At 40.2% G+C, this 72089-nt stretch overlaps 1 long non-coding RNA gene across 1 annotated transcript; it reads left to right on the forward strand.

Annotated features, from left to right (window-relative positions):
• The first annotated feature begins 4554 nt into the window (after nt 1-4554).
• LOC112992528 (uncharacterized) lies at nt 4555-31942 on the forward strand. The gene is made up of 3 exons (XR_003261549.2): nt 4555-4999; nt 28474-28695; nt 30483-31942. It is a non-coding gene; the product is annotated as an uncharacterized LOC112992528 (long non-coding RNA).
• Nucleotides 31943-72089: the final 40147 nt, after the last annotated feature.

Below are 72089 nucleotides of genomic sequence, written 5' to 3' on the forward strand. Positions count from 1 at the left end.
GAGCTTCAGTTTTTATATCTCCATGCCTTTCTGATTCCCTGTCTCCTTCTTTCTCCCCTGTTTCTTTGTCTTTGTCCCATCTTCCTTTCTCCTTGATCACATGCATCACCACTGGGTGATCACAGTCTTGTTAAATCTTTTTCTCTTCTGCCCCTTACATCTGTGAAGTGCTGAAGGACAAAGCTTTTTCCACTTTTTGCACTTTAAACTCAGCTGCAATGCCCCATTTTGGCAAGGCACTACAGAGTGGGCCTAACCCTTAGGGAAGCAAACTTATTAGGGTCCAGGGGATATCCCATTAAGCAGATCAGCATTTGCTTCAGCACAGGCCTTGCTGAAGTAGGTCCAATGCAACCTGGCTGGCAGATGCTGCTGGAGGTTGCTAGCTAAGCTAGGACAGACCCTCCCCACCTTTTTCCTTGAAATCTGGTCTGTGTCCCAGGCCAGCTGTAGCACTGAAACCATGCTGCTAAATCTGGAAACAGAGGGGTGCACTGTAACTGTACAGTGGGAGAAGCGAGTATGGAGATTGTTCTGACTTTCTGAAATGCCTCTGTCATTGATACCAGGGTGTCAGGGCTTTACATCAAAGGCATAATGGTAAACAGTGGAGAGAAGTGTATAATGAAAAAGCTGGATATGCTGAGAGCTGAGTTTCAGTTCTCGGTTGGGCAGGAAATGAACTTGCAGGTTCTTTGTGAATTCTGATGTTAAGCAAAAATGGGGAACTGTATGCCAAATGGGTACAGCTGAGAGCAAAAAGCAGCAAAACTCACTACATTCTTGAACATCTGCTTCATGCAAGTACAGAGGATGCCCCGACAGAACCAAGTCCCTTGGCTCAATAGCACAAGGTTATAATAAACCAAGACTCATAAATTAGGCCATATTAATTGTCTTTCAAGCTAGAAGATGTGTGTGAATGGAGCTTCTGTAGGTCAGGATTTCCTCTTGTGCTTTAGTTTCCACATCTGTAAGGGCCAGAGACAAGAAAGTGTGTTTAAATTTGAGAGAAGTTTTAAGCATCCTTCCTGAATGAGAGAGGCTTTCCTGAATAGGCAGGCATAAGCAGGAAAATCAGTGTTTCTGCATATCCACATGTTGTGAATCTGATTTGATGAGTGACAAGGAGTGCAGTTGTACTTTCTCTGCATCAGTGCAAAGCCAAATTATTTGCAATACATTTTTAAAGTTCAATCCTTTCTCAGGAAAATTAGTTAATTTAGCAGATGTTTTACTGGAGAAGAGAGTACAGTATATGAGTCCATCTCCAAAGGTTACAGCTTCTGTTATACCATGCTTTGTACACACTTCAGCAAGAATATATCTCATCTGCGCTGTCTTTCTGTCCCCTGTGAAGCTATTTACATGGGGAAAATTAGATGTGAGCTTACATGGATACAGGTATTTTTGTCTGGCTGCTTTAATTCCCATGTCACTTCAGAGCTGAAAAACACGAGTCAGTAAATAGAACATGACATAAAACACAGGAAAACAATAGCAAAAAGAAACCGCCTAAGAATAATTAAAGCACTGGTACAGAAAGGAAAAAGAGGCCATGGCAAATGCAGGCCTGATCTAAGGGGGTGGGAAAACATTATGAGGAGACGCAGGCACATGTCTCACCTGTCACAGTGCAGGGGGATGAAAGGAAGGAGACAGTCTTCACAGCAGCCCCCGGTAAACCCACATTTAGAGGGAGCGAACACTCATCATTATCTGCACCTTACGCCTCTAGGAAGTGAGAAAAGAAACAAAGAAGGGAGGGGAAGCTGCAGCCAAACAGCTTTTAAATAAATTGTGTTCTGTTAACAAGGGCTTGAAAGCACAGCCATATCACTTGAAATTTTGGAGGCAGTCATTTCAGTAGTATTAGCAGGACATGATTCTGTGTTAAGTGCTTGAACTGGACTTGGTGTGTCAGTATCAGCTACATATTCTGATTACAGCCCCCCCTGTAGCTCCTAACTATGTGTTTTGATTTAGACAAATATTAAGCAGAAATTTGTGGATTTGCAATTTTCCTGTGGAAGCTGCTGTTAAAGGAAGTGTAACTGTACATAAGTTCAACACCATGGCGTGCCTGAATATTTAATCTTTCTCTGTGCATACTGTCACAGGCCCTGGCTGGCCGGCCCTTCACCCTTCTGCGGGAAGAGAGAAACCCGGCTCCATAGGATGGAGGTCAAAATTTTCACAAAGAAGGGTAAGAATGAGTCTCTCTCATCCACATTTAGGCAGCTGACTATGCCTGAAATCATAAGGTCAGGTTATTAAAAAAAATAAAGGGAGACAGAGCTAGTAGGGGCTTAGCACAATTTCCCAAAGTGCTATGTATTTATTTGTGTCTGAGTATGAATACACAAAGCTAACTTTAGTTCCTGTTTTTGAAAATGTTGGCCTTAATCTAAATAGACCATAGTTTATTCCCTGCCCTGCCCCCTCCACTCCCTCCCCTTTTTTAACAGATGGAAATATCATTTTCCACAGCTAATTTTTTCCACGTGGAATGTCTCCAAACTGTAAAAGTGAATTTCTCACAATCATCTACGAATAGAATTAAAAACAGAACTTTAAATGAGTTGGAATTTATTGTCAGAAAATTCCATTCACGTGAGTAGCAGGCTGTAGCAGGGCTAAAAAGGGGTGGGTTTGGTTTCTTGTTTTTGTTTCTTTTTTTCCATTTGTGTTTTTGTTATTCAGAAAGCTCGATGAAAAAATGAAGAAACAGTGGCCCTGTTCCAGCTTTGCCCCTTTCCAGTATGAGGACAGGCAGTGATTATAGCACAGGGAAGGGGTTCAGCACAGCCCCAGAAGTTCAGCTACCTATTCGAACCATTTTCCAGTTTAAATCGCGTTTAGAAGCAAAGTTGCTTAAGCACAGCCCAGCAATACCATCTGCAGGCTACAGACACCTGCAGAGTCACCAGAAGATTACACTTAATGCAAATAATCCATCCCGTGGCATGGAGTACATCACAGAGATTTAGTTACCACAGTCGGTGGGGAAACCAGAGATCTGTGGCCAGAAATATCACACAGATGGGCCTGTTTGAAAATCCGCTGCATCCTGGGCTTTCAGACCTTAAAAACAGATGAAGTGATTCCAGCGTGACCCCTGCTGTGATATAATGGATCCTGTCTGTGTGTGCAGTGTTTGTCATGATTTACCTCTTGCAGTTCCTGGCTTGTATAACAGACAGCAATTCTGGAAATGAATTACTATTGATTAGACATCCTGCACTATTGAATTCTGGACAATTTTATGAATTTATTTATTTGAATAAAAGCTTTTAATGACCTCACTAATTTTAAATGCCTCTAGCGAAATAGGAATTCTTCTTTTTTCCTGTTTGTGAATGTCAGATACATACTTACAGGCCCTATTTATGCCAGTTATGACTTGTCATCACCCTGAAATGTACAGCTTTACCAATTTAAAATAAAAAAGAAATGGATTTCAGGAGTGGTGGAGAGGTGAATGGAAGAGACGCTCTTTGGGGCGGAAAGTCTGCAGCTTCAAGCATAGGGGGAGCTCTTGCTATTCCCAGTTTTTCGGGAGGCCCTGGCAGCAGTGCGGCCCCAGCCAGTCAGGTGGATCGGGTCCCAGCACCCCTCAGCTCCTCCAAGGGCAGGCAGAGCCAGCTTCCCTTCCCTGATGTCAGCAAAAGTGCACTGCAAAGAAAAGACACGAAAAACAGGGGCCAGAGCCACAGCCAGGCCCCTTGATTACCCCTAGCGCTGCCATGCCAAAAATAATATTCTGCGGAGAAAGGAAAGGATTAGGTGTTGTTCCCTTAAAGATGGTACCGTATGAAAATGAGTTGGGTCCTAAACAGGCAGTCTAAGGTTTGGAACAGCCTGTGTTTTAAGGTTTAAAACTTGCCAATGTCTTATTAAACATTATATCTGCTTACTGTAGAAATAAACACCGAGGCAAGACGTAATCTGGTACTGAATTGTGCTCTGATTGAAACTAATGGCAAAACGCTCATTGGACTCAGGCTCTCTTTAAAAGCCTAGGAGAGTTCTGCAAAGGTGTTTGCAGTCCATGTATATTAATGATATTTTAATAAGAATTTTTACTGAATAACCTAATGCGTGAGAATAATGTGCACATTCGAAAAATCAACAGCCCTCTTCCCCCCATAAGAGGAAATGGATTAAGCAGTATTTTCTGTAGTACAATGGTCTTGAGTGAAGGAATAGCATGGCTTTTGATATATGATAGTTTTAGGAGTCTGACACAAAAATAGGCCAAAGAAAGTCCTCAAAGGCACCTATATGGCATATTTTCAAGGCCTGGAAATAACTTGTATACAGAACATCCTCTTTTCATTCAGCCAAAAAGAATGTGCTTACACTGCATAAAGGACAAAGGGTGGGAGTTATAAGTTGCTTCCTGTGATTATTTTCAACCATAATCAATGTGGAACTAATGTAGTGAGGTATCAGTTCTATAAACAGCCTTGAGTCTGCTGGCTCTGGAATAACAGAGTATAAAAAGAGGGAGAGAGAGTGGGAGAGAAAGAGAGAATGAGAGAGCGAGTGAGAAGGGGCTCAGGAGGGACTGTGCTATTGCAAGCAGAAAAACAGGTTCCTAAAAGAGAGATCTGGGCTCAGGCAGGCACTTAAAGCCTTTAAACAAGCCCTGCAGAGAATTAAATTCTCTACCTTACTGTAAAAACATACAGCAATAAAATGGGCTGTTTATGACACAGGCTATCTATGGTTTTAATTGAAATCTGTCAGAAACCTACCTCCGTGAATGGATGCCAAAGTTAAGTGCTTCCTGTGGAAAAATCAAGAGGGTACAACAGACTCAGTCTTCCAAAAGTCTGTGGAAATGGAGGCTTTTTAATTTACTTTTCAGGTGACTGCTACATACCCTGAAGGCAGATCACTTCCACAAATGTCAGAATAAGTTTGGACTGTAAGGATGGCCTTGGACGCGGGCTCCTACCATGGTTCCCTTAATCCCTGAATGAGCGTAAACAAGGTGAGTGAGAAACCAGTGGCTGTTGTGGTACCTTCACAAGCTGTTTTTCTCTGTAGGATGGTGGGTGCTGTCACCACCACAAGGTGACGTCCAGTCCCTCCTACTCCCTTCCCTCCTTCCCCCTCTTTCCATTCTCCCCCCTCTTCCCCAGCATTCAGAGTTTGGCATTCAAATCAAAGGTTTGCTTTGAAGTTATAACCTAAAATGGGAAGTTGATAACTATTTTCCTCCCAGTGCTTTAGTGATGATGAATTGCTGATCATGAAAGGGAAATGACTTCTTTTCTTTTTTTTTTTTTCCTTTTCTTTTTTTTTTATTTACATGCAAGCAGTAAAAGTCAAGGCTCCACACTGCAAATATATGCAAATTCATCCACTGGCTGTGTGTGCTACAGTAAATCCTATGGAGATAAGGAGCTAAAGCAGCAGGGGTGCAGCAACATAAGCTCCAAAGCTAGACATGCAATTTAATAGGCAACAAATTTAACAAAGGGCAAGGGGATATTTAACAGGGAGGTGAAATATTCCAACCATTAAAAAAAGTAAATTGCTGTGATGGCCAGAGGTTTAGCGCTGCCCCTCAGTATGGAACATATACGTGGAAAGAAATACAGAAGTTTGCCCAGGAATTAGTTTATCTAATAATTAATTTTTTCAAGCAAAGGGCTGTTCTGAGGGATGGAGATTGTTGCTGTTGTTTTAAATGAAATTAAATAAAAGAATATTGTGAGGGGGGTGAAGGGAGGGCTTGGTAATTGGTGCTGAATGCTCAAGGTAATCATCCCATTCATCATAAATGATGGTGTTTAACTGTAAGCAAATTAGACCATGTCAATCTTTCAGGAGGCAATTAAAGCAATAGAATTTCCATGGCCTGTTTTCACATGCATAGGGCCTGATTCAGCTTTCATTTACTCCTCTTGGGTATAAGTGTTCCTGTAGCACAGTTACATATGACTTATACTCTCAGTGACAAGTGGGTCAAGCCCATCACACAGGGCATGAATGCTCTTCCAAAAGAAAAAATATGTATCTTCTAAACAATTATCAGTCCTCACTAAAACAGCAGTTCCTGTAAAGAATTGATTCTGTAAGATCCCTAACACTTCACAATGGAAAGACTGGAAGGTATTTAGGCTTGTCAAGTGTTTGGAGTAAAAACACTGGATTGACTTTTTTTTCCCCAGCCACCTGGCTCTTGAGCTAGACATATTAAAAGAACACACCTAGGCTGAAACCTGGCTTTTTTCTTTCCTTTTCTGCAGTTCATTTGTATCCAATGAGGTTGCATCAGGATTCATTGCATTTAATGGGAAATGCACTCTTCTGGATCAAATACTTGTTTTCAATTTGGAGAGTATCTGATTCCAATGGCAGAGGTGACAGGAATAAAAAGGAGAAGCTCATGTCTATAGTATAGATTTCTGCCATGCTAACAGAGCTGCCAGTTTCTGAATCACTGGGAGCTTCCAGAACACTCTGGTTTAGAATTTACTTATATCTTCCAAATTAAGATGGTGAAGGAAGACATGAAAAATTAGCTATGTCTTTATTTGATCTTTGTCTAAGAACAAAACCTTTTCCACATAAGAGTGCCCTAACCACATTGTCTCTCCAGGGTCACAGCCTTCCAGGGAACCCATTACACCACAGTGACGATGTGGTGAGGTACTCCTGACATATAGCCTAGGTCAGCACCAGACTTGCTACTGGTTAGACTGGGATCAAGTTCAGGCTCATTGTCACTTACTGTTCCCTTCATGTGTCAGCTTGAGGGTTCAGCTGGGGAAGGAATGATGGACAAATTGTTGTGTGGACTTTTTAACTAAAAAAGTATGGAGTCTGAAAACTTTTTTTTTCAAAATCACGTAATGGAGGCAGCATATTTTCTGTACAAAGCTTTGATGGAAGCCATATTATGAAAAACATCTGCATGGATTTTTCTGTGTCAGAAATGTCAGTGTACCATTTTCCTAACAAGCAGAAAGACAAATTTTATTGTATCACAGCATTAATACTGTAGACTTCCAGTTCAGTTGAGACAAAACCAGTCTGCCTGTATGTATTTATCTGATCTGTTTGATCCATCTGAATTATGGAGGGAGCTAGGCCTATGCAGATTACCATTTTCAACTTGTTTATAGGGATTTTAAAAATGTCAGTTCTTATTTAGAGGTAAAACAATAAAGAAAATTTGGAATCAGCTTTGCCTCCCTTGTATCTCAGCTTTGCAATCCTCTGCCATGTTTACCTTTGAAGGACTGACAGAAGTTTCATTTAGAGTAAAGAGCCAGGAGGGCAGGAAGGAAAGTATTATCTTGAATGTCAGTGACTAGGCCAAGAGAGCCTTCTTGTCCACCTCTAAAGAAACTATCAAATCCTGCCCCAGCTTGCTATGGACCATGATAAAATACTTCACCAAACTTGAATGACTGTGATTTGTAACCAAGCTGAATGCTAAACACAGCAAAGGACCCATTCTCCTACTTTGCCAGAAAGATCATGCATATTCAAATGCTTTTCAAATGGCATAGACCTGCTCCTTCCCACCCACCAACAAACAGCCCACCTATATTCCCTGAATTCAGTACATTCATTCATCAGGAAGTAATAGATGCCCCCACAGAGCTGCAACCTGAGACATGTGAATTGGCCTATGCCCTTCCTCAGCTTGTGAAAGAAAATGCTCAACAGCTGGTGCCACTCCTGACTGAAACTGCCAATGCAATATTTGAAAAGAGGAAACGCCTTTCTTGGAGCATCTGTTAGTCCAATGCCAAAAAAAATCTACTTTGTAGACCTCTTTTCTAGCCAACTGGCACCCAGTGCTATACCCCTGAGTTTACTGAGAAGCTAGCAAAAATTAATTGTAGGACTGACTGAGGTAACATTATAAAACTAAGCTAGTCAGTACAAAGATCAATGCACTTTTTTAAAGTAGAGCTATATTTTATTATATAATATATAATCATATATTATATATTCAATATATATTTAATTGAACCTGAGTTGTTTTGTGAAAACAGTTTGGCCAAACTTTGAGTGAATGGTTAGTGGGGTTTATAAGAAAGCCCACTTGTTGGGTTGCAATGGGCAGCTAAAGAGTGATATTTCCAGCCCTACCATATTAAGTTTTCTAGACTCTTTGCCACCTAAAAGCCAGAAGAGTTAACCAGAGCCCAGTGGCTCCAGGATCTATATTCCCTGGTTTCCATCAGTGAACCTGGAAGCCCTAAAAAGTTGTGGCTACTGCTGAGGTTCATGGACCTGCAAACTTTTTGCCATCAGAGAGACCTTAGGAGACCTGGGACTGTTTGGAGGGAGCCCTGCGACATACCTGTCCTTCAGACCTGCCTGGAGCCAGGCACCCCAGGGCTTCCCAAGTCCTGTCCGGACAATGGCATTGCCCCTGCTCCCAACACGCTGGAAGTGGCTGACATTTTTGTCAGTTTTTCCACTGCTGTGCAGATGCCAGATCCTGTGAGTAATGTTTTCTTTCATCTCTGATTGACTGGGAGAGTCTGCCATCTGGCTGGTGATGACCTACCCTGAGTTATTTATGTCTTCATTGCTTTTTGGCTGGACTGCAGCAATGCAATATACCTTGGAAACACCAACGAGCAGCAAATGCTATAGCATGTCTCTGCAGCAACGCAGGCTACCACAAGCACATCAGGCCTTTACCTCTTTTTTCTGCCCTGCCTGCTTGGGGGATTTTAAATCAAATTCGAGGCCTCAGCCAGATGATCCGTAGCACAGGCCCTAGGTAGTTTCCCTGGATCTCAGCGATAAAAGCAGTGGTTGATGACTTCACTTGTCTTCTGCAAGCATGGGTGAAGCTTGTCCTTGGGAGATTCAGACTTCGAGACCGGGTTTGGAGAAAGGCAGTTTGCCTTGGAGAAAGGCAAACCTGGCACTTGCCCAGGGTGGCAGGTTTCTGCTGGCAGCAAAACGACTGAGGCCGTGCTGTGCCAGACCTGCGGGAAGTCAGCTGCTGCTGTTGCTAGGGCGCTTTGGCACGGGGGAAGGAACTGCTGCCAGAGGGGTGAGGTCAAAACCAGCAATGGTACTTTCCTATTCGCCTGGCAGTGGCAGGATGAGCCGTGCCAATTCTCCGTGGCCTTCCTTGGCTCTGCCTCCCAGCTTTGCTTTTCTCACCTTTCCTTCCCGTACCAGGAGCAGCCCAGCTCTAACACCACTTCCTTGGGAGAGCAAAATTAGATTTTGCATATGCTGCTGCGAAGTCTTGAGTCAGCCCTGCTGGGAACAAACTCCCAAAGAGACTACAGCCTGTCACTAACTTCACCACCGTGGCTGGCAGCACAGGGTGCACTTTCACCTTTGCCTGCCTTTTCTAACCTGGCAGCACATGTGTTTGCAAAAATCTTACCAAAACAATACTCCTTCCCTGAGGTGAAAATGAAGATACAAACAGCTTGTGACAGATGTTAGCTATGCTGCTGAAGGCTTTATCGGATGGCACTTGCAAACCAGGGGGATTGTCATGATTAAAAAAACCTATGTAAAAGAGAAGAAATAATAATTTCACCAGAAAATGCACAAAGAAAATAGTAGACACAATTACGGTCTCAAAACATCCATTTCAGGAGTGTTTGTGAGCTGACATAGCTGAGAGCAGAGAGGAAGAATGGCCTTTTTGTTAAGACACTGGAATCAGAGACTAAAGAGATCTAGATCTCAATCACAGCTCAAATAGGCCTTCCTGACTCTGCCTCAGGTTTCTTACATTTCCTTAGGCAAAGCATTTAATCTCTCTGTACTTGAATTCCTCATTTGTAAAATGAGGGTGATACTTCCTTCCTCTGTCTTGTCTAATTAGTCAATCAGGGCCAAAGCCATAAAAGAACTTAGCTACCTAAAGTGGAATTTAAGTGATTGAATTAAAATCTGGATCCTCAGTATGTTCTCTCAGCTTCTGCCTAAAAATGGAGACATCTAGAATCTGTCTACATATACATTAAGAAATCCCATGTACCTGCATGTTTGCATCTGGGCCCTAGAAGATTGAACATTTGGAGTAGGTTAATTCCCTTGTAGATTTAGTCTTCATCTCTTTGGGAAGATCTCATTTGGGCTTTTATTGTAGAGACCACCATAATAGTTCCTGTTGGGAAGGCAGAAATAGATGGCTTCCAGGAAACATACAGGGGAGCTGCAAACTTTCTGAGGGAGCAAGTAATTTTTCTGAAAAAAGGAGAGCTGTCAAAGAGAGAGGGTTTAGTGTAATCTAGTACTGAATGAAAGGTGCTATATAAGAGGGACTGTGTGACCACAAAGGCTTTGAAAGAGTAGGAGCATGCTTATCCCATTTGACAGCATCACCTACAATGTGTCATTATAACTATTGATGATTATATATCCATAATTAAAGTGTTGTGCTTAAACAGCTAAATGCAGAAAGAAGTGTCAGATCATTAATGCAACCTTAAGTTAAATCATCTATTTTATGTCTGGTTATGTAGCCCCCACACAAGAGCCAAGAAAATTATCTGAGGTACCATGTTTAAAAGAAGAGTTACTATGTCTAATCATCAAAGCAGAGCTGCTTGCCAAGAGCATAAAAACCTAATGGATTCCTCAAGAAAACTGTGTCACCCTCATATCAGTGTTGATAATACAGGTGGCATTTATAAAAGGTAAAGTCATTCATATTAACATTGTCTACCTCCAGTGACTGTCAAAAGAGAGCATGAACCCACTGTCCAGAAAGACATTTTTCCAAAGCAAAATTTTGTTAGAATAAGACAGGCTGACAAATCAGAGTGATTTTATTATTTTTTTCGTGACGATTTCTTGAAGGAGGAAAGAAAAGTCTAGGAAAACATCATTCTAAACAAGTCAGCAAGCCCAGATAACAGTATGTGGTAGCATATTAAGATAATTAGCTAATACTGCTCCGTAAATGACAGCTGCTTTTGAAAACAGCGTGGGATGGGAGAAAGCATAAAAATCTTGAGGGGAAAGGTAGATATAACTTTTTTAAAGAATCAAGAGAAGGATCCTTGTAAATACTTCAAATTTGGGAGGGAAAAAAAACCCCAACAGTTTGGCCAGGGAAGATTGATTGCTTTATTCAGATAACATAACTTGGGTCTGCATGTTCCATCATGCATTTCCTGACGTCTTTTTCTAATATGTAATTGAGCTATTCTTACACAAAAAAAGTATAATGTTTATGGAAAGTTATAAAAGACAGTAGATAAATAACAAAGTAGTGAATTGTTAATACAATACAGTGCAGTACACCACTGGACATAGAGAAAAGCCCTACCCATGACCCACTACCTGTATAGTAAACAAATATTCTTACATATGAAGGAATTCAGATGGGAAAATTAAGGACAGAAAAATAGCAGAAATGATGATTATTTAGAAACATAGACATATATAAGAAAATGAGACTGAATTATGAAATATGTGATCCAATGGACACTAGGAAATATACTTCCAAACACATAAGGAAAAGGACTGGGGGACTGGTGCTAATGACAGAGACTCAGTGGTGAGGATGAACAATGAAATTAGGCATGCATTTCAAGTATGAGCTGAAGAAACAAAAATGCCCCCAAACAGTCAATGTGTTGCAGAGGTAGGGGGATAATTTCATGTATCAGGGTTGTATAAGAACCATCATCTGGAATATTGCCTCACTGTAGCAGATATATACTATGCATGGAATAGGTGCCCAGAGTGGATCAACACAATTCAGGAAGGCCTGAACTGAAAACAAGTCACAATAAAACTCACTTTGGCTAAATAATGACAAAGACAGGATATTGTGAAACTCTAACTTTTGGGAAACAGAGATGAATTTTTTAGTATAATTAATAATCATCACTTAGCACAGCATAATACATGTAACTCTGGGTAAATGGAATGAAATTAGAAGTGAAATTTTAAGATGAATTTTGAGAAAAACTTCTTGACAGTGAAATATATTAGATTGTGGAGTAGTCTCCCCAGGGAAATAATGAAAGCACTGTCACTTGGGACTTTTAAAATTATCCTGGAAAAAAAACAATAGAGAATCTAGTAGAGAGAGAACAGTCTTTGAATTGGCCTCTGGGAGTCAGACTGAATGACTTAATTGGTCTTCTCAGTCTCTAATTTCTGCAGGATAGCCCGTTCCCTACGTGCTTTTCCACACACAGGAAAAAACAGCCCCGGCAGCTTCCGTTCAGGGTGTTTAGTTTTGTGATGACTGTGCCGAGGTGGGATGAGAGCTGAGCTCCCCAATCTGGCCCCGGCTGCTCCGTCCTCCCTTGTGCCTGCTCACCCTCCCACTTGCTCTACCTGCCACCTCCTCGTAGGTTGGCAAGGAGCAGCAGCGGGGCCCTCATCAGTTCATTTCAGCCTGTTGCAACCTCTCATTTGGTGGGGGTTGATAGCAGGAAAAGGAAAAAAAAAAAGTTTCCAAAAGGCACTTGTCCTCCAAGCTGTTAAAATTTAAAGGATTTATTGTATATGAACATTTGCTGTGGAGAAGTAAAAAATGAAAGTGGCCATGACTCTTGGGTTTCCTGCCTCTCACTCAGAAAAAGAGAGGGAGCTTCTGATCAATCAGAGACCAGCAGCTGATTTTCTCTACACTGTCTTTTGGTGTGACTTTTCTCATTCTCTGATTGTCTGGAGAAAGGCTGGGCTTGTGTTTTAAATTTCTACATTCTGTTTTCTCAACAGAAACAGCAAGAAGAAATAAGGAAATAATTAAAAAACTGTTACTTAGGCCAATAAAGCTTTAACTGTGGAAAAGTTTTTGTAGTGTAAAACCAGTAAGCTCCACTCTCCAGCATAACATGAGTGTTTTCTATGATATATCAGCATAGTAAGGGAGGTTCTGCTTGTGATTTGAGATTTAATGAAGCAGAAAAGGAATGGTGACAAATATAAGATACTCTTGATACTATGTGCGTATATAATGCTTTGTTAAATTTGATCAATCATAGGCATAATCAAGCAGTCTTAAGTTGCTCTGGATTTGTACCAGGCCCACAGAGAGGGAAGCGGAAAGGCAGCTGGATGCAACTTTTTGTCTCAATTCATTTTGCATGCAGTTGTGATTCAACAAACTAATATCAGGTCACAAATTTTAAGCATGTGAACATCTCTATTGAAATCATTATGCCTCAGCAAGTGCTTAATTAGTCTTCATTTATAGATGAGCATAATCTGGCTGTTATGAAAAGTATTAGCAGTTCCTGTAAAACGAGAACGGTTGTCCGCTACTCAGAGGAATGTTTTTTCTCACCAAGGGCCATAGGATGAAATCAGCAAGCAAATGCAGAATGACCATGTCTCTGCTGTCTGTCTGAATTCCCCCATTTTACATGACAGGATCTGATGCTTCCAACTAGTCCCCCCAGCTGGAAGCCACGTGCTTGTCCTTCTTGGTGTTTGTCATGTTGTCTTTGCAATCTCTGTAGCTGCAAGCTCATTTTAGGTTTCTTCCTGCTCAGCCTACTGGCTGTTGCAGGTCTTATTCTGAGTCATCCCACTTTCTCCTCTTATTGATGGTAATGCTGACGTGTATAGCATCTCGGTCTAGATCCCACAGGAGGAAGAAGGTGCTGGGGTGCTGCAGGACTAACCATTAAGCTTTCAAGTCTCAACTTTGGGGATCTAATTCAATTAATAACAAGGGCATAGACTTATGTGCCCCAGCTTGCCCCAAAGTTGGAAATGGCCTCTGACTTTGTGCATCTCATAGCTGCCTTTTACCTGCTACGTATGAACAATCAGGTTTCTTGGTGGAACGGGCTCTACAGGTCCTGTCTAATAGCCTTTGAGGTCAATGGGACTCCTCTCCTCAGTTTCAATGGTCTTTCGATGAGGTGCTATGCTAGCAAATGCAATAAAAATGATGGGAGTATTGCTTGCAGTCAGGACACCTACTTCAAAATTCTTTATTCTCTTCAAATAAATTTTACGTGGTTCAGTTGTATTCAGTTTATATTTTTCCTTATTCTCTTCAAATAAATTTTACGTGGTTCAGTTGTATTCAGTTTACATTTTTCCTTCTCCTACCCATCTCTCATGCTGAAAGGAACTGACCCAGTAAAGTGCTTGAACTTATTGCTGACTTTACCCACAGGGATAGTAAATTTATCAAGTTTTTTTAGGCACATAACATTGTCCGAAGGAGGCAAGTGCTGCTTGCCCCATTTTACAGGTGGGCAAATTGCAGTACTGGCAATGTAGAATGACTGAGCTGGGAAGAGAACGCAGGCCCCCAGCAGGTATATCGTATTTCCAGTGGTTTCAGTGAGCATAATCATATGCTTATAGCTAAGTAAAAACCTCTTCCCTTGATCTAAGGCGATCTCCCTTCCTCCTTCCCTCGCTCCTAAAGCCTAAGTAAGAAATGCCCCCCCCCCATCATTTGCTGAAACTTGACTGAAAAAAAAAAAGGCGAGAATGAGCATGTGAAAGGTGCTGCGGAGCATTAGCAAAGCCTGTCTTTGTGGGCCTGAAAAGCCCATGATAATGAGCTCCTCCAGTTGTGGGGGGGAGAGGGAAGCACACATGCAAAGGAGAGTCTTGGGCTTTGCGTTTCATTAAAGAAATGTCTCAGCTTTTTTCCTTGCAAAAAAATAGCTTTGAAAATGGAAAGCGATGCAAACTGATCATTATGGTTGAAAGTGCCACCATTAAAAAATCTCTCCTCATTCACAGGCTGCTGACAGCTGGCCGTTGGGGCTTGAATAAACACAGCCCAAGCTGCAGGCCGATTTGGGGGAAGACGCTCCAAGTTTCCCTAGCTGCAGGGGGCAGCGCCTCCTGGGCCACCTCGGGCCCCCTAAGCCACCTACCAGCTGGCCACCTTCGAGGGAAGCAGCGCCGGCCCCCGGCAGCCAGCGGGACCCCTGCGTGGGGACAATACCCTATTGAGCGGTTTAGGACGCAGTGAATACCTACCAGTCATCTTTGTCCTTTTCCCCTTCTCCGCTTCATTCGCCCCTCTCTGCCCTCTCCCAACCTCTCCCTTTTCTCTAACAAAATATTTTCCAATCCAAAAGTCTTTTGCCGCAGTTGGTCCTCTTGTGCAGCCATCACGCCTCACTGAGCCTGCTGCCCCGGCAGCAGCGTCGCCTCGTAAAGACGGAGCGAAGATGCTGAGCTTTATTCAGCGCGGCACAAAACAGGACCAGCAGCTTCCCAGCAACATGGGTAATACTAACAACCGAATGCTTAATAGACTTTTAAAACGAGAACGGAGGCCCGTCTCCTGCAACCCAGCTGTTTTTGGGGTAGGTTTCTGGACAGGGACGCCTACATTTCCTTTCTCTGTGTCATTGGCTTGTATCCAAAGCAATTTTAATTCTCCTATCAGCTGTGTAACCCTATATATTTCCTGCTGAGCCAGACTATGTGTCACTGTTATTCCAAGGTTTCTGCAGACACTTAAATTGCCAGCAAAGTAAATATCAGAAACACTTAGCAAAGGAAAAGTAGAGGGGAAGGAGAAAGAGGAGAGGGAGTAAAACTGGAATGGAAATTAGCATTGTACCAATTTTGATTGCACATTGCTTGCTAATAAGCAGAGAGGCTGGAAATCAGGAAGGGGAGGAAGGAGAAGGGGGGAAAGAGGGAAAAGAAGAGGGGGAGGAAGCCAGTCCTACAGGCAACACCAAATGGAGCTCATAAACAAACATCTGCTTTGAGATGTCTAAGGAGAGAGCAAGGTTTTGTGTAGTGGTTTCTTTTTTTCTTCTTTTTTTTCTTAAGGGCTGCCCTATATGTATTTTGAAACTTTTAATGTTTTAGACACACTGGGTCTGAGAAAGGTTACTGCATATTTAATACTTTATGGAAACACAGAGCTAAAGACAGGAATTGTGACTGTTGAGATTTTACATCCTTTCAAAAAAAAGGTGTCAAAGGCTTCAGTTTTTCCAAATAAGCATTTTCAATCATTAAGGAGTAAAATCATATTTCCCAGGGTATAAAGGAGATTTTCTGGAAATTTCTACACAGCAAGAGTCACTATCCAGTGGGTTTACTGCTATTGTGAAATGACTTTGTCAAAAATGACATATCAGTGACACTAATGTGACACTGTTAGCATGCAGAATAGAAACAGAGAGGCAGGTTTATACCACAAGGTTACAATAATTCATACCTTGCATTAAAAGATTGCGGAATATTGCAAGTTCCAAATGAAGGACTCCTACACTGGATGCCGGACGCAAGCTGTTGTGCAGTTTCTGTTCTCAGGCTGCTTTTGTAGCTTATAAAATTACAACCTCTTTTAAATGGTTGCTCTTTTCTTTTTCTTTTCTTTTTTTTTTTTTTAATAATTGTACAGAGGTTGGTGATTCATAGTTGATCTGGTTAATATTTATATTAAAAAATCAAATCAGACTTCCTCACAACACATTTTTCATTTTAGAAGTGCCTTCCCATTGAGAATATTTCTTCTGATCTGAGAGACATGACCTATGATTAAAATGAAATATTTCATTATTTATTCAGCATTTTATAATGGTAGTAGCTCGGTAGCTACTCTTAGTGTCACCCTGAATTTCTTTCATAGTAGTAGGCTGTGAGAAAACCTGTAGTGCTTTGCAATTTTCAGCGTGAGTGGAAGGATAGTAGAAGGAGATGATAGAGCAGAAAGAAGTGGAGGAATGTGCACAGAAAATGTTATAGGTGACTATCGGTGCTGAGATGAGAATCTGGAGGTCAAGTCCTGGATTCCTGAAATAGTGAGAGTTTTGCTGAGTGGCTTCAGTGAAGCTCGTTTGAAACTGCTGCCTCCTACATGGAAGTCAGCTTATGTCCATGCGAATGCACTTCTCCTTGGACCAAGGTACTTTTCAGAAGAGTCATCATTCTAAAATGGGAATGAAGTTGTCTATGCTTTTGACCATTAAAAAAACTAATTTATTTTCACACATTTATACCACCTGTTTATCTTCCACATTTCTCATAGCTTGGGAAGTGAACTATGTTTCAGTCTTATTACTGATTTTCTACATTTGTTTTTTTTTCCCCAGGTCTCTCTTGACTATGGCTTGGGATGGGAATGCTGTATCAAACAGTTTGTATTTAAAAATAAATACACATTTCCCTTGGAAAAATGAAATGCAGAGGATATTTTGATTGTTCGTAGGTTCTGCAGAAATATTTCTTTGAAAATTTCAATTTGCAGGCTAAATCTGACTCAACAGCACCTATTTATTATGCAATACAACACAAGTTAAAAAATAATGCCAAAAGTGAATTTAAATAATAAGTTCTAAAAATGAATGTTGGCTAGTGGACAGTTATACAGGACAGTTCTGAGCAATCAGCTTGTGGATCACCTCAGGAATTTCCAATAAGAGATGGAAGAAGCATTTGTGTGAATGTTAAGTTGTATTTCCCTACAGGCTCTGTGTCTCACCTCTCAGGACTTTATCACACTGCAGAAAATATAACTGGTGACACTGTAGAACCACCATGTAACTTGTATTTTCAAGTCGGTAACATATACACAAACAAGGCAAGCCATCTCACGAGCAATGCAGCTTTTTTTCCAGAGGGAAAAAAGAAGACCAACACCTGCAAAATGAAGACCAGATGTTACTTTGCACAGGGGGGGACTAGATTTAAGAAAACTGAGGAGTACAGCCCCTTTAAAAAAATACTGGTTTTGCAATTTCCCACCATGCCACTGACACAACATTTTGCACGCTGGTTGCAGGTTAGAGAATTTTGGGGTGATGGAGTCGGTATCGACTGATACAGTAAAAGCTATAGTCCTAGGAATCTATGTCAGAAAGGTACATAACTAGAGCATTAATTCCAGAGGTATATGACCGTTTGAGATTTCTAGCTATTGATAAATCATTATTTCTGGTCTTAACACAATGACATCAGCACATTCCCCCAGGAAAATACTTGCAAATTTTGCCTCAGTACCAACTATAAGTAGTTCATCAGTTATTCTGCCATAAGCTCTCTATGCTACTTCATCTTGTTCCTATTCACTTGCCCACATGTAATTACAAAGACACAGGTTTTCTCTCCTAATCCTTCTGTTGAAAATTTCTCAGTTTTTGTGGAAATCAGAAAGGAACTCAAACTCTTTCTTGAGCCTGCGTTCAGTTCTTGGTACTCTTATTGCAGCTTATAAACAAGCAAGGAATGTTACAGCTTCTGGGAGGGCCTGTTGAAACCAATTACAGACTACTAATTGAACTGACTTAGCACTAAAATATCTTGTAAAACTTAGGGTTTTCTTCCAAGAGAATTCTGAGAATGCAGAATTTTTGATTGTGAACGTTTTTATGGCTTTGAATGTAAAGATGATGTGGGAGTAACATTTGCTGTTGAAGTCATCCTAATAAATTGGTATGACATGCAAATTGCTGATATTTTTCCTGATCACAAAGCACTATTTGGGCGAAGCTCAGCTGATTTTCCCCAGCTTTGCATTGCTCACGCAGCCCCATTGCCTCTTGGAGAGCATGGCCCTCCACTGTGTGCACACTATTCATCACCTTCCCTGAGCTGAGTCTCCTCTAGCATTGGATTTCTTCTTGGGTGCAGCATACATCTGGCATCCAGTTTAGAGATGGCGGTTCTACCTTGTCACTCAAGCGGAGAAGGAAATGGAGACTTCTTCTGAAATGCTGACTCCCGTGGGCTGCTCTGTTCGTCCCTGGCAGGCAAAGCCCTGCGCTTAGACTCCTGGAGCTGGGAGAGATGTTTGGCAGAGCCCCTGGGGCTCTGCTATTCCAGGCTGCCACTGCCTTGAGAGAGGCAGGATGGTTTCTCAGCGAACGCTGCTGCTGCTGACCTCTCTTTAAACGCTTTCATCCTGGCAAGACTATGGCGCTATTAAAGTGTTGCTTCTGGAGGCTTTCTGCAAGGACGGGAGCACAGAGGCTTGCTTTCTTTAGCCCATGCGCAGGAGTTTGCTGGTGTCACCTTCTTAGCCGCGAGGCAGACGCGATGGCAGTCACAGTTTGACCTGTGCTCCTAGTCAGCTCAGCTGCTCTGGTTTAGCGCTCAAAGAGAGTCTTTTCTGAGGCACAGGGTTCCTTGAGAGGAGACATAAGCCATAAGTCTTTAAAGGCTTAAAAATAAAACAAAATCCCTAGGTGCCTGGGAATTCAGTGGCACTTCACAAAGAAAAAAAATAAACGCTGCAATCGTTTCAGCTGGGCCATTGGAAGAAAAAACAAATGAAACAAAGCCCAACAGCACAGAGAGAAGGCAAAAAGAACGTTTCAGTGGCAAATAGCCAATCCGGGACTACAGCAATGTTGCTAATTTCGGACTCACTGTCCTTTGCTGGTGCTGTACAGCAATTATTCACACAGGTCTGAGGCTTGTCCTAGCTTATGATGCATCTGCCTTTAATTATAACTAAGGTGGAGACTTGGGTTAATCTTGAAGGAGCAAACAAAGTAATTTTTGTTTCAACTCTGCAGGCCTGTGAGAATATGTAAGACTGTGATGGATGGAAACGGGAGTGCATGCATGCAGATCATGGCTGTTTGAAAATGAGACTCCAGAAAATGGTCCAAAAAGCATTTTCCTTTCTTTCTGTTTCTGTAATAGCTGCATGCAAGAGCAGTGCATTAGAAGGCTCTGAAGCCGATAATTTGGCAAACTAATTGTTTCCTGCACCTCAGAGCATCTGCACTCCAGCCAGCCATGTAGGAGTGCCAATAGCACTTGAACAGAGTTACTTGTATCACAGAGGTGTCATCTAAAACAGCTCACAGCATAGTGCTAAAGGCAGAGTGGTAGACATGTCAACCAGTGACCATCAGTGTCCAGTCAACACCAAATCATCCCCTGCTTGTGTCAGGAGTGATGCTAAAATGGTGAACTTTAGTGTCTCCATTTGTAAAATGGAGATGATATTAGAAGCTTAATGAACGTTTATAAAGTGGTTTATATCTTTAAGAGAAAAATTCTTCTGTCTAAAGCTTGCTTGTCTTCAGGTACTGCCAGGTGCATGGGTATCTTAGCACAGGAAGCCCTGATGTTGGATGGCATACATAACCTGGCACACTCTGGGATGCATCTTTCATGAAACACCATGTTTCCCTCAAAATATATGTGTCACTTCCCATGTATAATGCTAGATGACCCCACTACATTACCTGACGCAGTCAGCTTAACTGAGAGATCGCTAAATATCAACATGGTAACTGCCTTACAATCTAGCTAAAAAGTACAGTAGTACCGAGGCACCTCTAGGCAGAAGTCATCTGCTCCATCACTGGCTCTTCTTGAAAATGCAGAGAATCCACTTAGCTGGATATCCATGGAAGTGTAGTCCCAGAAATAGCTTTACAGTGCCAGTTATTAGTACTGGAGGTAGAGGCAGCATTGCTTCATGCATCCCTTGTTCCCAGCATGGTCACTAGACACATACTTTCTCTTAGACCACGTGGAAGAAGTTCCCAACAAAAGCAGTTTGAATGGTGCGTGATGTGTAGAGGTTGCAGCTGATCAGAGTCCACATTAGTATCACTTTCCGGAGAATTTTATAGCATCCTAGGCCATCTAGTATGTCCCTACCTAAAGGAAGGACTGATGATATCTGTTTTATTCTTGAACGATGTTTGTCTAACCTGTCCTTAAAGATCTCCAGTGCTGGCAACTCTGTAGTTGCCTCTGAGGGCAATCTAGCCCAGTGGTTCCCTATCCCTACCATTAGAAAATGCTTTTTAAATTTCTTTGCTGAATTTTTCTTGCTATAATTTAAAAGTGTGACTTTTTGTTCCTTTTCCTTTCTTCTTCGCAGCAGCCTTTCACCTATTTGGAGGCTGCTTTCATGCACTCCATCTGATTTTCTGTTTAGGCTGAATAACTCCAAATTTCTCAATTTTTCTTCATGTTTTCTAGACTACTGGTTATTCTGGCCTCTACTTGATTGATTTGCATCTTTCTTGAAGGAGCACACTCTCAGCTGAGGCTGTAGCAGAGCTGAGTAGAGTAGCATTGCTTCATGCATTTTGGAGTCAGGACTACAGTACTTGCCTTATCATGATCTTTTCCTTTTTCACAACAGTATCTCAGCACAATCTGGTTAGACATCACAACTCCAGATGCCTTCTGCAGAACAGCTATCTACCCAGTTGCTCCTCACCCTATACTTGAGCAGCTGGCTATTCCTGTTTGAGAGTGGGATCCTCAGTGCAGGAAACCATGGCCCAGGATACTTGCCAAAGCAAAGCTGGATGTGTGCTATACTCATTTGTATATTGTTATCTAGAATGGGTTGTTTCACAGATGAATTTAATTCTGAGTCCTGGGAATGATCCAAAAGCTTGGCTGGCTTGTGTGTCAAAGTGATCTTTTTCATCTGTGTTCTAGCAGGAACTATCTTGAATGGTGCTTTTGAGAGGGCTGGTGCTCTACAAAGTTATATTGAAACTTTTGCCTTTCTGTTGTGCTTGGATTTGTTAGTAAGACATCATGGATTTTACCAGTGTGATCAAAGAAAATAACCATATCTGTAGATACTGTCAACAAGAAATAGCCAGCTAGAAAGTCAGCAATTTTTTACAGTGAAAGAAGGAAAACGAAATATCAGTTTCTTGAAACCTTTGGTGGTAAGTTTAAAAAAAGACCAAAGCCCTGCTGTGCATACGCTGAATGAAAGATTGTTGCTCTGTCCTTCTGAGTGGGCACAGGAACATGCACTAGAACCTTTTTCCAAAGCATTCTCCAGTTGTTAACATTTCTAGTTTTGGTAACCTAACAGAGATAAAGAGATGATTTCGGGGAGGTTCTCTTGCAATAGCCTCAGTCACCATATGTATCTTTTGCTTTTCATAAGAAAATTGATTGCCTCAGGAGAATAGAAAGGATGCTGGCATAAAGGTTACTACAGCAGAAAAACGGAAAATAAAAGAATGAAATGGCCCTACTTTTTTTTTCTTTTTGTTGCCTGGAGCTGCTGTATTTTATCAGTAGGAAAAAAAAAAGATATCGGTAGCTTTTCATTCAGGTATTTTCTTACCATGGCTTTGAAAACACTAGAACAGGATAATGGGAAACTCTGACCTTTGACTGAGAGCTGGATTGTCATAAAAAGCATGAAAACACAATATTCATATGACATATTGTCTCAACCTTTCAGCCCTGAGACAGGTTTCCTCTCCTCCCTTCTCCCTCTGGTCCAGAGCCCATTTCCCATAACATCAAATACAACATGAAAGGCAGTAATGACACCTTTACCCCAGAGGAAAGAAGTCCAAGTTGATACAGGCCATAATGAAGCACTTTGTGTAACATCCTTCTCTATTTCAACTCAGAGTGGTCAAAGATTGTTAAGACTGTTTGGAGGCGGGGGGGGAAACTGGTGGTAATCATATGCTAATCATTCGTACTTGTGCTAGTAGTGAAAAGAAGGTAGCTTTCTTCTTGCTATCGTGATTTGTTTCTCCAGCAGACACCTCCCTTGACAGCGGCAATAGGCTTCCACTATACAAGTAGAGAGCCTATTTTTCTAAAAAAAGTCCTTCTCTTTTTCACAGACAGTGGGGGCAGGGGGAGAAAGGACATTACATTTTTCATGTTCTTCCTGTGTGGATTTTTTCTTCCATGGGTTGAACTAAATTTGTAGTTATTTCCCACGTGAGTAATACCTGGATAAGTTATGGCTTACATAGGCTCGACACTTGAAATGAAAAGCAGATTGCCTTGCAGATTTGAATTATCCTCCAATATTTCATGATATATATTCCATCTTCATGGGTTACTATTGTTATATATTTCATAGTTATGATTTCCATGGTATCAGACTTCTCGTTATCTGCCGGTGCTATCCAGCTATAAATGCCAAAGCACTCCAGCAGCCAGTGTGTCCTTTCTCAGACTTATAGTTCTGTCTTCAATGTATGTTTAGCATTTAATGGTGCTGAATAAAATAGAACTGCCATAATGCTCTCTCACAAGTCCCAGCTAGACTACTGACAGTGTAAGTTTCATTTAATTCCTTGATTCAACAGCCATTTCTAGATGTTTCCTGAGCGATGCAATAAACACAAAATGCAGTGCTCAAATTGAATATTTAAAAGCCAATCAGGCTTGAAATTTAATTTTATCTAATTGGTTTGCCACATTCACACACAATTGAATGACATTTAAAAAAACCCAACCATCCTATATAATTTCATGTTTACTCCAATCACAGAATGGATTTTTAAAAAATTCTTTTAATCTCATTTTAATGCTTTAGTTAACTGACTACCCCCTCTGCCACAGGTTTAACACAGTGTTTTGGAATCCATCTTTTTTTTTTACTGATACATAGTGCTATAAAAGCAATCATGTCTTCTTTAGCTTCGAGTGCCAGCTCCCTGAAGGAAAATTATATGTACTTTTGTGGACCACATTCTTCTGCTTTCATATTTTTGGGGAGGTGGAGGGGGGGGTAATGCTATGACAATTACAGATAAGGGCTGAGTAGAGAATTATTTGTAAGACAATGATAAGTTTCATTGGTCCTGTAGAAAACCAAAGGCTGGTACCGCATATTCTTTAATTCCCTTTATAGTTTTCTTGTTAATTAATTATACACACACACACACTGAGAGACCCATCAGTCTCATTTTTAGCAGGTAGTATTATTGTTAAATAATTCCAAGATTCTCCTCTGAACAAGATGTTAGTCAGAACGCAACAGAGAATAACACAGAGAAGAGTTGTGCCACAACCTAAGTCAATGATGCAGTCTTGTCTAGAATATTAGGTTCAGCGCTTGTCACCTCAGCTCAGAAAGAATATTAGAAGGGTTTCTGAAAAGAATGCAGAAAATTATAAATGGGTGGCAGAAATCACGCAGGGAAGTTCATAAAGAAACTGCTCTCGACCATAGGAAAGAGACATTCAAGTTTAGAAATAAATGTAATATTGAATGACATAGATGAAGAACTCCCATTACATGTCTCATTCCGAGAACCAAATTCGAGACCCTTCAGGGATGACAAATTGAAAGCCCAGGAACAGGCAGTGGGACATACAGCTGCAAGAGTGGTGGCTGCAAGGCTCGCTGCCATGCTATGGCAGAGGAGCTCCGGACGAGTGCCTCCACCCACGGGGTCTTGCACAGAGACCCTTACTAGGAGCAGTGCGGCACAGTGCTCTGCCAGCCCTGCTTATCTCTCTTTCAAACAGCCCAGCTCAGCCCAGACAGCACACACACTTCTCACCGCTCTGCCACTTCCGACAGAGCTCTTTCATGCTAACAGGCTCCTCTGCACAACGCTGCCATGCTCAGCATGGCCAGAACCACGGTCCCTCAGGACCCAAGTCGTGGCTTGGTTTAATGAGTGACACACTCCTTTAGATAATAAGACCATGCAGAATTTCATTAGTTAAAGCTTGAAATGGTACAATCAACAAAAAGCCTGTGTGGTGTCCTTCTCTGAATGCTGTGTGTATTTGAAGACTTTTATAGGAGAACCGTAACCCCACACCTGCTTACTGGCAGAGGCTGAGCCACTACAACTAAAGTCAGTCATTTTTGCAAACACGATACTGGACAAAGGAAACAGCAGTTTGGATCCCGTATGTCATTTGTCCCATCCCTTAAAGCATTCCTGATCTTTGTGGACACCTTACAATCTTCCATGATGTCATTCTAATTCCAGGCAGGATCCCACCTTGGTGAGTAGCAGCTTTTTCATTTCCTGTAGGTAAACCTGAGAACCTGGCAGCATGGAATTATTTTATTTTAATTGGAGCATTATTTTTCTTGATCCCTGTTTCCTTCATGGTACCTGCTGTACAAAAGAGATGAATTCCTACTGAAAACATATCTGGGGCACAAACTCTGATGAACATAAGTATTATTTTTTGGCATATAACAACAGAGCAGATATTTAGTTCACACTTAACTTAGTAAGAGCTATAATCTCACCTTGATGCATGAAGTTTTATACATATACCTCACAGTATAACGAGGCAAAAATACAGCTCTTCCATTCTGAGTGCTGCAAATCAATTTGCCCGTTCGTAATACAATATGAAGATGGACAGTATATGTCTCAAAGAAATAACTTATGGTTAGGCAAGTGATTGAGTAAGAATACAGCTATGCACAAACTAGCTACAGAGTATCTGAAAATACAATATGTTTGTAAAATCCGTGTGATATTTGCACTCAGAACTTTAAAATTCACTTCAGCAGTGACTAAATCATGCCTGATCAGGATTTGAATGAACCAGGACACAGTTAGTCCAAACAGCACTTCAGATTTTCCTCATATTGTCTTCAGTTTCTGCAAAATTTATGCTTTCATTTTTCTAAAGTTGAGGATTACTTAAACCGTTTGATTGCCAAGGCAACCTTGAGAATGGGAAGAGAGGCAGTCAGGAACAATACTTTCTGGAGAAGTGTGAACAACTTCATTTGTCTCAAAGGAGGATTGGCTCTGACATCTACTGATGACAATTTAAATATCAGCATTAACTGTTCCAGGCTAAGTAATTTCGACAGAAACATCTAACTTCGCCTTTAATCCGGTGTTGATGGCTATAATAAAGATTAGAGATGGCAAATACCTATTGCATCATCTTTTCCATTTCCTGAAGGGCCAGTCTAGGTAGTTTTATGATGCATTTACATCTCAGGTGTTGCCACATCCAGTTTTAATTCCAAAGCCTTCTCTTTAGCAGTCTTTCCCACCAGCACCACTCCTGCCTCAAAAAAAAAAAAAAAAAAAAAAAAAAAAAAAGTCTGCTAAATCTGCTGGCGAATTCAAAGGTAGCCTCACCCCTGCAAAGTTATCCTGGGACAGCAGTAGCAGTTCCATTTTGGCAGGTGCAGGTTGTGCCCTCCCCTTTTGGGATAGATCCAGCCCACCCAGGAGGGAGCTTCAGGACTGTGGAGGCTGCAGTTAAGCAAAGGAAGAGGAACAGTGTGACACTAAACACAGATGGGTTTTGTCTGGGTGCTTTGCATGATTATCCTAAGTATAAGTAGCATGGAGGAAAAGACAGACCAGACTCCCTATGTAGCGATGTGCAGAAAGCACTTCCCCCACATCCCATCGCCACTGTAATGCAGCCCTGTCTCTTTGCTGTATGGTATGTATCAAATATCCAGTCGAGGTACAGCAGCATTTGATGTACTTTGAAATGCAGTCCAGAGTCAGTCTCTTAGAAACCTGATATGCTTTTAAACTCCTCAGGTCCCCCATTAGTAAACTCAAGAGATATAAGTAATGACTTTCCTTAATCAATTAGCTTGTCTGGAGAATGTTTAGGTCTACACCTGCGCTGTGTGTTGAACCAATGATCCACTGGCTTGTTTAAAACTGTCTTTGAGTTGTTTAAAAAAAAGAAATGCTTTTGGTGTGTTCAGCTGCCAGATCCTGGGGGTAAAATGGTTTTCTTGACACTGCTTCTGTGTTGTCTCACATCTGTGTATCTGGCTCTCTAACACCTAATAAAGTAAAAACTTTGCTTCAGCTTTTAATGTATAATTCCAAATGTCAGTCGATTATGGCTCTTGCTGTTCGAGCATCTGCGCTGGGGTGGATATTGCTCTTTGGCTTATTGACTTCATACCATGAGTCCAGCCTGAAAGAACAAAAGCACAGTTTTCAGACAATGAAATTTTATACAGCCTCTGAGGAATACATACCCATGTTTGATTTAGATAATTGGTTAATTTAGAAGTAAAGTTAATCCTGAGAAAGTATGAGAGCAGCCTAGGTTTTCGGTCGAACTCCACGAGAGCATGTCATGAACTTATGCATATTTGTTTGCTAAAACTTGTTAGTAAAAGTCCAAACTCTGAAGTAACTGCCATGAAAGTAATTAGTATGAATAGTTGATTAGATTAGGAGTTTCTTCTATGATTTCTTGGGGTGCTATCTGTGGGTGCTGTGTCCATTTGCTTGGAGAGAGCGGACAGCACAGCCTTCTGTGGAGGGACCCCCTCTGTTTCCCTTTTGAAAGAGCTGTGCTGTGCAATCAGTCTAAGCTGACCTGGCAAAATCAAAGCCATTCAGTGACAGAAGTCTCCACTGTGATCTTAGGCTGAAATGGGAGTTCCCAAGGCAGCGCAAATGGGAATCGATTCCAGTGAAAGCAAAGAAGATGCCAAAGGAAAGCAACTCTCTGTCCTGATGCCATCAACAAAATCCAGAACCACATGCAGCTGCTTCTTTTAGAAAAAGCGACATCAAAACCAGCCTCACCATTCTGCAGTATGACAAATGATGCCATGTGGATTACAAACTGTTGCTAAGCCTCCACCATATGTTTTCAGAAAATTGACAACTATGTAACTTATACAGGATAAGAAAAGAAGCAGAAGCTCAGTTCTTTATTTCTTTTTCTCATTTGTTGTAGGGATTAAAATCTCTCTCTCACTCTCTCTCTTTTTTTAACTTACATTAGTTTGTCTATATGGAAGAGACAGGAAAGAGGAATGATACCTTTAGTACTCAGACTAAACACCCTATCACTCATTTTCATTGAATTAGATTATTTTTGGTAAAAAGAGTCTCTAAAAACAGCACTGATAAATAAAAGATAGGACTGATTTAATCATCAGGCAAGGACTGGGAAAAATACGAATAAACTGTTAACACACAATAAGAGATCAGAAGATGTACAGGTCAAAGTGGAAGTTGCTGTGAGCCCTTAAATTGCTCTATCTTTTTTAGTTGAGTCAAAAAACATATATTATTTGCTTAAATGATTTAATCTTACTAGGTCCAGGATGAGAATGGACATTTAGATCCGATGAACATTTCCACTTTATAGATACAAATGCCCTTCATCAGCAAGATCAGTGAACTGTAGTGATATCTCTGCACTGTTGGAGATTCCTGCTTCTCTATTAACTAGATTTCCCTTTACAATTCATCCTGTATAAAGCTAAAGCACAATTATTCCTCCTAGAGACAATCTCTTAATAGGCCCTAATTATCTCTTGTATTAATTTGACAGTAGATCCTATTCACACAAAGATTTATTTTCAGTTATGACCTCAGGTTAGTATATTGTCACAAAATCAGCAATATGTGTGCTATGTATATATTGACCTGCTTATCCTTTTTAATAAAATCCATAAAAAGTACACAGAATAGATTTATTCCATTAAACAGCAGCATGGCTCATGAACTTTGAAGACACAAACATCTTCAGGTAAGAAATCTTCAAGCTATTGGATTCTGCTTCCAAAATTAATATCGAGTTCTTCACAGAACATTAAAACCATTCATGACATAGCTATCACTCAGACTTTTGATGTGTTATAGATTTGGGAGGCCAAATTAGGGCTTTAAAGCAGAATCCTCCAAGTTTAATATGTTTTTTTCTTCTTTAAAAAAACAGATTGGAAGTATTTAGAATCATTTAATTTTGATATACATATAACCTGGGAAGAAAAAAGGGGATCTAAGCAAAAAGCGTGGGTCTGAGTTGAAAATGATGGGAGCCCTCAAAGACCAGACTATTACAAAATGTATTTCTCCATACTGAAAGGAAGAAGAAGGAAGAGTCAAAGACATTTGGAGCTCATCAAAACCAAAATACAATTTTGTTGTAACAAGGAATGAAGAAAATACATCCACATAGTGTAACTAACTGTGGGCGTACCATCCAAAGTGTCCTGACAGCTGCCAACCCTGGAAGCAGGTTTGGGTAGAAACAAGAGCCATGGCACTCTGAAGCTTTCTACCAGCTAGGATCTTCCCATGATGTAATGTGAGTATGTTATTGCTGATATTGCATAATAAAATAATATTTTAAGGTTACAGAATGATAAGGAAAGTCAAAGCAGAGGAGGGACTTCCAGACACCAGTTTACCCAGGTCTCTGGTGAGTTCCTTCTTATGGTGTGCTCTGCTCTTCCAGTTCTGAGCAATGGTTTGGAGGAAGGGGGAGAGGGAGAGTGGTGAGGGACAAAGCTGCTGACAAGAGAAATACAATGCAAAGGAGATGATTGAAGAGAGCAAAATTAAAAGCAGACTTTGGAAAGTTCAGATATAGTTTGAATAAGAGGTTGTGTAGTATATGAATCCACCCTTTTGGATTTGGGGCTCAAATTATAATGCAGCGTTGAACTCTTTGCTTTATGCTATATTGAAAACATAGTAAGTTTGCTGTTACTTAGTCTTCCATCTCTTTCTCCCTCTCACCTTCACATTTTTGCACTTTTTTGATCCACTTTCATTCAGTGCGTAAACTATTAGCTCCAAGAACTGTCCTTTGTATAATTCCATGTAGTACATGGTGGCTCAGGACTACTCAGTAAATTGTGAAAGATCTGCTTTACTCTAATTCCAGTTCAAGCAGCCTATGCATAACAACACAGAAGAGCTTCACAGCACTCTGTCCAGTCTTTTCATCTGGGAAGCTCAACCCCTACTGACTCAATCCTCTATAATATAAAATATGTAGCACAATAGAAAACTGATAATTATGGATGATAACAATAAGCTCCTGGGTTGAATATTTAAACTACCAACTTTACTGCAATTCCATTATGGCTCAAGTAAGTCTGTGTGCTGGAGGAGACGGTGGTCATTACCAGACAGAAATAAAATGAAGAGGTGATGCAGCTTTTTGCTGTTTGTATGAATGGCTTGGCACTCCAAAGTCAATTGTCAGCTTCCATAATATTTCCAACCCTTATGCCCAGGCCTTCATTTTCATGATTGCACCCTAAACTTTCAGGAGCCATGCATTCATAGGTATAGTTAAAAATAGAAATGAGACAAAATGGCAGTTTCAGTAACCAAAACAGGTAAAAATACTGTCCACCAGTGCAACATGAACCTACATCTGAAAAGAAGTATTTGTTCCATTTCTACTGTACCTGTAATAATCCAGAAGGATGATGATGTAGGAAAGGGGTTTCTATATTTGATAAGAAGCAGCATATGATGTTAGCACTGGGTATTAACGCTCAATAGTCTGTGTTATTCCTGGTCTGTGACGACCTTACTCACAATTAGGTCACAGATACAGACTCATTCCTTGGATTAGGCCATAATTCAAAGCTCTCTCTTGCTATCAAATGCTGACACTTGGCTTGTATGATCAATGGCTTTTTTGCATGTCCAGTATTGTCCCATTGATTAATTTTTTGGCTCAAATGCACATTGTTTCACACTGGCTCATGATGCTTTGCAGTGAAAAATGATGGGAAGCAAGGTAACAGATGTAACACAATGTGGTGACCAAAAAAAAAAAGGAAGTAATTTTCTGATCAATAAGCCAATCCATTTGGTGAGACAGAAGGGATCAGTTGCAGGCGTGATTTATTTTCCCCTTAGGTAATGCATGAAGGACCTCACAATTATGGAACTCACGTGAGGGACTTACCAGAAATCTCCCGCATAAGTAAGTGCAGGTCGTGTGTTACAGTTGATGGCTGAGGGTTTTCCTTCGTGCTCTCCATGAGAGTGCTCTGCAGAGGGTAAGGAGTCTGCACATGAGATAGTGTCCCAGCTGCTACAAGTCACCCCTTTTTTCTCTTTTTACTGCAGAGGCTGGATTTCTGTCTGCAGAGGACCTGGCCCAGTCAGTGCAATTCTGCCCACTTGATGTCAGCCTGCACTTGGGGAACCCTTGGCTGCAAGATGGAGACGACACATCAGCAATTCCCTAACAGAATTATTGGGCTCTTCTGATGTAAAGCAAAATAAATCTGAGAAGCCTAGCATAAAGATAGCAGTCACAGTTGGTTAAAAACTAAAATCCAGTGGTTCCCAGCAAAATATTAGGTTCAAGGAGTCGAGAGAGCTCCACTCACTGCAACCTCCTTTCTCTGTTCCAGAGGTCCCTTCTACCAGCTGTGTGCTTGGCTTTGTCTCTCAGAGATAGCACTGTCCATTAGCCTGCGTAGCCAGAGTGCAGCCTGCGTTTCCTAGGAGTGCAACATACTACTGCGTACGACTCCTGAGGTGATCCTTGGCTGTCCTTGGCCCTTCCTTTGGGCACAAAGACATTAGGAAGCCATCAAAACCAAAATACAATTTTGCTGTAACAAGGAATGAAGAAAATCCATCCACATAGTGTAACTGTGGGCCTATCATCCAGGTTATCCTGACACCATTTACCTTCAGCTCCGTGAGAGTGTGAACAGAGTACCACCAGCCCACTCATGCTCACCATGTGCTTGGGGTCTGGTATCCTGGGGGCAGGCAGGTTGGTTTTAATGTACTTTGAGGGACTGTAGCTCAGTTTGTGTGTTAATAGTGCTTACTTTCTGCAATGAGGGAAGGGGTGTGGATAGTGAAAAAAGAAAGCCTCCTCCCCCACCTCCCTTTACTCTCCAGGAGCCTGAGTGCATTTATTGAAACTTATTGCATTAAAAAGGGGGTGGGGCTCCTCTAAAGTGTTTTTAAGGAGCTTCTGAGATTATAACCAATGGGAGATGTGATCAACATCAGAGACATAGAATTCACTCCAAGTTTTCATTTATATTTGTTGGTAGAATATTACCAGGAGCCCTGAGGATCCGCTGTTAGCACATCACTGGTTTTTACAGCTATCAGTCAGGTGGGAATCCCAGTTTGGTTATCTGTCTGGAAGAATTTCAATTCCTTATTTCAAATTTTAAAAGGATGGGCAGCAATTTGTCTCAGCACTTTTGTTCTTTCTCCTTCACAGCCACATGCTAAAAGCAGGATGTTTTACTATCAGCTATTAGTACTTTGACATGACATTCTTCAACCTGCCTTTTTATTTCCCTCTTTTTGTCTGCAATTGTAGAGCTGACATCAAACCAAGACAGCTCAGTGCCTCAGAGAAAAGTTAGAAGTCACTGTCATGAGACACAGCTTGACTACATACTAGCAAATACTTAAGTAGTTCACAGATCTAAGTCTGATTCTCTGTGTTTTCTGATGTTTTAACAAGCTCAGATTTAAAGAGAGAAATGAAAAATTAAAAAAAAAAAAAAAGAGATCGAAAGGTACCATAATAAAAATCTAGTAATGATTTATCATAAGGGTTGGTTGCTTACTATTGCCTTTAAGGTCCTATAGACAAACTTTCATCCCTTCTCTTCTACAAGTTGCAGTGACCCTTCCTAGTATCCAGATGTTCCCTTTCTAACAACTTTCTTCACTTTCTGAGGCATTCACATTTCAGGAGGCAATTTTTCAGGTTTTGTCTCTGCCTAGAGCTGATTTTTTTTCTCTATGTTTTCTAAAAACACTCATAAAACAGTACAGTTAAGAAAAATGTACTTTCCCTATTGAGGAAAAAAATAATCCAGTTTGATGTTCTAATAATCACAAGATCCTAATGGGATAATGGCAATACCTAGTGTGGAAATAACCCAGAGAGAAAGGTGCTTTTGAATGTTCTGTTCAAAAGTCACAATGAGTGATAACACTTAGCAATAATAGTCATAAGCATATGAACAATTATGGACGTGCAGCTAATGCATTTGTGAAAGGTGAGATTTAATGTGGGATGGACAAGGTAAGAGCCACAACGGTGATCTTGGATGTTTTACTGTATCATTTGCGAAGTTAAAGCTCCCCTAATTCCTCTGTAGGCTTAGTTTGCAAGACAGGGAATCGTTTCTGTATACCTTTTCTTGGCTGGCACAAGACAATGATTAGCAGCCGTTTTACAGGAAGCCTCTTTCTGTCGCTGCCTCCTCTTCTTGATTGTCCACATGCTTGTGGCCCAAGCCTCCAGCCCTGCTCCTCCTTTGCAGCCTGCAATTACAGCACCCTCTTGCTCTCTGTACCCTCTGGATCAATGCCTGGCTCCTGGCTCGCTGGGCTTCTGGCTCGCTGCCTCCCCTTCCTGTCCTGCCACTGCTGCTCCCTCTCTGGATGTGCCTGGCTAGCCCCATGTCTTGGAGTGCGAGGGAGCAAACCCTACAGGGGTTATTAACCTGCCTTCTGTATCTTGCCTCAAACATTGAAGTGTTGCAGAAGTGAGGTAAACATCGCCCATCTGGAAGTCCAGGGAATAGGGCATTTCGGAGGCATCTCATCCAAGGTGTGTGGGGTAGAGATGGCCACATTCAGAAGCTACTGTTGTTATTTCCACTCTTAAGTACATTTTTTAAAAGTGTTGCTAAAGGTATGAGTCAGAGTCCATAAAAGGGAGCTAGAAAACCTTGTCTGAACACAGAGCCACATTCCCTTCCCTTGTATATACATATTCCGATTTAATGTTTGCCATATTCCTATTTAAAAAAAAAAGCTGTATAATACACTTACTAAAAAGTTAATTTTGCTAATAGATGGACAGATATGTAGAATGACCAAACAGCAAGATTTAGCTCTTCTTCTAGCAGGACACGTCACTTAATAAAGCCAAAGAGCAACAGTCTCAGGTCGCTGTCTAGGACGGTCCTGGTCTGTCCATACTTCAGGACAGGTTTTATGTTAAGGCAAATTACGGCCATTAAAAGTTCAGGTTACCTTGCTTGCAACATGCAGGCTTGGTGACAACCTTCCTAATGCCTAAAGGGCTGGAGGGGGCAAGGATAGTCAGCTTCGGCTCCGGGACGTCTGGCCAGTGTAGCCTCATCTCATTATTAGACCTAGGAAAGGCTTTTTAGTTAATGGCAACTTCAGTGGAGATTTAGAAGTCGGGAATGCTGGCATCAGTTGTACAAAGTCTGTTTTCTCAGAGAAAACATCTTCCTGCATAAAAGGCTCTAAATAAATACAATGGCAAATGAAGGCAATAAAAAGTTTTCAGATACACCACAAGAAAATATTTATACATGGCATTGTTATGTATTTTAAAAAGGAGTTAACAATAACTTGTAATGTTTCTGCTTTTGATCCCACAATTTCTACTATAGCAATAATATATTTAATCATAGCAATGCTGTCACTTCATGGCAGTACTAATAAAACTAATCAATCCTAGATAATATGTTTTTGCATGTAATCATAACTACTCATGTATAGAAGGCAGAGAGCAGAAACGAAAGCACTGGAACATCTTTTGTAACATGGCCCTTTAGAGAAATAGTTGTCAGCTTGTAATTCCAATGTCTCTCAGTAACATTACTTGCTGCTGTCATGTCAAATAGTCATTCCTGGCCCGAGCATGTTGAATTAGAACTTCTTGTTGGCCTGAACTGAAAAGTCAGTTTTGATAGCAGCCATTATTCCTGGAAAAAATGGCAAGTCTGGCAAACATGTCAGGATGGTGGGATATGGTTCTTGCAGGTGTGTTTTTACAGGGGAGAGAAGCATCAATAGCTTTGTGCTATTTTTCATTCCCTGCACCTCCACCATCTTCTTCTTTGAGGAACTTACCATTGTTTGGACTCAGGCTTTTAACAAGGTGCTGTTAAAAGTGTAACAGTTCCTGTGGCCTTGCATCCTTCATGAGAAACCAGAATACAACAGGATAGCCAAGATGTATGCTGTGACAGAGAGCTAGCTATGGCCAGCAGTCCCAGCAATCCATAACCTTCACTCTTGGGCTTTCAACACTGACATCAGCTGGTGGTTAGAGCAATTGATTACCTGGTTTACCCTCCACCTCTTCCCCTGTTTTTATAAAGAAGGTTTGGAAAATAGCTCAGCACTGATAAACATTTTAATGGAAACATACCACATCACTGTAACCTCTTATTTCTTCAGCTGCTCCTGGTTGTTTCCCTCCCTCTCCCCCACCCACAGCATCAGTAAATAGAAGAGGACTAAAGTGTTTTCTTCACAAAGGCCACAAGTATGGGAACTTCAGACTGTTTGCAAGAAAGAAGTCTGTGAAAACAAGGATATACTGTCTTAGGGAGCAACTTTGCTTAGAGGAGACTGGTTATGCAGCTTGCCCTATGGCTAAGTGCTACATATCACCAGCTTAGGAGAGGGCCTTTCATGAAAGCATGATAAAAGCATCTAAAAGAAGCCCTTTGTAAAACACAATGATAACAAATACAGAAGTCCAATAATAATTATGTAATCAGAATTAGTCCCTCCTGGTATATGTGCATTGTGACTAGTTACATGTATACAGTTACAGAGCACTGGCATATAAAAGGCAGACCACACTCCTTTACTTGCTACTGGAGAGGTGTAAGCCACAGCTCCCCTGTCCGTGGTGCATGTTGCCTCCGTGGGCTGTGACGGTGCATTTGGGCCAGTGTGGGGCTCGCGAAGGGCAGCTCCCGCTGGATCGCACCTCTGTGGAGGGACAAAATAGTGCCACTCAAAGCACGTGGGGCCTGGCAGGTAGGAAAGACCCACAGAGAAATGCAGGGGAAGAGAGGGGAAGAAAACCCCAGCCCTCTGGCCGAGGTGTCAGTTTGGTGTCCTGTGGCAGGGCCACCTGTGTACACTGAAGGGAGCCCAGTACCCAGGGGAGGGCACGAATGGGAAACCCCTGTGGCAATCCAGTGTGACCACTTTGGGCCAGATATGCCCAGCTAGTCAAAACGGCAGGGAATAAAAGAGAAAACAGAAATTCTTTTTGCAGAGGAGACCTGCACGGCCCCGTACCCCCTTGCTGGCGTGTGCAATGGATAAGTGCATATTAAGTGACAGTGGGGCTGTTCAGTCCAATTTTAAATGAGCGCTGCAAAGTGGGCTTTTGACAACTTATTAAAAATTTAAGTATAAATCCAAACCCTGAGGTTACTTGATTTTATAGTTAACATTTCTCTGTTGGAATAGCAATACATGATGTCTGTCAGCAAGCCAGCCACAACAGCCCTAGGCTGACTTTCCAAAAATAAAATAGCAGTCTATATCTGTCAGGACTGTGCTGGTGCCATGTTCTACATGGGCACTTCTTTAACTTGATAATTCACACAGCTGAAATGTGTCTAAGAGCTGGCTGAAGTGGTCTTACAATCTGAAACAAATTCTGCCCTGTTCCCCAGTGCAGCATAACCAGAGCAGCTTTTGGTAACAGGCTTCCAAAATAGACCACAGGTTATGTCAGAAGAGCACCGAAAAGTCTCAGCTTTCCACAGACAGGAAGGTGGAGTAGAAAAATATAGAAGAAGGGGGAGGTGGGTCTACTTCAGAATGAAACGAGAGTTATGGCATTTTTTTAAGGGAAGTAACATAAAGGAAAGAATGCGCTTCAACAGATCGCTGACCCTGCTTGCAACAGAGGGCTACATTTTATCGAGCTCTTGAATGCTTTGCTATTTGACAACTGGCACAAAGTTAGCCCCTCTGGTTTTGCTTCCTCCATTTATAAAAGAGGTAGCAACGTGCTTCCCCATGCCTGCAGTTTGGTTTTCTTTTGCAACTGTGCGTGTGTGCAAGCACATATACAAAAGCTATGCAAAATGTAAATATGTTTAGTGAAAACTGAGGTTAATTATTTAGTTTTGTTTTTAATGCAGATTAAAATCAATTGCACAGAAATGTTTTAGAGAGAAAGATGCGCTGCTCCAGAGAAACTAACAGATTAGGAAGCTAACAGGGGTCCCACATGCAAGTCTCTGTGCTGACTGGCTCGCAAGGACAACTTGTACCTTCACCTTCCTAAACTGATACCTTAACCAAACGGATAGAGAGTCAAGCTCTCTTCGCAGATAGTAGTTTATACAAGATGGGACAACTTTATCAGGTAAGGTGGACAATGGGAGGAAGAAAAAGAGTGAGATTTCAGATATGGATAAATATGGGATTATACCTGGAAACCAGGTGCATACCAAAGCTCTTTAATATTCTGTGGTAATGGAGTATAAACTACTTTCCTTGGTTATAAATGCTACCCTGACCATGAGAAGTGTTTGAAAAAGAAACTTCTTTGACACCAACATTTCCTCCATAATACTTTTTTATTTGGTTAAACTTGCATTTTTTGGCCAAAAAAAGTTAAATTTTGCCCAGCTCATACATATATGTGTGCAATATTTCAGTATTTAATAATATGGATGTCTCTGAATACATATTTCAATGCGTACACATATTTGCGCATATCTGTGTACGCGCACGTGACTTCCAACTCTAGTGCTTTGAACTGATACTGTGTAAGGGATCTTCCTTAAAAAAAAAAAAAAAGAGAGAGAGAGAGAGAGAACTGCTTAGCATTTACTTCACAAGTGCTTCCTGCACTACCAATTCAGAGGCCTTTCTATCTATCATATTGTATAATATTTATATTTGTGAGTATTACAACAGCATTACAGGGAAGGATTAATATATAGTTTCTTTTTTTTCCTCTTTGCAACAATAATGAGCAGAGGCAAAGCTACTGAGCTATTGTATTTTGAACTTGCAAGGTCTTCGTAGGGAAACAATACTGAACACTCTCATTTCACCACAAAACTGATTATTTAATACTCTGATCTTCCATATAGAATGTAGATCCATAAGGCTGCCACTCTCTGCATCTTGACTAAGGGAACGTATAAAAACCCAAAACATGAGGCCAGGGAATACAACAACTTTTTAGAGCGGGTGACAGTTCAATTTGTCATTGCATTGAATGCAGATGACCACCATGGAAAATGGATCCTCTATCTCCAGTGGTCATGTTATGAAATGAATTCTTCCACTGTGTCACACTGTTAACAGGATTTGCACATTCTGTGAAAAGAGAGGCAATCACATCATGTGATCTCATGCATAAACTGATCAAATTTACTGTAATATGAGTTACAGTTTTTGCCCATTTTTGTCAAAGTAAGATTCTGTTCTAGAACTTCATTGCTTTGACAGGACACTTCTTTCAGTTTCCACCTCAAATTCATTCACAGACCATTTATATTTATTTATTATTGTGCAACTGCTACATGCTCTTATTTTGCTCATCTGAAACAAGCCAAGTAGGTTAGGCTTTCTAACCATTGCTCTATTCATCCTGTGAGCTCTTCTGCATCTAATCCTCTTATTTCAGTACATCCTTCCTGAACCAAAATTCTACACAGTGTCTCACAGAGGATCTTCCTATATTGCCTACAAAGGCATTAACAGTACCCTGGAAAATACCTCCAATTAAACAGCACTTGCTTTTCCACAGAAAAGTGGCTTTTGGTCTCAGCAGCCCCTTTCCTTCTCTTACCTGATTTAGCCTAAGGTGCTGGGAGCACTGTTGCTTCTCCCTTAAATCATCTCTGACAGTCAACAAGACTACTATAACTGCAGAGCAATATAGATTGATATAATTGAAAATGAATTTATTAGATGAAAAAAAGAGCTACAAAATATTTGGTCTGTTTCCCCATAAGACAAGTCCAGGTGTTTGTCCATGATGCTACCATGTTAGCTGCTGTTGTAGAACAAATACAAGCTGCTGAATTAAAAACCCAAGTACCCAATCATATTTTTTAATCACCTTTAAATATATTTCCTTTTGTAGCATTGGTGCCTAGAAAAAAAATAGTGTAGGAAGAGAAAGAAAGTGGCATCGCTGAGACAGCAAAGGAGCAAAAGGGATAATGGATGAAAGTGGGGATGTTTCTTACATTTGTGAGGGAAGTTCTGAGTATTGTACTCATTGCTCCATCACATAGAAGTTATATATGTTACTGCACAATTTATAATGGTTATCATATCTGCTGAGGCCATTATTCATCTTGCTTCCATCAGAAGGGGTGTTTTTAGGTTCAGCCCAATCTTCTGTAGTTTGTGTTTGTTTTACTAAAAGAGGATTATATTGCTGTTCAATGATGTATGCTAGAGGCACTTTGCAACCAGCTTCAAACAGAATTAAAGAAATAGGATCATAGGAAAATACTTTGGTTACATGGAATGGACAGAAAACAGCTATTACTCCCTTTCTTTCTCCTGTGCTACTGAATTAAGCAATAGAGTTTGTCTTTATGCCACAGGGCCCATTGTGGAAAGGTTATAATTGGTTCATATGCTTAAGTGAGTTAAAGTGCAAGCATAGTAACCCACACTGAGCAAAATAAACCCAGTCCTCTATCTTGCTCCTTACTCTCAAAAGTATATGCTGAGAAACAATGGGTGAGTTTCTTAGGGAAACAAAGGAGATAGATACATTAAGAGCTACAGTCTTAAATTTTGTAATTCACTGTACAGTACTGTACAATATACTGAATTTTGCACTTACTTCTTTGATGTCCAATTTATAGGTAAGAGTTGCTTGAGGAACCATATAGCACCACTTGCTACTCTAGATTCACTTGTCCCCTCTTTGACCCAGTCATCACTAATGTGCATAACATAGGAATATGGGACTAGCAGTAACCTCCTGGTCACTGAGTTGAATCCCAGACTATCCTCAGGAAACCACACAGTAGGACCTCTTTCATCAACTGCTCATAAAAAAAGTTCCTTCAGACACAAGTCCTATTTTAAATATGGGCTGTGTCCCTCTGCCCTCACTGCAGGTGTACTTTATAGTATCAAACCATGACTGATATGAAAATGCCATGTAACTACAGCATAATATGGAGATGAAAGTGCCCAGATAAAAGCTCTTTTTCTAGTATAAACTACTCATTCTCTACAGATTGGCTAACATATCCAGACACTTCTTTCTTCTTTCTCAGAGAAACTTTCTCTAGAGGCAATAGAGTTAGAGAGATTTTAGACAAGGACATATCTTTAGATCAGGAATACATTTGTGTAAAGTTTAAAATGCATTTTTTTTCTTCAATAACATCCTGTCATTTGACTTAAGTTGTTTCATTTTAAATAAGCTCTTTCTACCTCACAATCCTAGGTCTGTGCTGTTTTGCAGCAATATTATAATTCTTTCTTTCTATCAAGTCTTTCAAGACATACTACATAATAGCTTCACAGAATGATTTCACTGAGGAATTTGTTTATTTATATCTATAGGCATTTCTATGGAGTACATCACCAGAGCATCTGATCAAGTCAGAACAGATGTTCAGAAATGCTGTAATGAAGGAAAAAAAAGAACTTGTTTACATGTGAATGTATTTAATAATTGCTCATTGGGATGGTGACTTAGAATGCACTGTTGACGATATGATAACCATCCTGTGCCTCTACCTAGACAAATTCAAAGGGCCACATCTTTTGTAATGTGCACCTTTTCACATGTGTACCTGAGTGTGAGTCTGTGTTGTTTCCAAAGTCATTAAATTAGTTGCATGGACGAGTTCCTCAACTATCCAGAAGTATGCAAAGAATTCTCTACAGCCATCAACTTTAAGAAGACCTGAAACTGTACTGCAAGGTTGTCAGACACTTGATGGTGATAGTTCATATGATGAGCTAAAAATGGAGAGGTGGATGTGATACTGAGCCTGTTCAGGGCCAAGCAAGGGAAGGAAAGAGAAACAATGGTGGCTGTAAAGCCAGGGAATCATGTCAGGAACTTATCTTGATACTATACTGAGCTCCCAAAATGACCAGTTGTAGTTCAGGTCATAGACAGAGAATAGTTGGCTACAGAAAATAGAGGCGCCAAGGATGTGGAGAAGGAAAAGGAGAAAGATAGAAGTCCTACAACATTCAGAATCTAAACTCCTCTGGTATTTCATCTGAACCTTTTCCTCTCTTTTAAATTCATAGTTACAGAGAATTGCAAGGAAGCCTATGAAAAAACACACTGCCTTCATTCCATTTGATTCCTGATTTCAACAGGAAATCTGACAGTGTATTGCGATATTGTTTCCAGTGAATTCCCTGAAATTCAATCTCATATCCTACCCTTTAGCAGGCAGGCATGATTTATCAGGGTTCTGGCAGGGCTTTCACTTTGAAGTGTTTGCCTTGCACATTTATGTCAAGTACGCAATGGCATACATGCATGCCTCATATCATATGTGCCACAAATAACCTTGGAAATATCACAAGAGAGCCAAATGAGAACTAACCGATTTTCTGGCCTAGAGTAGACAGTTTGAAGCTGAAAATAATCCAGTACACTTTAAGCAATTTAGATATTCAGGACTAAAATTAGTGTATTTTAAATCTGGTTAGCATATTCAGTCAATAGTACAGAACTCTATGGGATTCTGTCTGGTAACTATGATACAAGAATCATAGTGCACTAATTATGTCTGACACTGCTGGCTGCTTCAAAATTTCTTTTTAATCAGAAAATTTAAGAAAAAAGGTCTAAAGCAACTAAGTTAAACTAAAATGCAAGGACGTGATACACAGATACAGATAACTAGGTTAAGGGTTGGATGAAACAACATCAACTGTCATCTATAATGAACAATTTTAGTCTTCTCCCCTATATTCAGCATTGGTGAGGCCACATTGGAAGTGTTGTGTCCAGTTCTGGGCTCCCCACTACAAGAAAGGCATGGACATACTGGAGTGAATCTGGCAAAAGGCCACAAAGCTGATTAGGGGTTTGGAGCATCTGTGATATGAGGACAAGCTGAGAGAGCCAGGCAGCTGGGTCAGTTCAGCCTGAGGAAGGGAAGGCTCAGGGGGATCTTATCAGCCTGTATAAACACTTGACGGGATGGTGCCATGAGAATGGAGCCAGACTTTTCTAAGTAGTGCCCAGTGACAGGATGAGAGGCAATGGGCACAAACTGAAACACAGGAAATCCCATTTGAAAGAAGAAACTTGAAAGAAAACATTTCTTCATTGTGAGGGTGATTGAGCACTGGAGCAGGTTGCCCAGAGAGGCTGTGGAGTCTCCATGCTTGGAGATATTCAAAACCCAACAGCAGGTGGTCCTGGGCAACCTGCTTTAACTGACCTTGCCCTGAGCAGGGAGTTGGATTAGATGATCTCCAGAGGTCCCTTCCGACAACAACTATTCTGTGATTCTTTAAAAGTTGTGTAAAGGATATGTATATTCATTTTCACTTCCCTTTATCGAGTTGCTTCATCTCTCTGCTGTTATTCACAAAATAAGGGAAGCATTTGTGTGGCAACACAGGACATTTTCATGCTGGTGTTCAGAGATTTCAGATGTATTTCATGACTGCTGTATGGACAGAGCAACCTTTAGATGCAACATTTGAAAATGCACCGAGACTGCCATGACATCTCAAAGAACTGCAGCTGTGTAAAGATTCTTAAGTTGAGGAATGATATCCTGGCCCCACTGGAGTCAATGGAGGCTCCAGCATTGATTTCAATGTGACTGTGATTTTAACAATCAGTTTTAGAAATATCAGGCATGGCATGTGAGACTGATTGACAAACATTTTAATGAATGCCAAATTTAAAAATGTCATTTTTACCTCAAGCACAAGATTTGCATCTATACTGATACTGGGTACAGGATTTTACGTCAAAATATAGGACATATTACACTTTGATTTTTATGTGCAAAGTTCTGAAAATGTGATCCCTGATGCCTGCAGTTGTTGCTAGAACATGAAACAACATTAAAGGTCTCCAACTTTCTGCCTGCACAGCCCTAATACTGACATTATTGAGATATGAAGCAGTAATTTCAGATAGTGACCTGGCTGTTTTAATTAAAGCATATGCACCACTGCCCATTGTATCCTTTCATACTACCCACTGAGCTAGACATAGTACTTCTCATTTTAGAAAAAAATGCTCTTCTGGGATTAAAACTTCAGCTTCAGTACTGACAGGCACATCACAAGTACCCAGCATTTATGCACTACATATACAGCAGCTTAGGGAAAACAAACTAAAATCAACTCTTCTAGTGCATCTACAATTCCTTTCATTGTTCCCACTGAGCTCTCACAGAAACAGCTGCAAGTCAAGGCTTTAGACTGGAAATCCATGTAATGTCTTCTTCATCACTCTTCTTCTTATCTCCATCCTGTGTCTTGCTACCAGACAATGCCAAAGCCAGAATGTAAATGAGGCTAAGAAAAACAAAATAAAATTATATGTGTGTGCATGCATGTGTGTGTGTGTATAGATATATATAAATATATAAAAAATATATACCATATTATACATATATATGCACACACAGAGAATATACATGAGCAGATGCCCAGGTGCATATAGCAGTACTGAGCTGCAAAATAGCTCTCTATATAAGCTTCGTAGGAACAGAGACTCTGTTATGAGCTACTCTCCTCCATTTTTTCCATACACTTGGGCTATTGTAACATCATCTCTCCAGGCAGTGCTTCCTTTTTCTTGACCTTTTACCCTCTCTGCTTCAGCCTTTCTGCGAATGGCAATGAAACAAAGGGGGAGAAAATTCAGGCGAAAAGTAAATAACAAGAAGATTGTTCCAACTCCTCAGAGGTATTCTTGCAGTGTGACTCTGAGATCATCAGTGCAACAGAAAATACCAGGTTCAGGAATAAAGAGGAAGGGGGTGAACTGGAAAAAAACATAGATAAGCTAGGCATTGCCTTAGCTACTTTTAAGTTTGATTTTATTAGTAGAAATAACATCAGTGAAATTAAATTATGTGACTTAGGCTGCCATTATTTTTTTAAGCTATAGCTGTGCAAGTTGACTGTATGGTTATAACCATCCTTCAGCTCCTTGAAGTTTTAGGTCATGTGGGTTTGGACACTATCCAAAGAGTAATACTGGGAGAGAAGTCTGTTAGTACTCAGTTATTCAATACACTATTGTTAAATTAGCCAGAGAGATATAGTAGACAGACTGTTGAATGTTAAGCAGCTAACCAGCCTTCCCTGCTTCATCAAGCTGTACCTTGAGAAATACAAGAGCTAATACAGATAGGTGAATTTCAAATGTATGCCTCAAGCATGCGCATATATTACAACACTAAAACCCAATAGTGAACCTGTTCCCTAGGCATTATTAATAGGATTTGGATAATTACAGGAAAAGTCCCTTGTGTTGAAACCTTATTTTTTGTTGACTACACATTACATAATGAGACTATGTGAAACTGAAAAGAAAATACACCGATTGACATGAATATTATAGTAGAAGATATGACAATTTCAGTGAGGCCTCCCTGCAAGTTTCTATTTTGTTTTACATTTTTCTGCCCTTGCTTGTCTCAAGCAATATTCTCAAATGAAAATCATATGTTCATGCATTCTAGCTGGAATTAAGTATCAAGATTGCAGTTTTTAAAAAGTCCATTGTGAGGATTAAAGGACCCCCTACCAGGAAGGGTCTTGGTGCATACTTCACAAGGGGGCCATAGGGTACCACACGGGAGGCCCGTGCTGAGAATACTTGTTTTGTCTTTTTCTCTTAATCACAGACTTCATCAGTGAAATTTCACGTGTCCTTTGTTCTATGCTGGCCCCTGGCCAGTAGGTGAAATAACTATATATTCCATAAAATTACTGAACATTACATTTCTAGATCCAGCATCTATTAATATGATTGTTCCTGCCTGCTGCTTTAATGAAAAGAGGAGGGGTATATGGAGAGCTGCCCAAGCCTCTACCAGTTATGAATGATGTGAAAATTCCTCTACAGTCCCAAAGTAGGTGATTAGCTCAGACCCACAGTCCAGTCTGAGTCCTTCCATCTAATAGCATGGAGGAATAAAAAGCATATTCTGCTTCTCTTTCCCCTAGTTCCTGCATTTTGCCAATCAGCACACAGTCCAGGGAAAGAATGAGAGAAGACAAGCCATCAGCAGGCATGGGTAGAAGTCACTCTGAAGGGTCATTTTTACTGGTGCTAGAGAACAGTGCCATGAGCAGTTATTGACTACACAGTACAAACTTCTACTTCCCTGCTTGCTGGCCACACGGTATCAAAAACCTCTGCCAACCACGTAAGGCAGGCCAGCTGCTGGTACACAACCAAAAAGAAAAGGTGGGGGGGAGATTTGGCTAAGTAATCTTCGACTGCTAGAAATCTGTATCCTCTCATACTGAGTGTCACATGGAGGAGCTGGGGTGTGCATGTGTGTGTGTTGGGGGGGTGATTCCTTATTTCTATGAATTGTAAAAAGGTAAACATTTATCTCAGTTCTGGCAATGAGACGAAGAGCAGAGAAGGTTTTAAAGGCACTTTGAAAGTAAGTACTCATGAAAAAATACTGTTATTCTCACACGGCAGGCAATAAGCAGCAGAAACAGAGACATAACAACTTCGCAATGCAAAAGGAGCTCCAGGTATCTGGTAATGGTACATTTTCCTTTTCAAAACCCCTCACAACACTCAATTGCACTGGGTCAATCTGACCTGCTCTTGATGGTGTTTGCAGAGGTAGGAAGTCTTTGTGACTCAATTTTTCAGCCATAGTGCCATGTTACATTGTTCAGATATAGAGGGGGAAAAAAAACCCTTTGTTAATTTACCCCATTCTGTGACCCCAAAGGATTCTGGTTGTCATGAACTGTATTGGAATTAAAGTGTTTTCAGAGTATTTATCCAAAAGATACATTTTATCAATGCAGCCCCCAAACCAAATGTATTTTGTTCCAATACATTTCACCTATCTTTCTGCCTTTCTTTACAAGACATGTACAATTATAAAACTGTGGATCTTGAAAGCAGGTGATTCATAGAAGCAACACAACATGGCAAAATGCTTGGAATACAAAGATACTGGCAGTTTTCTAGGGCAGATATTTCAGCATTGGGACAACCAGGACCCCCTGCATTGAAAGCAGTGGCTCACGGTGAAGTAGATGGCTCAGATTCAGCTTCTCACAGAGGTTTTGACAACATGAGGAATCCCTTATGTGGCATTTAAAAGCCTGTCTTTTGCAGCTGACCCTGCTGTACAAAGGGTGAAGAGAGAGACGGGTACTTCTGAATCCCAAACTAAGCATGCCGTCAATAGGAACGGACTTCTTTCCTGGCTCTACCAAAGGTCAGTATAACCAAGCACCCATAGAAAGAAGCCACATATCTGCTGAGAGGTGACATTGGCCTCCAGGTGTTCCTCTGCTCTATTGACCCTGGGTGCCAAGGCAATGCAACAATGCTACCTTCTGCAGGTCCTGCCCTTAACACCTAGAGATTTGCATGACCCAAGAGGCTCTGTACTAGCACAGCCCCTTTGGTGGTGAGGTGACACAGGTCTGTCATGGGAGATACACTTTGGTGGCTGAAGAGTCACAGGCAGCCAAAGAGGCACAGGTTGACCATTCCTGACTGACCACTAACCTTAGCATGGTACTGTGCCCAAACCAGCCAGTCTGGGAAGAGGCAGGGCATATTAGCCACACACCATCTTAACAGCTGTATGGCTTCCAGGCCAGAACTGTGCTATGACCACTGGCTGGGAGCATGGACAAAGAAGCTAGGGTCCATTGGCAAGTCTGTTCCCACCACTGATCATCTCCAGCAATTTTGCCTACGTAATGATTTGATGAAAAGCAAGGATCTGAACCTTTTACCCTTTCTTCTGTTCTTCTGACTTACAGATGCAGCCCAATGCAGCAAGTAAATGCCTTAGAATTCAAGTGAAAGTTTTGATGACAAATGTATGTGAAATAACTGTTGGTGCTTATAGGCAAATTATGCATATATATATGTATACCATATATGCATGTATAATATGCATGCGTAATTATACACACACATATATCTAATCTTGTAGTTAACAATACAAACAATATAAAAAGATGATCAAAATTATGATTATCTCCCCCTTGTAGTTACACTGCTTGCAATTAAATGTAATCCATAAATACCATGGGATTACCCATTGCAACCACATTATAGCTTTCAATTGTTAGAACAAGAGAAAGTATTACTTTTCTACCACGCGTTAAATTTAATAACAGTTACCATGTTGGAAAGAATAATGAAAAATCCTTTCCTTGGGTTAGCAGAGGGAGAGAGCTAATATCTTCCAGCAAATCCCATTATGATTATTATACATGACTCTAGGTTTGATTCATTCATAGATTACACAGATATTACTAAATAAGACTTCAGGCAACCATACGTGAGTTTTTGTAAATTGTGATCAGGCCTCAGTGCAGTGGCTGCCAGGTAGCAGATTAACGAGCTGTCAGTATTAAATTCATTTACTTCTCCTTCTCATTTATGGAGCAGGTGGCCTCTAACTCTACCAGCTTGCAAATGCAGCTATGAAAGCCTCGTAGCCTTTCACAGAAAAATGGAGGGAGCAGCAACAGATTTCATTTACCAGGAAAAACATTTTGTTCATGGATTCTGACCTCTCATCTCCAGCCCCGAGGAAGGCTCCATCTGCTGGTGTTACTGACCCTGCACATTTTTTGCAGGCTGGGGTGAAATGCTGATAAATACACTCAAACAGGATAGACTTGCTGTAACTTGAAATTAAGCAAGGCCTCAAAATAAAAGCCTTCAAAGGATTAAAAATGTGTACATGTATGCATGTATTTGTTCAAAGAAAGTGAATAGTGATTCACTGGCCTGTGTCCTCCACATATGCGCACATGTATTAATTTCAATGGAACTGCAAGGTGTGTAAGCAAGTGCAAAGTTTGCCTTATCCCCCTCAGAAGACAAGTCAGTCCTGACTGCCTCTGTCACATAACCAGTGTAAATTCAGGGACAATTAAAATATGTGATTTAATTTGGCTGATTTTTTTTTAAGTAAAGCTAAAAATGATAGGAAGGTTTTACAGTTATTTTAAAATAACAGGGCTAACATTAGTCTAGTCAGGATATATGTTCCCTTTTTTTCCTCTTGCTCTCTCTCTCTTCACTGTACTAGAGCCAATAAAATATTTGGCTTGTAAAAATGAAAAAGGGTGGGAAAGGATTCCATTTTGACCTTTAACTCAACAGCGCGTCTGACTGAATCTCCATACTCTGAAAGAATGAAGGCGAGCAAGTGAGTTTCCTTTCGCTAGGCAGGACCTCGGTGGGGCTACATTTTCTATCGTCTCACTTGTTTGCACAGCATGTTTATAAAACTACTGCAGTTCCCCATCTATTACTACAATGTTCCCGTTATCAGCTAAAAGGGTACCGAGGACTCGCTTGGGGAAGGGTAGTCATCACTAAAAAAGAGTGAAGCATACATCTGATCAACAGCAGCACACAGTGCTTCCAGCTTGCGTAGGTGAAGACAGAGAGGAGTAGCACAAGATCTGTTGAAAGAGTTTTGTAACGCTTCTCGCCTTACTACGAACATAAGTGCTGCCAAAGTGTGCCTTCACCAAGAAGCTGAATTACAGAGTCATTAGGAAGAATGAAGCCACAATACTGTCAGCGAGATCACTGATGGCATAATACACTGTAGCACACAAGAACTTAAAAAGCAGCATAGACCTGCCATCAAACGAAGCTCTTCTTGTCTGTACACTTTCCCCCCCCCATTTAAAATTCTTTTTGTTTTTGTTTTTAATCAGGTAAAGGAGCTCTTAAAGAAGCCCAGAAGGAGAATCATCCTGAAAATACAGGCATCTTCCTTTGATTTCAAGGAATGAATTAGAGTGGGTATATCCAAAAGAGGTAGAAGCCAAACGCGTTAAGTAACTGTGTATACTCCCATCTTTGAGCCCTACAGGCGTGCCAGAACCACCTCTGTTTTCATTCCTGAAGTACTACTGCTCTGCACAGCACTTGGCAAGAAACCAGACACACTGCACTTATGCAGTGTGACACAAGTATCATCTATTTTTATAATGTAGAACCATATCCTTAAAAACATTGTGCACCAGGACCCAAAAGGAAAAATAGTTTATCCTGGAATGACTGAAAATTGGTATTATATGATCCATTTTGCCCATGGCTCCTCCACAGAATGTGGCCCAACTAAACCATAAAATTGCATCCCACGAGGACAACTGAACACACAGCTTGCTCAAAAAGTATGAAGATCGCTAACATACATTCCTAATTATCAGGCTTCTTCTTTTGAACCTCCATTTGGATGAATGTATTCACATGGATCTATTCATATGCAAGTGAATTTACATGCAAGTTCAAATGGTACTAAAATACTTTTTTTAGAAAGTTACTTACACTAGACAATAAACCCATTTTTAGCCTTTTAGCATTGACATGTCTTTTCTTCTCGAAAATATGAAAATTAGGCTTTCATAGGACAAATCACCCAATTGTCTCCCTGATGAATCAGAAAGTAGATGTTTCCCTCATGAAAAAAAAAAAAAAAAAGTAATTGAAATAGCACACACAGACAGACAATATTTCTTTTTGCCTTTTTTCCTCTTCTCTTTTTCATTATTCCAATGTTTTGTTTGAAATTTTGATGAACTTGAAAAGAAGAAACTGGTGAGATTAACATGCCTTTATCTTGCTTGCAACCCACCATTTGTATTACTTTATACGTAATTAATTATATAGACATGAAAAACACATTTTTCCCATCAGTTTTATTTGACTTCCATGGGCAGCACTGACCTTTGTCCTCTGCTTCAAAAAGAAATGTTTGCTCTAAAAATACGCTAACCATCCAGTGTTTTGTTTGCACTCTATTCAGGAGCTTGCATAAATATTCAAGATATATAGAGAAAGAAAGGAGCAAAATGACGGATACTTTACTCTGCATTGCTGGCATTCCTTGTCAGACCGAAACAAACTCTCAGCCATGCCATGTGAATCCTGGAGGCCGGGTCTTTTCTCATCTGTCCTCCTTCAGTACATGGCTTTCCCTTATTGTGTATGATGCACCAACATACAGCACTCTGCCCTACAGTGTAGTTTACACTGGTGACTGCATGCCAGGCTGCTCTTTTTCTGGTTCTGCTTTCTCTCTGCTCCAGTTTGTCATCCCCTGGCCTGCCTGCTGCCTCTGCCTTCTCCCTTTGGTGCATATGCATTCCCTAGCTCTTTTCTGCTACTGGCCTGCTTGCTGTACTTCTCTAACTACTCTTTCCCAGTCCTTTTATGTCAAGCATTAATGTATGTAAAATGCTTTCAGCCTGCCAGCTTAACAGTCTTATAGAAGTGAGAACACTTATTCCACTGCTCATCAGATTAATGAGTGTTTAGATAAATAAGACTTTCACCAGGCAGCCAACTTCCATGTGTGCCGGAATGCCCAGCGTAAGGTGGGAAGATAAAAACCTCAGCATTTTGAGCAACCAGGCAGGTACAAAAGAAGGAAGTCAATCTTCTTAAGCCTATGGTCTTCACATCTTGCTGCTAACAGGGAACCACAAGTCAAAGCACATGACAAGCAAATTATCTTTATTTTGAAAATGTTCATATTGGTCAACACTCTAGGTTCTTCTCTTGGCTTTCTAAGGAAATGAAGCCTACACAGTCATGCTTCCTCTGTCCCTACCCATGAGCATCTAATAGCCACTTTGAGATTGTTTTTAGATAACATATTATTCCCTTTCACATGCTACCAACTAGGACTCAGGCTGATAGTCCTTCAAAACAGGGACAGGATGTAGGTTTAAATCCACATTCTCAGGTCCTGTGAGCACAGAAAAAAAGAGAGACTTAGAGCATGTCAGGAAAGAAGCCCACTAAAGTTTCTGGGAATCTCTTTGTTATCTTTAAAAGCCCTGTGAGATGATCTTCTACTATAAGTCTCTCTCCATCTCTCAGTTGGAGCACGTCCTGGTCCTTCCTCAGAAACTGAGAGCCAAAGCCAAGATTTTCAAAGGACAGAAAGGATTTAGGAACATAGATGTTACAGAAGGTGGATGGCACTTTCCTAATGCTCTCAAGCTGCTTTTAAAAAATATCTGTTCAACAGCTCAGTGAGTATATTTTAATCATATGCCCTTGCTTTTCATTCCCTTTTAGACTGATAATCAGAAGGTCCCAATTTTCTACTGACATAGCAGCTTGCAGAAACTAAATATCCAAAATTTATCCACGATTCAGCATGGAATTTAAGTTCTATTATAAAACTAATAGGAAGCAATAGACTATCACTAATATTTTAAAGCATTAGCTTTATCTCACTTTGAATACAGAAAACCTTCCAGGATTAGTTAATACTAGTGCATTTTTCTTATACTCAGCCAAAAGTACCTGATCTCCTCTCTAGACACTTTTTTTTCCCCAGAAGGCAATTGGCAATTTGTAACACTTACTAAATTTAAAAAGTTAATTGCTATCTAACTAAAGTAGCTTATTATACAAGTACTGGGACTATGCCTATCTGCCAATCGAATACACTAAAGCATTCCATTTAGGCAATTTAAATTAAAATATAATTTTATAAAGTTGTTTTGGTTGTGATTGCACATTAAGATTTTAAATAATTTTGATTTAATTTCAAGGGAGATAGATTCATTTTGTATATTATCAAATTGTAATCATTTTTGTGTGATTAACATTTAATTTACGTCTATGCTCTTAGCACTTTCCTTTCATATAGCCGTAGTTGTGTCATACTTTTTAAAGGAAACTGAGCGCTCAACACAAAGCACTGTGGAGATTATGCAGCAAAAGGCCAGATGAGGAAAAGTAGATCTGTAGCTTTATAAGCAACCCTCCAGTAGAACTCCACTATCATTTTTCATCATATAGCCAAAGAGACATTTCTATAATGGTAAGAAGCCTTCTTAATAGAGACAAAAATATTAAAGAGTATGATACAGTCATCTGCTAACTAAAGCCAAGTGTACCACAACCTTATATATTCGGGAGACAGCAACACTGACATAATGGATGCAGCACCATACTTTCTGCATCACAGATGGGCATCTTCTGCTTTACCTGTGTTCAACATCTACTTGAGGATCCACACAACCATCTGGAGAAATGATGAGATAGTATACATTCCACTGCAGATGTATTATTCATGACTAGAAGTGAGCCTTTATTTTTGGTTTTGGAGTTTGTGTTTGAGGGGTTTTTTTTTGGGGGGGGGGGGGGGGGGTTGGCACCAAATAGTTGATTTATCAAAATAGTGAATGTTCTGGGTTGAGATTACTGAATGACTTCAGACAAACAGGGTGGGGAGGGGGAAGGCTGGAAAAAAAAAAAAAAAAAAAAAAAGGAGCATCAAGACAAGGCATTTTGAAATGGCTGAAATGAGTCCTTCTGATTTTTCAGCTAAGTTCACAGGGGGACAGATTTTCTAGCCCTGAAGCAGCATTTGAGGTGAATTACCTGGAAATAATCCAGCTCAAATAAGTTGGAGTGCTTCGGAAGGATGTGAAAAATATATGTCTCTGAATATGCTTTCAAAGTTAAAGGACTACTCTAAATTTCCTGAGCACCTGGCTGTTAGCAAACTGGTGAGGAACAAGTACGGACTGAGAGTTTAGCTTTTGACTTTTGCTGAATTTCGCTCAGGCAAATATTTCATAATGTACATAGTACCACTTGTGGTCAGTAGCACTTTAAACTGAAGTGTCTGAAGTAATTGCACACTTTCCCATCTCTTCTCTGAAGGAAATTCCGTTAGCAGCAATCAGATTTAGCTCATCGGAAACAAGTACCGAGCAGGAATTTACATCCTGTCTTTGTCTCAGAATTTGCTATTGAGCTTACAGATTTGTTTTCCCTGCTAAGGTTTACAAATGAATCCATAGATGGCTTGTCACTGTGTACCAATGTCTTATTTTCTTTCATTGTCAGCTTGCTTTGGAGGACAGCTGTGAAATATTCCTAATACTAGTTTTTTTGATTCTTTAGTTAGTATGCTCTAAAATGTTAGGAGCACCAAGACAACACACACACAAAATAGAAAAGAAAAAAAACAATCTATAAGGTAACAGTACTAGTACAGCAGCTGAAGGTGTTATGAAAGTGACATTACTTGTAATAATACAGTATAAACAGGAACAACTCTATCCAAAGGGCAGACTGTTAAAAACAAAACAAAACCATGCACAAGTTGCAGTAATCATATTTAAAGCGTATACATTCACAGAACTGCAACGGGATAATTTCTTTTTTTATAAAGGAAATAATCTCAACACGAAGCAAGGTATAGAAGAGCTTTAAGGACTTTATTTGAGCAGAAGATTTTTACATTTTGAATATCAAAGTCAGGAATACCAAGAAATATCCTGGTAAGCTTACTAGGAATAAGATGAGATACACCTGCTGTGAAATTAGATACTTTAACTGAGTCTCTCTCAAGTGCACAAGGTTAAACTAACTGTCACAAATACAACTTCAAACAGATTTTCTCTCCCAGGAAAAGGATAGGGAGTTTACGAAGTCATGTGTTCCCTCCCACTCGAAGAGGGAAACACACCAGGAACTGGCTGTGATAGCAAGCATTGGAGGCTCCACTGAAGGTGGTCTGTTAGTCATCTCAGTATTAATTCTTCCTCTCTTTAGTTGTCTGATAGGCTGATGGACCCCTGTAAGTTCATCTCAAGGGAGGTACAGCATCAGGGCACAGGTGGAGCTAAAAATGCCATCCCTTCCTTTAACTGTTCATTGATAGCATCAGGTTGGGTTGCACGTTGGTCTGGATTTTCTGTTTTGTTACAGTCCTGTTTTCTTATTGTTTCCATATTAAAAGGGTAGCAGAGCAGTGCAATATACAGAGTTATATCTAGATTTTTTCTTTCTTTTTTTCTTTCTTTTTCCAGATTAGAGGACATAGTAGGTAAGCTCACCTAGTTTTTTGTTATTAATTTTTAACTAAAGAAGGACCCAAACTAGAACCTTGCCTCTGAACCTCTAAGTCTTCCAAAGCAAGAAGTCTTGATTTTGATCTTTGGACAGATGCTTCTGCTGCCAGTTCTGGCTCTGGATTGCATCAGCAAATCTACATTTACACCCTACTCCCTTCTCTATTATAAGCTCACTCTCTTTAGATGTTTCTTTATCAAAGCATAGGAATTGTGTAATATCTGTTAAGGAACGTGGAAAGAACAACTGCAGAACACCAGGACAAAAACAGGCAGTCTGTTTTCCTCAGTCCAGGCTGCAGAACCTCAGATGAAAAAATAGCTACCTCCCCTGCAGGAAAGCAGGAGGAGTCTATTTTAAGGCTAATACGCATCTTAAATCACAATTTCTACCTCACCAGACTCAAGCTTTTATTTGGACTTAAAGACAAATCCCGAGAATTTGACACTTCTGCCTTCTCCACTTCTAAGCAAATTTTACTTTAGAAAGCCTGTGTAGTGATCCTAACCAGCTAATAAGTCTCACCATCTCTTTAATTAAACTTGGGACACTTTCCAATAAAATTCCAATTACCTAATGGCTTTGCATTGAAACCGAAAGGCTAGTTTAACTTACTTCAGTGAACAAGCCTCATCTGGGACTTTTGAGTTTGTCTTAATTTTGACTCTTCAGTCTACATGGACTGCAAAGAGGAGAGTCCACTACTGGAAAATGAAGCTATTGACTTTCACTCTGCACAGAAAAAGTACCAGCAGAACTGTTTGTAAAGGATCATATCCTGAAGGACTCCAAAGCATCCACATAGTGGTTAAATCGGCTGGAGATGCTGGAACTTCGCAAGTCAGTATCTTGCTCTAACAGAAAACTTACCCTTTTTAATATTCCAATTAACCACATGAAATACTGCCAAATTTGGTGCTTCTGTGCTCCATGTTTTTGTTGTCCCTGCCACAGTGGGGATCTTAGTCCAACTCTAAGTCTTCCAGATAATTCAATATTTAAAATGGACACAAGAATCTACAAAGCATTTTGTTCTTGTATAGCATCTAGTATCTGTTGTATCTTCAGAGGTTATATCCCTGAAACTTCTTAATAAATAACAAATAGGGAAAAATAGAGAAACAACTTTACTTTCACTGAGATGACTAGTTTCACTCTCTTGCATTCAGACATCAAGTAATGTAGAGCTCCTTAAAAGGCTGTAACATTTTAGCTTTGCAGTCACTAAGGCTGTTATGCATGACAAGGTTTAGTGTTTCACATGACAAAGCTTTGCCTTGATTTCCAAATCCTTAATTGAGTTGTCTGTATTACTCAACAGGCAATAGATCTGAAGGCCTGGTAGGTATGAGGAGGCCATCCTTATCATTCACTTCAGGGACCACCTAAAGGTATCTGAAGAACTTGCAGTCAAATAAATACTCTAAAAAGAGACATGAACTGGGAGCAGAGACACCTGGGCCAGTACAAGTAATTAGGCAGAAAAAGATCCATGCCCTCTTCCATTAAAGACAACAGTAAAATCCTGCAGGATTGCTCAATACAATTTCTTTTTGAGGATACCATTGCCTGCTAGCCCTGAACAATGATATTCATAGTTTTCATGATTATTCATAATTTTATCACTTTCTTCTCTGCCACTTGTCTCATCTCTTATGGCAGTGCACTATCCCACACTTTTGTGACACTTTTTTTAGCCACAGAGATTAGAGCCTTATGTAAATGACTTGGGTCAAAATAAATGCTTTCTTTATATCTCTGCCTTTTTGTGACCTATTGTGAGGAGAGTTGTCAAATGGAATTACCCTTCAAACGTAGTATCTTCATAATCCTAATCCCAAAAGTTTTTGAAGTCAATATAAACTTTTTTTCTCTAGTTATGCATGTGTTCAGTTTTCGTGAACTTCCTCTAAAATAAAGAAATAGGGTTTTTTTATACATATATGTATAGGCACACTCACTTTATTATCTTTCATGGCAAGGAAGCAAGGACAAAGAAGACTGAGTGGCAAATTACTGAAATAAGTGTTAAAAATCCATCTAAAGACTTAAAAGCTATATCACTGCTGTGTTCTTTTGTTCTTTTCTCCACCTTAAAAGATTACTATTCCACAGAATTGTGAGACCAACAGCTTCAGGGAATGAAGCCCTTCTTATAATTGCCAAATAGGATCTGAACTACTTATCAGTATCATATATATCAGAACTGTTACAACATCTACCTCAGTCCTGCCCTTTTATTCTTCTGTGATTCCTCCTCTGACTAGTTCAGCCCTGTATGACTTTGCTATTGCCAGCCAGGTTAGCAGAGGTAGCAACAATTAATATAACACACCCACCTGTCTCTTAGAAATTAGAATGAAATGCAAGCATACCTATTTCAGGTAGGCCAAAGAACAGCTATCAGATTGTCATCACCTTCAGCCCCTATGGACCTGGATCAGAAGCAATGACCTACAAGCGGAAGGTCGTCTGTTGACAAGCCCCCTCATACAAACAGCACTGCAAGAAAAAGCAGACAAGAAACTTGGGTCCAATCAGCTGACTGTAATTATTTACCCAACTGAGAAACTGCAGCTGTGTGAAAGGAGTGAGGAATAAAAGGGGAGGAGGAGGAGGAGGAACAAAACCAGAAGTCTGTCTCTCAGGTCAGGATACCCAGATACTAGGATGCTAGGCTTTACCTGATGACAGGTGTACATATGCAACTTCTGCAAAGAGCACAACTCCTGCTACTGTGGCTGCAGAGAGCCTGCCTTGTGACTGACTTATTGCCCAGAGAGCACATGAGGCTTGCTCCTTCTGAGTATCTTCTAAGAATAACTTTCAAGATATTCCCCAGCTGGTTAACCTGTAATTGGAGAAAGGGCTAATCATTGTAATGGTTGCTCCAAGCTGTCAGAAACAGGTGACCTGCCTCAGCAGAAGGCCCTTCCCTCCAGAGGTAATCAAGGTCAGCCTCAAGGACAGTGCTGAGAGACAGGCTGTGTAAGGAGAAATGTGGGGTGTCTAGGTGAGGTGGTCACACACGCTTGCTGCTGCCCTCCCCACCTCCAGTCGTACCACCTGCACATTGTGGAGCTTCACCCTTGCTCCCCTGAGGGGGAAAAAAAAATAAAGTTTCTCAATTTACAAAATGCCATTATAACAATGAGCTTTTGCTGCACCTGCTTCCTTAGCATTAAGCAAGTGGCTACAGTATATCTTTCACAGCAAGCGTCAGCCTGGCCCACGATGATTAACTCCAAGAGAACACAATGGTCAACATCTGAACCATATTTGTATAGTAACATGTTTTCCTTGTTTATCTTGTACAGCAAGTTTTAGCACTGCTTTTTACAAAGGCCATGTCTACTCCAAATTCCCAGACAATGAGTCAGCTGTGGTCTGTTATGAACCTGTGGAGCCACGTGACTCGGAGTGAGGAAACTTCACCTTGTGGAGGGGTCACATAGGCTTGCCACGGGATCACTTTCTGATTTTAAAAAACAAATCTGTTTCCTACTGCCATGCTCTGTTCTCAGTGAGTCAGTAAACAACTTGCAGAGATCAGCATTCAGCGCTAGCAGTGTTTCTGCTGTTTTCTGCCTACCTTCCTAGCCTGAGGGCCACAGCAGCAGAGTGTCTGCTTTACAGAAATGCTCAAGATTTTATCCTCACAGAACAGTGTGGTATAGCATGATTACCCTATATTTTATGAAGGCTGAGTAATCTACGTACATTACAGAGCCATCACATTAATTCCTAAGCCACCCAAGCTCTCAGTCTGAAGTACAGGGTGTGGATGTACTGTCTCCAACAAAACCCAACAACAAGAACAGGCCTTTGAGGTCATGAGCAGCCAGCTGGAAATTAGAGCAGCCCTGAGGCTAAGGAAATTTAGAGACGGTAGAAAGTTTCATCTAAGCAATAACACTCTGCCGGCCATACCTGTAAGAAATTCAGAGGGTGTGCTACAAGAAGGCTCCCAAACCAGAGCATTTGAAATCTCAGTGAGCAGCTTGTGAGAGGTGAAAAGCATTAAGGTCATGATATTTTGCACCACCTTTCTAATTTGTAGCATACAGCAATGACATAAGCAATTCATTTTTTTTCATGAGATTATGGATAATATTCTGTAAGCATATCACAGCATGCTATGAAATGGGGAGTGGTTATCATGAAAAGTGAATTTACTATCACTATTAAAGATGGCCCCCAACTGCATAGAATAACCTTCATAAAATGCACGGTAGATCAGAAAGTCTAAGTGTTTGTTCTGCTTGTGTTGTACAGTACTTTTGGCCTATCCTTCAGCCTGTGTATGCATCATCTTCATACCACTGTCCTGACAAAAATATAACTGTAGGCAATACCAAGTGATGCCAAACTTCTTCAGTATTAGTGTTATCTCAGACACTGCTTAAGTCCTGTGCTCCAGATCACCCTGTGAAGTCCAGCCCAGATCTGCTCAGCACTACTTGGCCTCAGGGGACCTCCTACCTTTGCTCTCTGACATCTTGTTTTTCTTTCCAGAGCTTGACTGGTGTTACAGAGTCGGTGTGTGCGTATGCATCTGTGCGTGGGTAAGGGGTGTCAGTGGGTCCCAGGATGGAGTTATGCTGGGCTAGAGGGCCTGGGAGAATGATAACAAAAAGTGGTCCACATCCCCAGGGCATCTGTGCACTGGAGGCTTTCACCATAGCATGGCTGTCTTCCAGAGACATCCCACTTCCTCATTTCCCGCCTTGTCACTGCTAGATGAGTTTAACTTGGAGAAAGAAAACATAAGGGGAGAAAGATCTCAGCAACTCCCCAAAGTCCACTTCCACCTTCTCTGAATAGTTAAAAGTGATATGGTACTGGAGGACACTGTGATCCTTTTATTCTTCTCTTTCTTCTTCTTTGCTTCATTTTTGTGAAAAATAAAAATCCTATCACTCAGCATTACTGGATAGTAATTTTCATTCCTGTAGCATTGCTTGGGTGTTTGTAGACAACCTAAAATGCATAAAGTGCTATTTAAGAACTATTATTACTAGTCACATTCATAAAAAAGTCAGCATTGTTGATATGTAGAAATGAAGGGCCCAATCCAAACTGTTACACCAAGTGTTGCAACACTTTGTATGTTCCATTTTCTGAATCTGGGAATAGACTTCCCATCATTAAGTTAGGTGGCTATGCTCCCTATATGCTGAATAAGGAGAGTTAGAGTGCATTTATATCAGAATACACCTTCACTCCAGGCAATAAGTAGCCAGCCCCGCAATTGCACACAAAGCCAGTAGTGTAGCTGGCACTTTCAACTGCCACTGGCTTGTAGCTTTAAGCCTACTGTGGTTCACATTACCTGACATGTTAATGTGGTTAACGCTACCTCTCTTACCACCTCCTGTGCTGAAATGAGCCATGAATTTTGTGATAGCCTCCAGGCCAGCACCAAGCAGAGTGGGGCTAAGGTAGCTTGGCTTAGCACCGTATGGACCCAATCACCCTACTGAGGCAGGACTGCCCACATATTTATTTGGGAATGGCAGGAATGAAACAGGACAAGACCACCGAGGTTCATGGATTTGGCCCTGACTCAAATCCCACTGAAGTCAAGGTGATTCTTCCATTAACTTCCATGGACCTTGAGGTATGCTTTTAAAGTGAGCCATGGAAAGCAAGCTAATGTACCATTTAAATTCCTGTTTGTTGATTTACGTGTGTCCCCTCTCACCCCGTAATTCTGCATCGGTTTTATTATTACTATTTATTAGAGAGACAAATATAGTAAAAGTTTTGTCTTTAAGCTGCGTGAAATTTTGTTTGTGTCCTTTAACACAAAAGCACCAGTTTCCACCATATTCCTTCACAGGCATGGTTAGTCTGCACCATGGTGAGGCTGGGAATGCCAGTGATTTTCCACACAATGCCCACAAAGTTTCTGTGACTGATTATGTTGTAGCTCGTTTTTAACAAATGTCAAAATGGAAAAAATCAAGCCATCAGCCCACATACTGAGCCCTTCTTTGCAAAACAGAGGACCTTTATAAGGAAGCCAGAATTTACAGTGCGACATTGTAGGTGTCCAGTGAGTTGTATGATGGGCATACAGATTATCCCAAGTTTTCCCCTAGAGAAACTCATGTTGGAAATCATGATTTCCATCTCCAAGGCTCATTCATCACAGAAGTTTTTCATTTTATAAATGAACATATGGTTTAATTTGAAGTCATGGTATGGAACCTAGCTTGCTGAATGGCCATTTTTAGAAAGCATTGGTAGCATATGTTGGGATAGTGGAGTTTTGTTTTGATTAAAGGTTTTGAGGAGGGTTTTTTTGCTTGAAAAGTACAGCAACACAAGCTGGAAGGATTAGAGCACCTCTGTCATGTCATCATTTACATTCTCAGGGACTGTCACAATGGTTGGTGTTCAAAAAGGATGTGATGAAATGCTTATGTTGAAAACAAATCATTGTTTTGTATTTTTTATTGACACTTCGCATGGTATAACTTCTGCCTTTTTGTGTGGGGGGGTTGTTTTCCTTTTAGCTGTCTAGCTTTTACAGATGGTCTGATCCTGCTCTTACTGAAATCTTTACACATTTTATCACCCATGTGAACAGGCCTGGAGCCAATATATCTACAAATGCAGTAACAGAAGCCCCAAGCCTACAATGAGCTCTGAGCGGGAGCAATTCCATCTCCATGTATAAGACCTTAGTCAGCTTCGAAACATGTCAGTGTTAAGCCAGTTTGTGCACACCAGCTAAATAAGAGCAAAGCTCCTTTAATTCTGAGGTGCTGCTTTAATACTACAGTGTCCTACTTCTGTTTTTCTGACTGGAAAGCATGTTTGGATTTTTGGTACAGTTGGCCTTGCTGAATAGTGGTATTAAATTGCAGCTATACCTCTTTGACTCTAAAAAATTTCTCTATTCTCTTGTGGGTGCAATGTTAAGCACCAGCAGCATCTGGGCCTAGACTGGAACTGAAGATAATACAAAGCAGATATGTTTTTATTTGTAATAAAAAGAGCATTTTTTTTCCACCTGCCAATCTGATTGCAAACTGGAGATGCTCCATTTTAAAGAAAGGCCAGGGACCATTTTGAAAAAAGCTAAAGAAAATGACATTCACCCCAGACAGAACATTCTTATCCTAAACCTGGTGCCTCACAAAAACCTAAAAGAATTTCCCAGTGTCCTTTACCCATCTCACCTGCTTAACTATGTCAGCAAATCCACTCACAAGGGGATGTGGGAACTCTCAGGCTTTGGAGGAGGAGACTATTTTACAGCGCTTGCTGAAGGCAGTGATGCTAGCTGTGGAGATTCTTCACCAGAGAGTGCTGCAAGTCAGTTCCTGGAGTGTGGACTGTGAGAAAACAGGAGCTGTAACTTGAGCACAGAGGAGCCATAATAACTACACACAGCTTCTGCTTTCTTTTGCAGGGGAAAAAAAAAAAAAAATCTGTGCTCCACTTTCACATACCTCCTGCCTCCTAGCTTTCCCTGAGTAGCTCCCATGGCAGAAGAGAAGGTTGCATTTAAAATGGAGCTTAAGAGATGCCCTGGAGCATATTTACCTTGTTATTTGTCCTTGTGAAGACCTGCGCTTTGTAACATATAAGAGGACAAGACATGTTATAGCCATACATCTGCAGGTTGGTGTCTCCGGCCTGATGGACTCCTTAGCCAAAGAGGCTTTCTTGGGCAAAACAAGAGAAAGAGAGTCAGTGTATGTTACAGATTATCCAGTATTTCTCTTTATAAAAATATATTAAAAAATTAACAGCTTCCTATTCTACCTGAAAGTTAATATTTTTCATAAGTATGGCTTCTCACTAGCCATTTTGGCACACAGTAGTTCTTTATGTTCAAGTTAGTAAGTTTTGGTGTATCTTTAGTTGAATTACTTTTCATATCCAGCTTATAGTTTATATATGCATGTGTGTAGAAATTATATTTAAGAGCCTAGACTAAAATTCAGTGTTCCACTGAAACATCAAAAATAGTGTTCCACCCACCATATTTCCTCTGTCTGACCTCTTTAATGACACCATTCAACCTGGTGAAAATCTCTGGTCAGCATGTGTTATTCAGCGCTTGCTGTGTCTTCATTTCCAAGGAGGCAAGTCTTACAGATCTCAGCTGTACGTCTCCCCAGAACAAAATAATTTTAATTTAGTTACGAATTAGTTTTGCAGTTGTATAATTTCTATAATGTGTTTAGTCCTAGCTCAGCTGTTAAAAGGGACTTCTGGGAATGGCATAACAAAGGAAACAGCCTCATTCCTTATTCACTTTCTCCTCAGAAGCAGGTAAATGCTGTGCACCCAGATTTCCTTTTACATTTCACTCTGAGTGCATAAAATAGCAGGGAGCGTCATACCACTTGCAAGCACAGTGGCAAATACAGAGGCCTACGTCAAGACTTGTGTAGTGACATTAGGAATAAGGAACATGACTATACATAAGGAAGAGTTTTGTAGTGACCTTCTGAAAGCATTATGTGAAAGGAATGAAGAGCTTTAAAGGGAAACCCTTGTCTGTAGTTATCATGCTGATAACTGAATTTTGACTATTAGAAGTGGTAATTAATTATTACTTAGGAATATATGAAGATATTAATAGCCATAGTGGGTAAACCAAAGAGTCATGTAGTTCAGTACCATGTCTCCAACAGTGGCCACGAGCAGACAGAGAGGAGAGGACAAATTATATGACGCTCTCCCTGATTACTCTCTCATCTGTATCATCCCATCAGAGATTTGCTAAGCTGCTTAAGGTGTCTTTGTATTTGATAAACCTCAGTAGGTTTCTACTCCATGAACATGTCTATTCTCCCTGCCCTTGTAAAATTTTTGCATTTGTAAGATCCTCTGGCAAGGAGTTACACAGATCTACTCTATTGTGTTGATCATCCCCTTTTGCTTATTTTGAACTTGATTCCTCCAAGCTCCCTTTCATGTCCCTTACTTCTTGTACTGAGTATGTTTGTTTTATGATGCTATTAACAAGCAGAAGCTAAAGAGTAGAAAGAACAAGGCAAATTCTGACTTTGTGCTGTGCTCTGAAGAAACTCTCCTAGTTCAAGAGCAAAGTATATAGCCTTTAGCTAGAAAATAAGGACAGCTAGAAAATAAGGACATATCAGCCATATCCAGTGACTCAGATGACAATAGTCTTATAGCTGTCCAAAAATCAACATTCACTCACCAGAATCTTCCAATCAAATGGCAGCTTATCCAAGGGCCTAATGAAAGAATAATACTATGTGACTCCAAGCACGTGTCTCTGTGCTCACGAGATTAGCTTTGGCAAGGAATGAAGAAAACCATGGAGATGGTTCTAACACCACAAAGAGAGATATTTGCATAATATCATTAGGAACATAATGAGGAACTGTAAAGCATTCTGTAACGTGTTCACGAGTTCATGGGCTATAGTGTTCCTTATTTTAAGTATCTGAGCCATGATAAACAGATAGATAATGATTATCTTTCTTGGTGGAGTCTGAGTCACAAAACATAGTTCAGATGCTCAGTGCTCCCCTGCCAAAGCGCTGGGTTCAGTATGAACCAAGGATAAACTCTACAAGACACTGCGATGTTGGGCTATAGCTATGCTACCACCACGACCATACGATTTGAACTGTACTGAGTTCAAACAAAGTAGGGATGAAGTAAGGCTGCTCAGCAGTCTGGTGCAAAAAGGAGTGGGAATGAGTTGTCCCAAACAAAGAGTATTCAGGTGATCATAGAAACATGTGATGCTCAGTACCTTTCACAAGAAAAATGATCTGCATTTGTACGCGATCTGCATTTTCTTTTTGATGAATAAAACAGTCGGCAAAGACAGGAACTGAAATTCCACTTCATTCAGAGTAACACCCAATTTGCCTGTTATATTATGGATCTCTCCCACATTTATGATTCAATTTAGGAGATAATGTCAATGAAATTGAACGTTGTGACTGGATAATAGACAGCTGCTGAAAGATAAATGCTGAAAAGAAGAGAGATATTTTCAAAGAAAGAAACTATGTTTTAATGATAAAAGTTTGGTTCCATTACTAGTATTACCATTATAACAACTGAGATAGTATTATTTGCAAAATGAAATAAATGAGTTTCTCTTCTCCATGAAAAGCCAAAAGAAGACATTTGTTTTTATACTTCATTGTATTCTATTGAAAAACCTGCATTTTCCTTAGCCAAAAGATGGACCAAGTCAGCAAGCACTTAGCCTGTATTTCAGGTCCCCGGATAATGCTATAATCAACCTATTCCATCTTTTTATTTAATTACCTAAGCATCAGTCATATAGATCACCATCTTGAACTAGAGTCTACATTAATGAGGGGATCATTCAGAACTGCAGAAGTGTTCAGTTCAGGATCTGGCTAAGACTTTTGCTGGCTAGCATTGAGTTTATATGGTATGCATTCTACAAAGATTAAAAGAAAGGTAAGGTTAAACATCAGGCACAAGGGTTTCAAAGTTGAGCAACCAACATTTTAAAAAGCTAAACGTACATTGGTCTGGAAAACTTAATTCAGAACCTTTATGCACATGCTTTACACCACAAGTCTTTGTTTTGTGTCATTTTGTTTTGTATTTTAACAACTTGACACTGCTATTTGCCTTCTCCACTCCCTTCCTGCTCTCTCATCTGTTTTCCCTCTTGTTTTTTCCCCTAGTCTAATTTATCTTTGCATTTTTGCTCCTCTTCTTTTTTTGCTCGTTATTTAGTGTTCTCTGCAACAGGCACAAGGAAGGACAACCTCTGGGGTCTCAGTTCTTATGTCTAGGCATTATGACAGCCAACAAGTGAAATGGCAGCTTCACATTAGCTTCTGCCTCCCTCTCTCAAATGCAGTCAATCATCTTGTGGCTATAAAAAATCCAGCCATCGGTTAACAATTTTAAGAGAATGCAAGATGCTTAGTATTATGTGCAGGTGAATCTGACAGCCAGGCTTTAACAAGCCTTGGGAAACTACCAACAATTTTTTTTTTCTGGAGGCAGAACAAAGGCAAATGGAATCATGATGATCATATATGAATACTGAATACTGTATTTACAAATGCATACATATATGGAAACATGCTAGCTAACTGCATACACAAAGTCAGAGCTGATCTATGAGACAGGCTTCCAGAGTGACTGTCCATGGATGTCATCCACTATGATGTGAAAGTAATCTCGAAGGCAGCACCAACAAATCCTGAGCTGCCCAAACCCACCAAGAGATGACCATAAAGTTGAAAAACATGTTGGCTTTATGGCTGTCGGGCCATATGCACTCAGCAGCTGTGGCAAACAGTACTGAAAGCAAGGGAGGTGGTTATTCTCAAACTATTGTTCAGTTTGTGCGACCAGAAGAAAGTACCAGCATATGCAAAGAAAGGATCAAAAAGAGACTCAAAATACACAGGCTTTATATGCATAGATGGGGTAGCTGATATTTACTGTGTATCAGCAACCCTTGATCATCAGTTCTGGCTCAAACATTTCTGGCCCCAAATCTGGTATCAAGCATTGTGGCATGGCATGGAAGATGATTTGGTCTTCCCTGTCAGTATTCCTACTAGTTTTTTAACTTTCTTCCCTTACCCTTCTGGTAACATCTTGGGTAGAATAGTGTGCTCAGTGCAAATCTGATGAGTGGTTATATAGTGGTTCTGGACATCAGCCCATTTCAGACACTGGAAGGATATTATGACTACCTGATGTATCTTGTTAGGGTGGGCACCAAAGGTGTACAGGGTAGGTGACATCCCAGGGGCAGCCAGTCCTGAATGTCAAGTAGATGTATGTGGGTGTCCTAGAGATGCCCCAAGAATCTAGCGTCAATATAGAGAAATCCCATCCAGCCTGGGCCTCTACAGTTGGGGCAGCTCTTGAGAGGGCCCTAAAAAGCAGTGTAGGCTTAGCCTGTAAAAGCTTGAGATTCAAAAATGTAACAGGCAAACATGAGCAGAGCTACAAGCTGTTACCCTGCTGCTCCCTGGCCAAGTATGGACACATATTTTCCCACTATGTTGGGAATCAGCTGTTGTAATAGCTTTTCCCTGCCACAATAACCAGCCTCCTCTGATGGCCACTGTCTCCTTTGGGCCCATGCATTGGGTTTCATCAACAGAAACTAATGGAAATACTGTCAAAATTGGACACCTGTGCACAGGTAGTCACTAAAATATTTTCAGGCCTGACACAATGTGAATTAACTAACTGTAATATTAATGGTTTTCACCGTAGGTAGTACTGGTATCCTGCAACAGCATCTGTTGCTTTCAAATCCCTCATGCTATGGGAGATTTCTTGCATTCATATAATTCACAGAACATATTAAAGGCTCCCTGTTCTTTGGGGATAGTGTTCTCTTTGCTTTTCTGCTATGCTTTTCTCCTAGAACTTTGGTCTAGGGCTTTGGTCTCCAAGCAGGAGATGCCATCACACTTCAAAGGCCATGTAGATGTTGAGCTGCCTTCTCAGCCAACCAGTTGAAGAGAAGCACTGCCCAATGGCAGTTACAGGCTCACCGAAAGGCAAAAGGAAAGACTGCAACTGCCTCCTTCCTTTCATTTGTGTTGGGTTTATTGCCTCATTGGGATGGTTATTATTAGTTTTCTGTGAATATTTCAATTAAAAGACAAATGGTTGCAGAACAAACCATTTGCTACCATAAGACAAAATACACTTATCTGAATGTAAATAATAATAAAACATAACATAATAAAAAAACCTGTCAGTATTACGAAGATTATACCATATCCTAGAAAATTACACTTGCATGTTGCTCAGTATGCAGCATGGCTTATAGACAGACTGATGTGCTCTCAGTAAAAAATTTTAAATAAACAAACAAGTACATCAATGAAAAGAGGTATATAGCCTGATGTTTTCATAATTTTGCATAAGAAGTTAGTTATAATGCAAGTACTTCATTTGAGGCTGTATTCAGGAGGTCTCACATGACGTGCACAGATGAAATATATAAAATAAAATTCAGATTTTAAAAATCCACTGTTCTTCCCCCCATCAATAGGGATTACATAATATTCGGTTACCCAGGCTCTTTATGTTCTTTGACCAGCTTTATTGTTCACATAATTTCATATGGATATGAAATGTTTTAACATCTATGAAAATATTCTGAATTTTCTGAAAAGAAAAATAATGTATAATTTACCAAAGAACACCAAAGGGAAGCTGTAATCTTTGACAGATTTTGAAAATTACTAATAAAAAAGGAGAAGTGTCCTTGGAGATCGCAAACACTCTTGGCAATAAACGGGTTTGATGCTTTTATTTTTCCTTCAGTATAGTGAAAGCAAATGATTTCTATGGGGAATACACTTAAATTCAGTGCTGCAGATTCTATTACCTAAACCAATAGTGTTTTTTTGCAATGAAGACAAGATATTCATAGGAATTAATTTTTGTATAACTTTTTCCACCAAGAAGCAATGCAATGGGAAATGCATAATTCACATGGTTCACAAGGAAAGGGATACCATTTATTTACTTTTAAAAGTAAAAAAGGATGTATATTGTAACATGGCTTGTATAATATTGAATCAAATTCACTGCGATTAAAAGGCAGTGTGCATTAAAGACATAAGGTTCAGCAAAGAAAACAAACAGAAACTATACAAAAATAACTTTCTGAGGATCTGGTATAGAAAAAGCAGAAAATTGGAGGATGTGGTTTAGAAGAAAGTTTTATATGAAATATTTTTTGTCAATGAGAACAGTGAGTTCATTTTTTGAAATGTGTAAAGTGGTATTACTACTTTTCCACTTCAATACATCAAATTACTTCTATAATCATGAAATATTTCATAGGGAGCCATTGCATTTCAAAACTTAAAGAATTAGATTATTTCAGTTCTTTTGTATTGTAGGTTTATATACTGTTGGCTGAATTGATTATTGCTTCTTAATATCATATTGTGTTAATTACCTGCTGAATAATAGAATAACTGAAGCTGTAATGCAAGACTGGAGGTCATCTAGTCCAACCTCATGCTTGAAGCAGGGCTATATTCAAGGCTAGAGCAGGTTGCTCAGGGCTTGTCCAGTTGAGTTTTGAACATCTCCAAGGACGGAGATTCCACAGCCTCTCTGGCAAAACTATGATGGTGTCATATTAATACAACTAAGCCATTTCTTTTTTTAGAAATATGTTTCTTCTGTCTAAACTACAACTTTAAATCCTTTTTACATGCCCCTTTAGAGCTGTACACTTCCTGATTTCCTGCTTCCAGGTCAATATGTTGACTGTATTTCAGATATTTTCAACATTTTAATGATATGTGTGTGCGAAAGACATATCAACAGACAACATAATGCCCTTAAGGTGCATTCACTGTGTACAGCAAGCCACATCCATAAGGCTGAAAAGGCTTTTTTTCTGCTTAGAATTATTTATAATTATTTCTATCATAAGTATACCTAGTAGTACTTTCTAGGCACTAAATACATTATTCTAAACCGTTTCCTTCTTCTTCAAGTAGCAATTAAAGTTTAAATTCAATAAGCAATTTACCAGAAAACATTGATTTTCATTCAAATGTTATTTTTTTAAAGGAAGTGAAAAAAACCTGGTTTTCTCCCAACTATTTAAAAAATCCATAAATGCTACATATATGATGTGAATTCAAAGTCATTCAGTTGACTAGACATTCCACAAACTCACTTAACTGATTTTGCTTCATTAATTTGTGAGTAGTAAAAGAAATCTAAATTATTTATTAACTTTGAGAAAGGAGGTGTGCATTGTTGTAGACACGGAGTCAGAGGACCTATTTTGGAGGTGATGGGGGAAAGTGAACGAAATGGTAATAAGTTTTGTATGAAACTGATGAGAAGCTAAACCTATGGAGTAGACTCATGAATTTTTATTTCATTGGAGGAGGAGGAGATAGATATTGCACTGTCTAGTGCTCCTTCCACTGAAAATATCAAGTGCACAAAAGGTGATGAGTTTTTTTTTTCAGTATCCACCCTAAATTCAATCAGCAAGATCAAAATCGACTTAAGGTTTTGCACGCAAAGCATGTATCTCCTACAAACAGGCATTGTGCTCTTGAGTGCTTTCGTCTGTTGCAGTAGGCTGAGGTTACGCTTGTTCACCGCTGAAGAATTTAACTTGCTGATTTTTTTTTTTTTTAATTCTAAGGAACCTCTGCTATTGTGAAACCTTAATGGTTTTCCTATCACTTGGATAACCAGAATATGTGATGTTATCCATTGTGACAATGTTATTAATTCACTGTAACAATAAACCATGACTATCTGTAGCAAGCATGCTGCACGCTGAAATTCGTACACTTGCATTAGTTAATAATGGGGGATTTTATCTGCCTTTTTTCATTTGTTTTTCAAACAGCTCTTCATGAAGTTTTCAAATGTTTCCTACTCAGTAACACCTTGTATGATGCCTCTGTCTTCTTATCATACACAGCATAAGGAATGCTCTGCCTTATTTGCCCTTCTCCCCTTTTTTTCTTAATGACTATAATTATTACATGAAATCTCTATTCACCTGTTTCTGATAAAGCACATAACATTATAAAATCTTTTGAAAGTTAAGCACTGTCCATATTAATGAAACAGACCAAGATGGTGTTTAACTACTGACACTGATTGGATCTATTTTGCTAAATATGGGTATGGGATATAGATTTATTTTCCTGTATTTAGAAAAACATTGACCCAACCAAAACCCTTGGTTCAATGTCTTGAAGGACAGCTTTGCTTCATTCTCACTTCAGTGGTTACAGAAACCATTCAACCTGGCCTGTAGCAACAGGGCGATGTTTCTTCTCAGTGAGGCTACAAAAATTGGATTTGAAAGAGGTGGCCTCATACTTGCTCTGAATTCTCCTCCATTCATTTCAGATAGGGGTCCCAGATTTCTGTCTGAGATTTCCTGGGCAAAGATAGATTCCAAGAGCGCTACATTTTTCTGGCTTTCCTGCGACACGTGACCCACTGAAACTTGTGTGCTAAGGAAACAACCTGTTCAATCTCAGGAAGTCAAGTACATGTTAAATGTGTCAGACCTACTGTGTAGAGCATTGATTTAGGAAGACGATTTAGATGCAAGGTTTAGCATAGTGCAAACATGCAAACATTTGCCAGCTCAACAAAGTAGCAGAGCAGTCCACTTTCACATAAAGGGAAGGAAGTAAATTGAGAGTCTCCAAAGTCACTAAGAAGGTGTTTTGTACAACACATTACCAGCCTGATCCACCTCGTTGTGAAGATGTTGCCAACATTCCCATTCGTTTCAATTACAGATGACTAACAGTCATCTCCTTCCACAAAAAGAACATGCACATGGTTTCACTACCTAAGCCAGTAATGATAAGTATTAGAAACTTAAACATGATATATGGTCTTTGCAATATCCACAGGCAAACACATCTGTCTGGGTATAGGGGTCATTCTGATTATCAAACCCTCTGTTATTCTTTTTTTTCCGCTTTCTGATTAAAATATTAAAATTTTCAGCAAAGAGAATTGTATAGAGCAATGTTTCCTACAATCCCCCAAAGGACTTCCATAGGGAACCAGAAGATTTACAAGGAAATTACATGGATAACCTTCATTATTTTGCCAAGTATCCTTACTGGCAAACAGTAAATGCCCCTATGCATTCCAGAACTAGCATAATACAGTATTCATTATTACACATTCATGAGCAGGAGAAAACTATACGCTGAATTATATTCTGCATTGTAAATTTCAGGAAGATTTACATTCCATTTTCTACAGTTTATCCAAAACAGTTGACCATGACTATACAGCGATAAAGGCCCAGGGACTAAAAATATTTTCACTACAGTTTATCCTCCAGTTTAACAATTCAATGACGTCTTCAACCGTCCATCCCATGTATTAATTATGCCACAGTTTCTTTTCCCTATAAGGGGACTGAAACATCGCACAAGAAGAATGCAGTCTGTCAGACTGCTTTATTCTTGTTTCTTGGGTTTGGAGGGGGAGGGAAGTGGGGTGCTTAGTAAAACATACCACATCCTTGGATTTAGGTAGAGTTTTACATCTTTGCCACCCATGTGGATCCTTCCAACAAACTTTCTAGAAGTGAGGCCCAAAAGGAGGGTGGGGAGGGGTTATTTTTTCTCCACAGTGCAGCTGCTCCTGATGCTGCTGTTGGTAGAGTGTGTCCTCCTTCACTCACTAGTCTTCTGCATTGTGAGATCTGTAGTGATTTCTGTACAAAGCTCGGTAAAGTGCAGAGGAAGCCCAAAGCTCTCCACTGTGACATAACTGGGATGTCTTATTTCTCTTGGGAAAAAAATGCATATATAAATATATCAATTTTGCTGGAGCTGGAATAAAAACGCATGGAAGGGGAGAAAGCACATTCTTTTTTCAGTATGTTCTGCCACTGGAAAGCCATTCCTTCCACTCTTTAGCAGTTACTACAAGGGGGCATGCCATTTATCTTCTGAAGCTTCTTTTGCTACACAGAGAAGATTACTTGAATTTGTTCTGCTGTTCAAAGTTTTCTTGACAGCTTGATTATCTGTTGATAGATCAGCTTTATTTAGATCCTTGATTTTTGTATAAATCATGAACAAGTGCAAGACCTCTGTCTATTCACCAGCTTACCTGTGTCTGTTGTGACTGCTCATATCCATATATCCACGCAACCATGGCATGTTGCTTTGCTTCTCTGTTTTCACTTGCTCAGCGTATCGTCTTTTGATACCTAAATTTAGATTCAGTAGCAATTCATTCTGCAGGTTGTTTTGCTGACAAGGTAGACAGTTCTGCAGTGATATTCTCTCTGATGTGCTGAATACTGCACAAGACAGAAAAGAAGTCATTAATATATTAAACGTAACAAGATGACAATTAATGGAGAACATAGCTCTCTAGAGGTGTTTCAAGCATACATTAAAAATATGACCGTAAATTCTTTAGACATCTGGTCCATTCTCTATCTAGCTTTCTAATTGGGGTTGGGAGCTACTAACAATATTGACCTGATCCTAAGCCACTCATGCTGCAAATAATTTTGTAAAGGGATGAGTGCACTGGGCACAACCCAGCAAGTGCTTCTTATGCACATGCCTAACTTTAAGCCACATGAATAGTTCCAGTTAAAACAAACACAATTCTCGTGCTGTTAAGTTGAACATATACTTACCTGCTTTGCTGGAGCAGGGCAGGAGTGCTTGGTATTGTGCACCCCATTCAGTATTCTTCACCCACGAGATCATTATCTTTTCCCATATCTTGTTGCCTGGCTTCCAAAAACATCACTGAGACCAAAGACTACCCTCTAAACCTTCTACCGCTTCTGTCTGTTTAACTAAAGCTGTGTTTTCAAACCGCTGCAATTGCTGCTACACAAAATGATATGTTTTGGGTTATCTTGGAATTATTTAAAATTGACTTCTTTTCAGCAAGTCAGGAGGAACCTAAAGAAGCATGCTGAAAACTGTATAAGATTTTCCAGGCAGGAATTTTGCATCGGTTGAAGTTAGACACAGATATCCAAACAATCCTCTTGACTTTCCACGTTATCACGCATCACTTGAGCAGTGTCTGGCCTGATATGTGATAGCACAAGGAGAAAGGAATCTCAGGCCCCCAGTGGCTGCGTGTTTTCTCTTAACTATGTATCATATGTTATATCATGAAATTAAACCAGAATTTCTTTTACTGCAAGTTATCCTTAGTCAGCTTGTCTTGTGTTTGCCATGATTGTAAATGGACATCTGACCATTACCATGATCAAGCCAAAATGCTTAATGTTGTCAAACCATGGTAGCTGGGTCATGAGGCTGAGCTCACGAAGTACATCTGAGACCACATTATGCAAAACCAGTGCAAATTTCTTACATAGAGAAGTCTCA

The sequence above is a fragment of the Dromaius novaehollandiae genome, chromosome 2, assembly GCF_036370855.1.
Source record: "Dromaius novaehollandiae isolate bDroNov1 chromosome 2, bDroNov1.hap1, whole genome shotgun sequence".
Lineage (NCBI taxonomy): Eukaryota > Metazoa > Chordata > Aves > Casuariiformes > Dromaiidae > Dromaius > Dromaius novaehollandiae.